This window comes from Alosa pseudoharengus, unplaced genomic scaffold (assembly GCF_046254945.1).
Source record: "Alosa pseudoharengus isolate Yale_2024_CS ecotype anadromous, Long Island Sound unplaced genomic scaffold, YU_APseudo_1.1 YU_APseudo_1.1_scf_16, whole genome shotgun sequence".
In the NCBI taxonomy this organism is placed as follows: Eukaryota; Metazoa; Chordata; class Actinopteri; order Clupeiformes; family Clupeidae; genus Alosa; species Alosa pseudoharengus.
In genome coordinates, this window is record NW_027468630.1 from 16735546 (window position 1) to 16803852 (window position 68307).

The following is a 68307-nucleotide window of genomic DNA, read 5'->3' on the forward strand; positions in this document are numbered from 1 at the left end:
TAACGGTTCCTGAGAGGGTTTTTCTACGATTCATCTTACGATCGTTCGTTTGGTTTTTCCGACTGTTTCCCGAACATGCTCGTAGCGTGAACGCGCGTGCACTGCTCTTAAAGGAAACATCCGGAGTAAAATGCACTTTAGATCGATTTACGGATGATTGGGGGTACATACATTGAGTTGACATCAAAATCATGTCATTCGGATGTGTTTTGAGAAAGTTCGATTGTACCGTTTTCAGTCAAAACTCGTAGCCTGGAAGTGAGCAGGGCATATCAATTTCGCCGCTACAAAACGCTATTTTTATACCTCTTCTACAGTTCCAAACAACATAACACTTACGTGGTAGTGAGTAGAGGGTCCCTAAAGCCAAACCGAAGTATCCCGAGGTCTTTATGTGGTCGGATAGAGAGTCCAGAATGAATTTCATCAAGCCAGTACCTTTCCGGAAATGTTGCCATCTTTGCTGCCATCTTCAGGGGAAAGTCCGTAGGAGTCGATTGCTGAGTGTGTTGTAACACGCTCTGGAAATTCACAATTTCGTCGCCGTTTTAAAAAAACAAAAAAAAAACATAGTCCAGTATTTCTTTCGAAAAAAGAAAGAAAACTGCTTTTCTCACCTGCATAAAATATAGTAGGCTATAAACAGATATGTGTGTATTTACTTAATACATGGGGTTACAAACAAACATGCAATGTGAAAGTCTGGGATTGGGGAGAGCACTTAATAGGCCATATGCCTATTCTAAGCTACTGAATATGCATGAAGTCGAACATTTAGATGAAAAACACTCTTTAATAATAGGCCTAAAATAAATAAATAAATAAACCGCTAATGAAGTTTACTTTTGACCATCGCATTTATCGCCTGTAACTCGAGATAAAAGGACGTAACAGGAAAGTATTTGGCTGAGCAACGGAGGTTAATATGTAGGCTACTATGTTTTGTCCAAATGATGTCTATCGTTGTTGCACTCAAAGAAAACTGGAATGTTTCATTCGTCCTCCTTTTCAAGCGTCCCGGTTGTAGGCCTACTACTTTGGAGCGGTCATTCTCTCTCCAAACTTTATTCTCAAAATTTAAAGTCGACATGTCAAGTTTAATCTCGTCATGGCAAAATATTTTTTTTTCTTCAAGTGTGGCCCTAATACTCCGTCGTAAATTGGGTTATTCACTGTCTCCCCTAGAGTTAGATAAGTGAGCAAAAACATTTTTGTCTCCGTGCATGCATTGTCGTAGTCCGGTAGTGCCCCCACTAGGTTAGCTCAGCATAGTGAATGGAATCCTTTGTAGCCAGATAGTATGTTGTGAATAAAAGTGAGCCAACAAAAAATCCCTAATTACTTCTTGTGGCCTCTGTCTTCACAACGAGTACAAATGGCAATGCAGATTAAGACGAGTATAGGTATTGACTTGGGGACACAAATGTTTTTGCTCACTTATCTAACTAGGGGAGACAGTGAATAACCCAATTTTATAAAACGGTGGCATGTTCCTTTAACTCAGGGGGAGACAGAAAATAGGCTAAATTTCTCAAAATGTTGGCGTGATCCTTTAATGTTATCAGTTGACTCCGTTCATCTACTCTTGTGATTGAGTTGCGGGCATCGCAAATTCCATAAGAGGTGGTGATGAGCTCTTTTTATATATTTATATATTCGTTGTCTTTAATCAGCCGGGGTGCGTTTCCCAAAACCATAGTTGCTAACCTGTAACCCTTCTGATAGAACCATGGACAACAGAGTTATTCTGCATTGCAACCAACAAAGTTGCTAACTTAGTTAGCAACTATGGTTTTGGGAAACGCACCCTAGGACAGTAGAGAGAGTGACAGGAAGCGAGCAGAAGAGAGATAGGGTGGAACCAGGATATGGACCTGGGTCGGACTCGAATATGGTATGGGCACTGTAACCAGTTGTGACACTGTACCCCACCCATGAGCGATGTTCAACTGATGAAGTGAAATCTTAATATATAGCAATTAAGGAACAGCGTGCACTCTGTGGTAGGGATGTAACGATTACCGGTATAATGATAAACCGTGATAAAAATGTTGACGATAACAATTACCGTTTTCTTTTGAAATATCATAATTATCACGGTTGATTATCACGGTGTTGAAACCGTGTGTTTAATCCTTCCCAGCTTCATCCGAGCCTGCTTTTGACATACAGTAGGCCTGGTACAATGAAGCAAAATTGGTACCCTACTGATTCTGTTGTCTAATTGATGGTTTTAACTGCGAATTGGATTAGGCTACACCTGATTTTAAAAGGCGGAACATTTTCACCGCAAAACTTGCACTGTATCATTTGCACTCTGCGTCTTTTTATGTTCGCATGCACATTAAATCCATTCCACTCACGTTATCAGAAGAACACAGTAGCCTAAAGTTTTATTTCGAACACTTACTTTGGTCTCACTCAGGGTAGGAATTTCACGGCGGCCAAATTTTTGCCCCTTGCGTTGGCCGTGATGTCCCTTTGAAAATCAGAGGTTTACAGGCCACGGTGCCCTTGGTGCCCTTCTTTCAATATTCTGCTTTGCATCCTACTAATAGCAAATTTTATTTAGCCTATGGCCTGTCAAAATAATCTTAGCATTTCTTTTACGCAGTGGAGAAAGTGACAGCGCAAGAAAGAAAGTGCGTCTAAATTCACCTATTCTTCTCAGTTGAACTACTCGCGAAGTAGCCTACTCATCACACAGACATCACAAGTATCACATGAAAGAGCTTTTTCTCAGCTTTTAAACGATGTTAGCCGCGAATTGCTGTGGTGAACGGTTCGCGAGAAACGTAAATAATATAATTAAATTTAATCATAAATTCTACTGAATGTCCATCTCCCTACCCATTCCTCTCGGTGCAATACTTCACGAACCTTTCGTTTAACACACGACAAACCATATATCAGAATAAACAGCAGACCTTACCGAAAATAAAGGTGTAAAGCAGTCCCCTGTACAGTTAGCCGTTCTAGAGTAATCCACTTTTGAATTTGCAGTAGGCCTACATTTCGACATGCATGGATGTCTCCAAATTTGGGCTTTAAGTTTTACAATGTGTTTAAATTGTTCCACATGATTTCATAACGGGCCAAATACAAAATAAATGTTACAAATATCGCCTATATATCGGTAAATCAGAGGACAGCTGGCTAAGAGTTTGTGAAAGTAGATCACAAAATGCAAGCATGCATCTAGGCTATTTGAGTTTCTTAAAGCTGAACTGTGCTTAAATTGTTCAATACATGATTTCATAACAGGCCAAATATAAAATAAATGTTAAATATAGCCTAGATATCTGTAAATATTAGATGTTCAGATGATTTGCAGTTCTATATAATATGTCATGTTTCATGTTTTTGTAATGTTTCATACAGTGATGCAGGTCTACTGCAGTGAATAGGCTATACAACTTTGATATTTTTTATAGCCTATGTGGCCTTTGTGCCCTCCACCAAATATGCCCAACTGAAGGCCAAGTGGCCTTGCCCCCAGATTGGTGAAATTCCAAGCCTGGTCTCACTCATTGGATCCAAATAACAGTAATAGCAACCTCCAAGTCATGGTAGGGTAAGTTAAGCGATAAGCACATAGCCAATTAAACATGAAAAACTGAACGGGACACTTTTTGAAACTATTTCAGCTTGTGTAGGCCTATCAGTGCTTTCTGAACATATTGAACACACTTTTAAAAATACCGTGATAATACCGAAAACCGTGATAATTTTGGTCACTATAACCGTGAGGTTAAATTTTCATACTGTTACATCCCTACTCTGTGGGCAGAAAAAGTTGTTATGTTTGCTGTATAGCTGCCCTCAGTGAGTATCATTTACTGTGGCTACATGGTCCATCAGTGTATGTGATGAGGATGTCATCTGTAAACTGCCGGGTGAAACCATGGCATTTTAATGTCAATCAAAATGTTTATTCTCCAAAAAAACATTAGACTTAACTTTATGTTTAATAACCAAAGGTGAATAGTTCATAATCACAATCTCAAAATACAAAAAAAATACTCAGTATTTACAAAATACAGGAATTAAAATGTTTTTTAAAAAACATGTTTGATATTGGACTGCTGAGTTGGCAAAGGAGTTGTTTTAATTTTGTACATTATCTCCAAGGAGATAAAAAGAAAATACGGTAAACCCTATGGCTTCTAAATTACATGAACTATCTTAAAAATTCCCACCCTTAGTAAATCTAGGAACACAGTGAAATAATTACAATCAAATCATTTTAATGTTGTGATTTATACATACTTTAGTCCCCTTTACATATATTAGCACATTCAAACCTTATCAGCAAAACTTCTTTTTGTCTCATCATGTCTTCATGGTTTCCTCTGCAAATCATTGACAGCATAACTGAATTTCTGAAACTACTGTACAATATGCATACCCTTTCTAAGGTTATTTGTTGTGGTGCAAAGCATGTGAGAGGATTTCAGACATCCGTCATCAAAGCACGACAATTTCCTATAGTTACACGGTAATGCCACAATCCTTTGAGTACTACAAAAAACAGACAGTTCAATTTGTGTATGGCATAACAAAAGATACAATGGCCTATTTACAAAATTCAAGTTTACATATCTAATATAAAAAAGTGCATTGAAGTCAGGAATGCGCGTTGAGGATTTCCAACTTAGGAAATGAAGAACTATCCATAGGGGGCAGTCTAAGGTAGAAGCACCCTGTTCCAGTACAGAGGGCTGGTAGAATGTATTCGAAACCAGTGCATGGGTGACTGACATGTCAGGAGAGTTGCCTGGGTCCTCGTGACTGGTACATTGTTCAGCTGTTTTGCTGTGGATCAGAGCTGTTCACTGCAGTGCCTGATGGATGTCACCTCCCATCAAAAGAGAGTGTGTGAGTCCAGCCCCTGCTGTTCCAGAGCCTTGTGAGCTCTGAGGAAGCACCAGAAAAAAAAAGAGAGTGTGTGTGTGAGTCCAGCCCCTGCTGTTCCGGAGCTCCACGAGTTCTGAGGGAGCACCAGAGAATTGCTGGTCTTATTTCAACCCGCACCTGTGAGGTTTTCATTAGGGACAGGTCATGAATGAAGAAACCAGAGACCAGGAATGATACTGTATCCCAACAGAAATGCAGGTCCTTCTATAATACAAAAAGACTGATGCATCACCACACCTCAAACAGGGAACAAACGGCATGAGCAGCCCAGTTGCCTGTCTGTGTGCGTCTGTGTAATCAGTCGGCAGTGCAGGACGGTGTTGGGATCTGTGCAGTGGTTCAGTGGTTGATGGACGGACGGATCATCCAGTGCTCAGAGGTCTGCTCTCTCTCTCTCTCCCCTCGGTGTGTGTGTGTGTGAAGGCTTCGGTACCGGTCAGTCTGGGGCGGTCCCTGAGTGTGGGGTCTGCTCGCGCCCGGCTGCAGCCTGTGTTACCGCTCCTCCGCCACCTTCCCATTGGCCTCCTGCTCGGCCTCCTCCCGCCGCTTCTGCCGCTGGAAGAAACCCAGCTGGACGAGGAGAGCGAGAGATTAGCGTTACGTGAACACACAACCAGGTCACACTGGAGAAGGAGAGATATCTTATTGAGAGTGAGCAATGAATGGCTCATCTGGCTAACGCCGTTTTCATGAATGTCAAAAACGGTAAAGAAAACACAAAATCTACACAAACCTAATAAATAAGTTATTTTGTTCACACACAAAAGTGCATGCAGTACCAGTTAGTCTAAATGTCAGACAGGTACACTGACTGCAAGATATCATGAGAATGCTAATGACTATACAACTTTGAAGTAATGGCCATTCTTTACATGTGTGTAACAATGTGTGCATTCTTTACATGTCTCTGTGTTTTTGGTTATACATACAAATGCATATTTTATATGTTATAATACTGAATACATTCAATATATGTGTACTGAATACATGTAATATATATATGTTGTATTTCAGTATGATTTGACACACTAACATGAATGGGCCATTGACATTAGCAAATTGAAATGTTTTTTGCACTTCTTTTTGTCTGTTAGACCTAATCTATCTAATAATTCCAGGGACACCTGTCTGTATGCCTGTCTGTGTGTCTGTTCTGTTCTTTGCATATCTCTTGAACCATTCACCAGACCGACTTCACACATGGCAGATGTCTTGCTAAAGGCAAAAGTAAGTGCAGTGTGGAGTTTGAGATCATGTCTGACCTCAACTGTATAGAGCCCTGACCGCCCCTGGATGCGGTTTGCCAGGAGGCATAAACACACTCAGCAGATCTTGACTTCTTAACCTTACTCAGCATGGACATTGACATGTTTATAAGTGCATCTCAAAAAAATAGAATGTCATGGAAAAATAAAGAATTTATAATACAGAAATGTCAACCTGAGAAGAGCTCTAATCAACTAATTAAGTCAAAGCACCGACAATGGTTTGGTATCCTTTAATCTCTCAGTCTGTGCAGGGCAATGGACTTTTCCTTGATATTCTAATTTTGTGAGATGCACCTGTACCTCTCCCTGAACCCAACACTCTTAAAACGAATGTGTTTGAAACAACACAAACTGTGTTGTCCCTATCTGGACACAGAGATGTGTTAAAAACAACATTGTGTTGTTTTCAAAGCAAGTTGTGTTATTTTCAACACATACTGTGTAACGGATAACAAAAGCAACGTGTTGTCCGCCAGTGCAGGTTGGCGCCTTGCACGGCAGCCTCCGTAATTGGTGTACAAGTGTATGTGTGTGAATGGGTGAATGTGAGGCATGAAAATGGAAAGCGTTTGAGTGCGTTTGAGGAGTAGAATAGCGCTATATAAATGCAGTCCATTTACCATTTACATTACAACGTACCTTCCACAGAGCGAGGATGAGCAGGGCCAGTAGTAACAGTCCCCCAAGGGTACTTCCTATGATAATCCAGATGGGGATCCGATAATCCTCCTCTTTCCTGATTTCCAAAACTATCTGTGGACATACAATAGTATAAAGGTATTTATACCTTATAAAAGTTCATCCATGGACAGCAAAACTATTTATGGACATACTGAGGAATAAGATTCATGTGGTAGACATCAATAGACAGTAGAATTGCTTGGCAGAAAAAAAAATCTATGATAAAAGACATCCTGTTAATATAATGTTATTTTCTGTTAATATACAGACAAATATCATGTTATATTCTGTTAACAGGTTAACAAAGTGTTATATTCTTGTAATAAACAGATTGTGTGCACAGCTCTGACTCATAACAACGCTGAAATTAACAACAAGCGTAAATTATAGTTTCAAAAATAGATGGAGGGTGCCTGCACGCCATTCTTGGATGCTGCTCTATGTCCACATGGCATCAGTAGATGTTTGGATGCTGCTCTATGTTCACATGGCATCAGTAGATGCTGCTCTATGTTCACATGGCATCAGTAGATGCTGCTCTATGTCCACATGGCATCAGTAGATGTTTGGATGCTGCTCTATGTCCACATGGCATCAGTAGATGTTTGGATGCTGCTCTATGTTCACATGGCATCAGTAGATGCTGCTCTATGTTCACATGGCATCAGTAGATGCTGCTCTATGTCCACATGGCATCAGTAGATGTTTGGATGCTGCTCTATGTCCACATGGCATCAGTAGATGTTTGGATGCTGCTCTATGTTCACATGGCATCAGTAGATGCTGCTCTATGTCCACATGGCATCAGTAGATGTTTGGATGCTGCTCTATGTCTACATGGCATCAGTAGATGTTTGGATGCTGCTCTATGTCCACATGGCATCAGTAGATGTTTGGATGCTGCTGTATGTTCACATGGCACCAGTAGATGGCAGCAACGCTCAATCTATACGAGTTGTGCTCGTGGTCCTTTCGGTCCTTTGGCTCCACTGAGTCAGAACATGCTGGAGAAAGGAAATGCTCTCAAACCAAACAGTGTGGACCCTCGACCCCAGCCACACAGTAGTGTGGACGAGGCCTTTGTGTGTGTGTGTGTGTGTGTGTGTGCGCGCAGTAGTTTGGACGAGTCCTGGGTGGGGTGTTAGCACGCAAACTGGGCCGCGTGCAGAGCTGTGTACATGAGTGGTACAGCTTGTTTGGAATGTCGCAAACAAGAGCTGGTAAATAAACTCACATGTCTGAGTGGCCGTTCCTCAAACAAAAACATCGGGCTGCTGGAACTGATCTGGATGGAGGCTGTTGTCACCAACTCCAAAGTTTTGAACTTCAGCTGGACAATAGGAGGTTGTTTTAAGTTTAGTTAGTTACTAAAATGGGCATACAGTGAAAACACTGAATATATCCATCAGAAGAAGTTGGCAGAGCTGTATTGGCAAGTGTAACTTCAACTATTCTTATTACAGTGTGAACAGCAATCAATTAATCTGAGTGCAAAATCCCCATGCAGCATGGACTCAATACACTTTACAAAATAACAAATAATCAAATGAACCAATGATGGAAAAAGTAAAGTGTCTAACTGGTTAAAGTAATGTGAACTAGTTGGATATGAACTGCAATGGTTCTGGTGATGTTGAGTAGCACTCACAGCGTGTAAGGAGTCAATGCGTAGGATCCCTCTGATGCGGACACCAACTTCTCTATGGGGTGGCAGGTTGACACTGCAGTGTACTGGCACTGATAACGTGTTGGAGTAATTCTGCCCAGACACAGAGACACCAGAGATTAAACAGCATTCCCACACAGGTAGACCAGAGATTAAACAGCATTCCCACACAGATAGATCAGAGATTAAACAGTATTCCCCCACAGGTAGACCAGAGATTAAACAGCATTCCCACACAGATAGATCAGAGATTAAACAGCATTCCCACCATACCTGTCAACATTTAGCTTTCCAAAAACGGGAGATTTTTTTTCGGGGGGGGGGGGCAGTGTTTATACCGGATCTGTGTTTGCATATTTAATACGTTTCATACACGTGTTTCAACACTGCATTTCGGTCGTTGCTTTTACCATTACCTTACGCATGCCAGTTATGTATCCACCAGCTGCCTGCCTGCAGCCTACTTCTAAAACTCCAAAGCTGCTTGCTGTCAGATTTGGTTCCGAGGGAACAAGTTCAGTGTATCAACAACACTCAATAACAGTTTATGTGATGTGTTAATCAATTAAATTCCCAACAATTTCACAACAGCTAGGTCTGGAGTAGGCCATTCAACTAGCCCGCTTGCTTACGACGAGACTCAGCAGTTGGCACCCGCTTCCTTATTTGGGTTTTGGGTTGCCAGGGTTTAGCCTATGACAAAACAGTTGAAATTGAAACTAAGTGATTGTGTATGTGTAGGGTGTATTTCATACACAACCTGGCAACCTGAATGGATCAATGATTTTAAAATGAAGTTTAATGGCCATGCAAATTACGGGAGTTTTCCGGGAGAAATAACAAAATGGGAGGGTGCTGGGAGATGACCTTGAAATACGGGAGAAACCCGGGAAAAACGGGAGTGTTGACAGGTATGATTCCCACACAGGTAGACCAGAGATTAAGCAGCATTCCCACACAGGTAGACCAGAGATTAAACAGCATTCCCACACAGGTAGACCAGATATTAAACAGCATTCCCGCACTAGCCACACTAGCATGGATATCACAAATAAAGGATCATTTGGTGGAGAATACTAAAGGTATCTTACCAGACGCGATACACGAGACAGATCCTCAGGGGAGGCCCGGCTGTGGGCCACGTGTTGCGGTGGAATGCAGTGGGTGCCGTCGATCTGAAGGGTCGGAAGATCGGAAGAATTCGGTTTATTTTGAGTAGAGACAGTCACAATTAAAATAATGCCTCTTGTGTATGATATGTTTTTATGTTTTCAAAGCTAAACACTAAGACGCATAGATGTGGACCAGATCACATGTCTCATTGTTCTTTTGCTGCCTCATGTGGAAAGATTCCACTAAGACTGCCGAGATCAAGTTAGCTGGAAAATGAGGAGTTGTGGTATGCAGCAATTCTGGTCAGATAAAAACTGAGGCAGAGCTTTAGACCCTTTCATCAATAAAAACAAAAACAATGCATGAACATTCTATTTGGTTCCCAATCTACTTCCTCTGCATTAAGATAACATATGGAATGTTAAAACGGAAGCCTTGTGGGGCCAACTATGATGCTGATAATGGAACTCTCTTGAAAGGGTCTATTGTAACTTTTGGCAAATCCTCTCCATTTGTGCCATGTGCACTCCCCCTTACCTGATCTATCTGGAAGCTGGCTATCTGCAGAAGCTGGTTTCCATTCTTTGTCACCTCAGGGATGTCAATGTTCAGCTGCAGGCCCCGCACAGGGAAGTAGCCTAAGTTCTGAATCTGTGTGCAGAAACATCTGATTAAGTCAGATGGTAGAACAGTGCATTTCGTTGCAAAATGTTCAGTTACACTGAAATTAAATGTTAGTGGAACTTGTAAGTAATAGACTGTTTTTGACAGGTTTTGATTCCTTATGGTCGTTGGCCTGATGACTCACCTGAAAGGTGAAGTTAAAAGGAGGACCTAAGCTTCCGGGCTTTTCCAAGGACAGGTCAGCTTTGATTTCATAACGGGAAGGGTCCGAGTCCCTGGAAAGATAAAGGAAAGTATTCCATTTCTGTGCTGCTGGGGAGGCAGTAAACACTGATAGTGTGGATATGTCCTCCTAGCCATGTACCATAAACATAAACATAATCATGGCAGAGTATGAGATTACCTTTGTGTCCAAAATAACTTTTTTGGTCTTTGCTATGGAAAGGAGGTTGGATAAACTCTCTACAGAAAACAAAATGCACTCACCCCAGACCACCCTGCAGTATGTGCAAAAGTAAAAAATGTGGATAAACATAGTGAAATGGAGCTCTCACCTTGTAAACAGAAGGTCAGCCTGGTATTTTAGCTGGTAAAAGAGGTCAACGACATTGTCATGCAGGTATACTTCCTGTCCGTCACTGTGAGAAAAGAGACAGGCATTTCTGACATGTCAAATATTTTACCATTCATAGTTCATATTTACTGTGATTTAGATACATGTTTGGCTAATTGTGTGTATGTGTGTGTGTGTGTGTGTGTGTGCGTGCGCGCATGCATGTGTGCATGTGTGTGTATTTCGTACAGTGCACAGTGATCACCTGCTAGCATTCAGGGTTACCCGCAGATAGTCCAAGACCATAGAACGATTAAACTCAAACTCCAGACGGAAGGACACCTTCAAGAAGAAGAAGAAGGAACAGATGTTTAGTACAGCATCTCTGAAGACAGCACAGTGTACTGCTCCAGATCACACGTGACACATTTAGATTCTGGAAAATAGTGAGAAGTCTCGAACTGAGTCTAAGTGCTGTATGTTTAAAACGGAATTTCAGTGCTGTATGTTTAGAACTCTATCAACAACATGCGACTAAAGTATCTAAGGCTTGAGGGGAAAAGCCTTGGCTTCCATCCTGACCTGCAGTCAGTGCTGTTAGTGCAGTGGACTCTTAGGAACCAGAGCCTGTTGCTTTCCCTCAAGACAAAAACAATACCACACATGCATGCACACATACACACACACACACACACACACACATATGCACACACACACACACATGAACGCATGCACAGACACACACACACACACACACACACACATGCATGCACTGTGTTTACCTATGCCATGTTCCTCCAAGCAGCAATACAACCACAGTTTTAGCAAAGCAGTTATTGGCACATTTACACACCAAACACAGTGCAATCCATTTCTCTTGTTTGCCTAGCTGCATCCTGTACTACCAGAGAATTCTTTTTGGCCTGATTTTTGTCAGTAAAGAGGGAAAAAAGAGACAACGGTGATCTCTTTCCAGTGAGGGGGAGCATAAGGCTGAAAAAGAGTTTACAGTTATCTGTCTTATCCTCAGGATTAACCCTGATGAATGCCTGTTGGCTCTGCACAAACGGCCTAATCAGGTATTTACTTCATAAGCACGTTACTGACAGAACACAGGCGCTTAAATGGTACAGGCTGCTGCTTGCTGCACACCCCCCCCCCCCCCCCGCTCCTCTCCTCCCCTCCCCTTCTGAATGCAACTTGAATGAAATGGTACAGGCTGCTGCAACCCCCCCCCCCCCCCCCTCCCCTTCTGAATGCAACTTGAATTAGATATGTCAAAGGAATGCCTATTTGCTTGGTATGCCCGACCAAAATGATGTGCATTACAGGGCCTGCGCTGCTGGTGAAGTTTATATGAGGTCCTTTGGAGGGGGGGGGGGCTCCGTAATAACCCTGTCCCTTCGCTCTGAGATGGGGCTTGGAAAGAGCTGCCGGGCCATGCGGGTAACGGCTCCATTGGTTTTGAATGCTGGCACAGCTGAGCATGGAAAATGCTGCACTTCACTGGGCCGAGGGGCCAGCTCTGAAATGTTTATGTGTCCCTCGAAGGGAATGCGTTTCATTCATGAAGGGGGGGGGGGGGGGCTCATCTGTGTAAAGCTTTCAAGAGAGACATCAATTCAGCTCTCACCACGGTCAAGTACCTGAACCATCGATCGGCAAACAAAGGGGAAAGGGAGATTACGGATTACGTGTTTCCTCATGTGACAGATTTTTGTGGTTTGGTATTTGAAGTGTGGCTTCCTCACAGCTCATTTCGTGTCGTCCGGAGGGACACTGTCATTGTCTGGCACTGATAAAGATATAGAGGGAGTCTTAACTCTGGGCTCTTTAAAATGCCCAAATCAAGGCTCACTGGTTTGGGTCGTGGTCAAGCGTGTTAACTCACTTCGATGAATCATCTAGTGCTTTAAAGGTCCGTGTGACCCATTTGGCACATTGTCTGACATTCCAGGCCTAGAGAAACCCAATGACCAGGTTAAACAGTGCAATACAGCAGCAATGTTACCCACTGCATAATGTCATACTGCACAATATTCATCTCTTGGTAAGCTACACTATCCCATACTGACCCCCCCCCCCTCCCCCCACACACACACACACACACATACACCCGCCTCCAGCCATTGACTGTATTGACTGTATTTTTCCCGGTTGCTAACAGACTGAACGCTCCACAGAATGCTTTTACACAACAATGAGTCCTTTCTATTGAGGTCATGTTTTGGACTTTAAAGGTCTATATTTATGGGCTGAAGAGGACTGAACAGGCCATTAGTGGTTCACTGAAAGAAAGTTCTGAGGAAGTTGGAGAATCAAATTCCCAACCAATGAGTTTCATGCCAACTGCTACAAACAGAACGATGCAGCCTTAGATCATCTTTAGATCCTCTTGTTCCTCATAGGGAATCCAAAGTTAATCAGCTCCTGCTCATTTGATGGAGGGCTACAAAGTAGTTGTTTGTCAATGGCGAGCATATTTGTTCTCCAGTTATTTTGGTATCATCAACAAATTCAGTACTCGAGGGGCGCTGTGGCGCAACAGGCTACAGTGCCCACGGGGACCCAGGTTTGAATCCGACCTGCGGTTATTTCCCGATCCCACCCCATCTCTATCTCCCAATTACTTCCTGTCTCACTTTTCACTGTCCTATACAAATAAAGGCAAAAAGCGCAAAAAATATACGGTAACACTTTACTTGACGGATGAGTTCATAACACATTCATAGCAGCTATCATAAACTGCACATATGCAGCATTCATGACTGTTTCATGATTCAACATTCAAACCAAACCTTTCATGAATGTGGAAGACAGAACGACGACAACTTGTCCAAATAAAAGTCCAACAATTGCAAAGCAGCATTGCCGTTTTTGTTCCAAATCTCTTACCTGATCACGTCACATATGAGTCAATGGGCTAAATATTTCATGAATATCTTATGAAGTCTACATCAAATGCCACTTTAGTATACAAGTAACATGGTTTGGTATGAATGTTGAGTCATGTCTCATGAAACAGTCATGAATGCTTTATGTGCAGTTTATGACAGCTGCTATGAATGTGTTATGAACTCACCCATCAAATAAAATTTTACCAAATATACTTAAAAAAAAACTAAAAAAAACAACAAAGTCACCAAACCAAACCAAAGTGACCCTGATCTTGCAATATTAGGTGAAACCAAACTCCAGGCTCGGGAAACTGATTCAGAGGAAATGGTGGACACAGATATGGTGACCCCTCTACCTTGTCTGCACTACACACACACACACACAAACACACACACACACCTGCTTACAATACATCAGGGGAGTAATCCAAGTACGTGGTACTTGGAATACCCCCCAGGACATCAGGTTATAATTATATATCACCTCTTCAGAAAGATGCATGTAAGGCAGTGACTCACTTGGGTCTTGGCTCTCATGAATGGGGAGCTGACATTGCAAGATTTCCCATATTTGTTCTTCTCCACGTTGCGGCATTCTATCTTGATGTCCGAATTATCCTGTAATGGCAATGGTAAAGACAATGTGTGTAACTATTTGGCCATAGTAGGAAATCTTGGAAATGGCCATACAATACAATGTGGATTGTGTTATATAAATACCAAATAACAGCATGTTTACACTAAACTATTTTACACAATTTCTAATTAAATTCATGATTTGGCCATGACATGAATTGGCACAAATCATGTGATGACTTTGACTTGTAGGATTCTAAAGAAGCATGGACCGCTGATGAAGTCAGTGAGTCTGGACTGTGACCAAGTACCTTGACTATGAGACTGGAAAAACGTAGGTTAGGGGAGAACGAGATGTTGAGGCGCGCTCCGTAGGCATTCTCCCCACGGTTCTCCAGTCGGGTATCTATCACCAGTCTTCTGCGAGAGGCCTCGATGATCCGCTCCGATGGTGACACATCGTCCTGATTTACACACACTGTGCCACGACTATGCACCACCTGTCCACAGAACTGGCTGAAAAAACAGGAGACACTCTGATTCTGGTCGTCTTGTCTATTTTGTGGTAACACTTATGAACACAGTATCACTATGAAACAAAACCCCTTAATTTCCTCCTTTATAAATGCCTTACTTTTATCCATAAAACCCGCTTTAGGAGCACAGTAATAATTATTTCTGAAAATGTATACATGTATCATTATGAATATACTTATAATGCTTTATAGATACTGAGTTTAACTAAAGTGTTACCAGCATGGGCATACGAATATATTGTATGAATCCCTTAGTGCTGAGAGTGATGACCATGCTTGTGTATGAGTGACCTACCTCCGGGTCATCAGGTCGGAGTGGCTCTGCAACACCAGGCTAGGAACACACCGGTCATCCTCATCACAGCCGTTCCAGAAAGGCAGCTGCAGAGCAACACACAGCCAAGAGTGCTATTGTGAAACCATGCAGTTGTAGGGCTATTCTCATCACCAGATGTAGACACACTGACCTCTGAGTGGACTGTGAGTGTTTACCTAAATACATAAATATGCATGATGGCATAAATATGATTTTCACTGAGATTAAAGATTGTGTTAAGTGTTCTGACCTTGATTGTTGTAAACGGTCTGCTTACATTTGAATTTGAAAAAAAGCAACCAGTTGGCACTGGAAGACACTTGAACACAGAGAGGAAAATCCAAAGCACCCACTTTCAGTCCAAGTTAAATAAAAGTCCTGCCACGTGTTTGCTCCAACCATTCACAAAACCAGCTGATTCTAATTGGCACAACTCCTCAGCCAGGTAGATGAGCGAATTAGTGAAATCACCTGTGTTAAGTGCACAGGTAGAACCAATACATGGGAGGACTTTTACTTTCTGAAGCCTTAGGACTTTTACAACTCTGTTCAATTTTCATACAGAGCTCAAAAAGGGTAGTGGGGCCCATGTCTAACAAGGCCTTTTTCAGTGGGGAAGCAGGCCTTACCTGGACCCTGAGAGAGGTGGGCCAGCCATCGTCCAGCGCCGGGCCCTGATGAGGGTCCTGAACAGCTACCACCACGCTGAACACGATTGGTCGGGCATAATCAGTCGTCTCCTAAGGAGGAGGATAGTGGGTGAGCACAGATCTCATAGCATAGACTTACTGCCTAACCATTCAGTATTATGCTTACTGATCAGCAGTCATCGACTGTGTTTAAAACTAGTCCTGCATCCGAATGCTAAGTATGCAATGGTGAGGGTGGTGGTAGTGTAGTGGTTAAGGAGCTCGACTAGTATGCAGTAGCCACAAAGGTTGTGGGTTCAATTCCCAACTGCCACCGTTGTCTCCTTGAGCAAGGTACTTAACCCCCGAAATGCTCCAGGGAGATTTACCCCTGCAATTGATAAGTCACTTTGAATAACCTTTAAACACTGTTCGTGTTGGTGTACTGTACATGTTTGTGTGTGTGTGGCTGGGTGTGTTTCTGTATGTGTGTGAATGCCTATGTGACATAGGTGGTTCACACGTACAAGTGGCAACATGATAACATGAACTGACAACATGTACTGAGTGAGTGAGTGAGTGTGTGTGTGTGTGTGTCTGTGAGTGGGTGTACGTGTGTGCTTCTGTGTGTGCATGCATGTGTGTGGGAACATTGGTGGTAAATTGTAGGAGTGTGTCTAAAGAGATGTCTTTTATCTCCTGGATGAAAATTATACTCTTTCCCATTCATTTCCTCTGACAGTCATTTTTGACCGTAAACAAAAAAAGTGTTTCTACGTTGAATAAATCACTAAAAATTCAAAGAAAGTAGTCAAAATAAATGCTATGTGTTCAAAAGCCTTTTGTGAAGGATATCATAAGATCTTGAGGCAATCTGATGAAAAATGGCATATTTATGGTACAGGGAATGTGTAAATCGGTCATTTTTGACCGGGACAGTGTTAGCTTCATGCATACAGGTATAAGCAAATGCATAAACTAAACATGCATGCAATTGCTTTATGCCTACATACAGTAGAAGGCTATTATGGGTATTTGAATGTAGCGTAGCATTTCCCCATATTGGAAGTTCTATGGCCGGCTATGCAACTTGCTGTAAACCTTTGCACCTGTCACAACTGTGTCACACTGTTTGTTTCCCATGCCTTCAACATATGTGAGGATGTGCTCTCACCACGACATGGAAGTAGACATGCTCACAAGTCTCCTCTCCAGTCAGGAGGGTGATGTTACGTGGTTGCAGTCGATCGGGCTCGTCCAGCAATGCGCGGGGAGCAAAGCGCTTCTCCTCGATGGACACATTGTACTGCAGAGCTAAACAGAGAGGGATGAGCTTTCATGAGACGAGGAAACTACGGTAGACATTGTTGTACATACATACAGTAGTAATGGGACAAAGTCTTTGTGAAGTATATGGAATGATGGAACAATGATTTGCAAAGTGGTAACGTACAGCTATAAATAGAGTGGTGATGTGAGGAGAATGAATGAGAAGAATGTGTGAAAGTGCCCTAAGAGCTGTTAAATATATGGCTAGTCTCACATGGGAGGATGATGACATTGACTTTGAATTTTAAATTTCCTGATGTAATCTGATGTGTGATCTCCAAATCCGTTCCTCCCATCACCAATTTTAACATTGCATCAGACACTTGCTATGTCCTCTGACAACAACTAGTGGTAAATAATGTACAACTAAAATATTCTGCTCAAACGCTGACTCTCTTCACTAATTGATATATTTAGTGCACAAGAAGTGACGTTTACTTTTCCTCATAGCTGTGGGGTCACATTGAAGATATATGATCTGTAAAGGTTTCGTTTACCGTTAAGCCTAGCCTCCTTTTTTAACGGACCAGTTATTTATTGTTCCTGTCCGAACTCACAGGGAGGAAAGTCTTCAAGAATACGCCAAAGGTCAGTCGCTGAGGACAGTCCTCACTAACGCTACAAAGCAGAGCCTCTGATGACATACGTCAGCCTGGTCTTAATAGAAAGCAGACTGCGTGAGGTACTGATAGCAGGCAAGACTCCTCTCATCTCAGCCAAGGAAAACCTAATGATTTAGCCCAGTAGACGACACACAAAAGTGCCACAGACTTTTTAGGCTTAGAAGGGGTTGTGAAAAAAAAAGACGTTTCCACTTTAAAAGTGCTGAGCTTGTATGAAGTGGAACCCCAGCACATCTGACTGGCATTAGGGGAGGAGATCTGAGGGGGAAATAGTGAACAACGGAGATGTGCTGTTGTTTAGTGCCCCTATGTCTCAATCATGTCAAACCAGGACAAGACGCCTCTCAGTGACTCACTCTTCAGCTTCCCGGCACACATGTGTGTATGAGACATGTGGACTGAGATGACTATTTGGGAGGTCACAAGGGGTTAACCTGAAACACACACGCTACACTTTAACCCTCCTGCCCCACCATACTCGTGGTGGGGGACCTAAGCACCTACTGTATGGACAATCCTTTAAAATAAATTGTGATCAGTGTGTGGCTGCGGGTGGGCTGCTTCTGCTGCTTTCAACAGGCTGGAAACCAGAGCCCTCCCTGGGGAACGGTGCCTGGTGGAGGCCTCGCGGGTCACGCGCACATAGCTTTGATAGTTTACAAAAGCCTGATGTCCAACAGGCCCCTGGTGTTGCTGAGGTGTTTTGGTCTAGCATATGGATATGGTGTGCCCAACATTAATCACATTGTTAAGGTCTGTGGTTGAGAGGTTCAATATGTATCAGAATGTAGCAATTCCTACTATGAGCTTTCTGTTGGTCCAAGTAGTGATGAATGGCATCTCCACTTAAAGCCGTGACAACATGTAAAGAGGTTGCTTTTAATACAGTGCATCAGGTCAAGACCGCATGAGTTACACATAAAGCACAGTTGCTGCATGTTTAGACTACAAAATGTTTTTGTCTAGAAGTATTTGTCATTAATTCCAAATTCTAGGCAGGAGGAAATTTTCTTTGCTGGCTGCACAGTATTTGAACTAGAATGGCTTTCTCAGAATTGTGGAATGAGAGGAATAGCTATAAAAAGAAATCCCCTTGAGACCTAGACAGAACATTTCTACACCTCAGTGACCCTTTCAACAACACTGTAGTCATTTTGGAGCTGTGCGAGTCTAGCGTTTCTCTAGAACCTCTCCAAAGTTCCAAAACAGGTCTGTAGAGTAATAAGGGGGTAAACCACTCACCGACTTCCTGTGTTGGCCGTGTGGAGGTGCGAGCTGTGACGTTTAGACATACTATAGCTGACATACAGGTCACGTCCTTGCCACCCCTTCGACAGTCCTTGTTGAAGATGTTTACTTTGCTGGGCTCAAATCTCACCATAATATGGATGCGGACGACACTGCGGGACCTGTAGCCCACATGGATGTAGGTGTCAGATTCACAAGCTGTAGTATAACAACACCTTTTCTCTCTGTTTTGAAAATGTTCCTTATAATATTGTTTCAAAGGTCATTTCCACACAGGAGGCCCTATAAGGCTTTATGATTGCAAAGCCGCCTGATTGCCTTTGTTACGCAGCCAAAGCAGCTGACTGATTTTGCGAAACGGTGAATATTTTCAACAAACATGGTCAAATGGTCAGCTATCCTCTTACCACAGAAGTACTGCTGCCCCAAGAGAACCAACTGATAAATCTACTAGCCCATCTCCATTGACGTCCATCTTTCCGTGGATGCTACGTCCAAAGTACTGCAGGCCGTTTGCCAGTTGTGCTGCACCAATCCTCTGTAAGGAGAAGGGAATCAAGGTTACCCCAGAGTTAACCCAGGAGGCCATCAGAAGCATATTAAAAAATAGTTTTGCATCATTATCTTAGGTACTCCCTAACCCTAAGTAAGAAGAGGATGAGCACATCATACAGTACATTAATATTTGTAATATGTTCTATTTGTAAGACTTTGTATGAAAGGCTAAATACTTAAATTATGAAATACAATCGAAGTCCTGAAACAGTCTTGACCTGTTTATATTTGCGGAGAATCCTGTTGCGTTGGCTATAAAAGACGTAAATGGCACCCCGGTGGTTGTCCTCCAGAGGGGCTCCGATCACCACATCATTGAAGGTGTCACCGTTGAGGTCGGGCACGGGTGCCAGAGCCGAGCCGAAGCGGGCGTTCTGTCCCTGGTCCTGGACCTCTAGCGCCCCCTCCAGGACAAAACGAGTCTGGCAGAGAGAGAGAAAAGTCACAGGGTTGACTGGGGAGGCACAGACTCACAGTGTGGCAAATGAACAGTAATGCCATGTATAGTAGACAAGCACATACATTTGTAACCCATGACGAATCTCCAAAATCCAGTATATCCTGCACTGCGAGGAATGGGCAGCCCTCAACTTATTTATGTTAGACATGAGTTGTAGTTACTTAACTCCTCTCTCTCTCTCGCCCCCCCCCCCCCCCCCTCTCTCTCTCTCGGGCGCTTTGTTTGTTGTTTCAATTATATGAAATTCTTTTGGAAAGATAAACACAGACACAACAAGGACAAATACAACATAATAGGCTAAAGCCACAGCATCAACTTGAATTCTCACTCAGCCAAAACCTCATTCTTGAATTCCATTGTTTTCCTACGGCAAACTTATGGCCTGAAGACATCTGTTTTTTAAAAAATTGCCAACAAGAGGCCTCCCCAAGACCTTCTGGTCAAAGAAATAGTACGGCTTCTGAATGTCCTGAGAGATTTGGTGATCAGATACCCGACAAAAATGTGAGGTAAGCTGGAAAGCATTTGAGCCTTTAAAGATAATTAACCTCAATTCCTGGAAAGTTTTAGGAAAAGGTGCAATTTCTCAAGCTTCGAGTGTGCTAGCCAAGGTAGCCCTACACATCATCCCCAATCAGTTTAGTCTCCCTTATGGTTTATGATGTACTGCTGTGGACAGGCTAAACACAAATGAGATCACTTATTTTACCATCGTCCCCAGGGAACAGTGAGTGAAAGGGAGGTTCACTGCATTCCTCTACACTTCAGACAGATGCGGAGCTGGGAGCCAGCAGACACTGTCAGTCAGATCCAACAAATGTTTTAATCGGGCCATTAGTTACTTTGAGCAGGCTCACGTTGCCCAATCTGAAGATGTCACAAGCAACATTTCAGCTCCCGTCTGATCCAAGTGGATTTCTGGCGTGTCAAATTTTGTTGCTTGTCTTGCAGAGTGAGCAGTCGAACATGCGGTGTGAGCACAGAAATCGTGTGAGATTTAAACGTGTAGCTTGTATACGATTGAAAAAAAAAAGTGGCATCTGCCTGGCTTAATAGATAGAAAACACAGTGAGAACCAGCTCTCCCACAGAGCTTTATTTAAAACACATTGGGCACTGCAGGCCCTTGATGATGACCGTTCATAAAGTGGCCAATCACAGCAAACTGGCTGTCCCATACATACAGCTCTTCTTGTTCACAAGGTGTCAAGGCTGGGAAGAGAGGAAGATTGGGTTGAGCTTTTACTGGAATACCTGATTGATCTTTATTTTGGTACGGCTTCACAGTTAGCTGGGAGGCTGTTGGGGAATGGCCTTATAAAAAGCTGCTGGAGAGAGGCCTGGCTGGCCGCCTGCACTGTCTCTTAATGACCAAAGCTTTTACGCATTTTCTCTCCAGCAATTTCCACCTATTAGAACCTTTCATCCACGAGCAGCAGGTAATTATGTCTGAAGGGCTAAATGTTTTCCTACTGAGTTCACCATGCACTTGCTGTTAATGAAGGCCGGCCGTGTTCTCATTGGTGTGGTGGCAGGTGCCCCATGTCCCAGGTTGGATTAATCAGCGTGTACAGTTCCACTGGACTCAGTTACAGCAGTTGTAAAGCATCAGGCAATGGAGAGGGAGTCCATTTTTTAAACCTGTCTTGGTGATGTGAACCATACCAAGCATCACCATGTAATGTTTTACTTTTCGGTTTAGTTTTTGTTAACTGATTTTCTTTTGTATATTAAGTATGATATAGATATTTTATTTTGTTTGTTTGTCTGAATGTATAGCACTTCCATGAACTGCCATTGTTTATTAATGTGCTATAAACATAAATTGAAATTCACATTAACATCAGAAATATATGTTTTGAACCAGAGAAAGCTTGTCCATCGAGGACAGGGAGGACCGTCCTCCCAAACTTCCATAGAGAAATTAAATCAATAAATATGCAACAGACAACATGAGGCATCTGGTTAATATGCCGCCAGGATGTATGATTACAGTGACATCCTTTAAGACACAGTAGAGGCAGAAAGGGGAGAGATGATGGAGAGAGAAATGGAGACAATCAGAAAGAGAGAGGGAGAGAGAGGGGCTATTACTGCCCTTTTTTTCATTCTTTCTTTTCTCTTTCAATCAATATGAATGTAAAGTTGATTCTTAGTAAACAACATACCGGTAGCTTTGTCAACAATTACTCATTCATGGCAATAAAACACCATTTGATTTGAGTTGAATTGAATTGAGAAAGACCGCGCCAGGGAATGTGAGGAGGAAATGACATGGGGACATTAACAACAGACGGGAGGGTGTGCAAGGGGAACTGGAAGAGCTGGTGATGAGGTGTTAGACACTCAATGCGGATGCTCAGCTTCCCACTCAAGGTCTCTGGTCCAGGCCAGCGAGGGCCCCAACAGTCACGCAACACGTCCCCTCACCTGCTCTGTCACCCGGTAGATGTACACTTTGCCCTTCTCCCAGCCACCCCCGAAGAACATGGGAGCCGCCACCAGCAGGTTGTCCGTCACACCATCTCCATCAATGTCCACCGGGGCAATCTCACTGCCGTAGTAGGAGCCGATCTGTAAAACAAATCAACGACACAAACATCACATCCTCCCACGTGCACATAGACACCAGGCAGCAGAGATCCAGTCAGTTGTGATGTGGCAGTGCCCCCCCCCCACCACTAGCCAGGTGTGCTTACCAAGGCCTCTCTACTGGCACTCTGGCTGTTAAACAACTGTAAAGCATAACACATCACTCACTCCTCTCAAGAATGCTATGTCTATCCTCGGGCTGTTGTTGTTGATGTCTGTGGTGTGAAAAACTTGTTAGATTCTTTTTCCTTCTCCCCCTCATTGAGGGTGTAAGGCACAGAGCAATTTAAGCGCTCTGTTTTGAATTAGTGACTAAGATGGTGAGCACATGCGCTGTCCCAGCGATGGCAGCCATTAGCTGTTTGCTGTCTAGACTGTCATGGTGTCCCACTTGCTGTTTGGATAAGACTCACTTATTTTCCCACCATTTGCCAGTTGTCAAGGTACTTTTGCACTCAAAGTTGCCTCTTCAAAGCCTTTTCAAGGACCACATACTTTTTGGACATTGGATTTCGCCAGAATGCTTATGGAGTTTCAAAAACAAGGGCTTTTTTGTTTATTGTGTGCATGCCTGTGAGTGGAGTTGTTTGTCTTCCTCTCCTCGGCTCTATGTGTATGTTTGTCTGTTTCTGTGCAGAGTTTGTGTGTGTGTGTGTGTGTGTGTGAGAGAGAGAGAGAGAGATCTTTATGCCAATATTAATGTAAAGTTGATTATTAACATGTTATCTTTGTACCTGTAGTTTTGGCAACAATGACTTTATTCATTCATGCCAAACAGCACCATTTGATTTGATTTGATTTGATTTGAAAGAGAGAAAGAAAGAGAGAGAGAGATAGAGAGAGAAGGAAGTTCTCTACCTGTTGTCCCTTCAGTGAGTGTATGATAGTGAGGTTTCCGTCGTTACTCAGCGTGAACACGATGACCTTGCCAGTGTGGTTGAACCGAGGAGCTCCGGCCACATACAGCTGTCCGTTCTTGGCCGACACCACTGATGTCACTGTGTAACCTGCGTAGCCAGCATGGTTGAAACCATTACTCCCAGTTCACATTGCCAAGAGAGGATAGCAATTAGTTTTTGACCATAATCATTTGTAACCATATCCTTCGTGAGGGATTGGGGGTTGGAATTGCACATTATAGTTTTGGTCATTGTGCAAATGACACCTGTCACACCAGAGACCCTCCGACCAGAATAACTTTAACTTTAAACTTCCTGTTGATGGCACATGTCTCAAAGCCGAGGCTTGCTAAGAGTTTTTGCATGCAACATAGTTAAAAATGACGTCAGGAAACTAATCAGCTACTCATATGGGGTAGGGTCATAGTAGCTGCTTATACCAAAATTCAGCAACCTCAACCCTAAATGGTAAAAGAATCTGGAGTCCATCTGTGATTACTAGGCCGCAATCAACCAGCCTTGCGTCTCAGGTTGGCATGCTCTCGTCTCGGCACTCTTGCGTGAGCACAACCAGATTCATGCCTTCGCTGTATTCCATAATGAGTCTGGAATGGCTTCCATCATCAAGGGCCTGATGGGAAATGGGAAAACCAGAGCCCCGGAGCGGGATGTGAGCGAAGCCAGTGGAGCGGTTTATGGACAGGGGCCGCAGTAGTGGTGGCGCGAAACCACAAGGCTTCAATGCGCTTACCACATGGTCCTCCAGTAGGAGAGAGAGAGAGAGAGAGAGATAGAGATAGAGAAAGATATAAAGGACAGCAGAGGGAGAAAGAGAGTAATAGAGCGTTGCTTGATAAGCAGTTGGTAATGAGGTCTGGCGGGCTTTTGAACCTGACTTCCTGTTCAGGACCCTCAGCTTCCCCTCTACGACTTCCGCTACTCACACCCAAACATCACACAGCGGAGGGAGGACAGGCTCAACGTTTCTCACCCTGACGTTACACGTCAGAGCACAGACTCACAGTCACAGTGCTTCACCCTGGCGATACACCACACAGGACAGGCTCACAGCTTCTCACCTAGGTAAGCGCCGTGGTTTTTCAGCTCCTCTGGAAACTCCCTGGAGTAGGAGGACTTCGGAGGGATCACTTTCCCCTGGCGGCTCTCCTTCAAAACAGCCCCGTTCCAGTCGTAGGCCCCCGGCGCCCCCACCAAGATTCCATCCTGTTTAGAAACGAGGAGAGAGATAGAACCGATAGAAAAAACATGACTACTCAAAGCAGATACTTAACATGTCTTTTGTCTCTTTCCCTCTCCTGAAAATAAATGAGGAGTTACTTTCCAAAAATTAGATTTGAGAATATTCCAGTGTTTTGTCTGAAATGGTCCCTCCCCCTCATCCAGGCCTAGACGTGAGTCAGCATCTACAGCATAGACAATAGCACGCTCTCATTTTCCGACTAATCAGTAGCACTGATGCGGGCCACTTAAACAGCTGCACTATGTGCAATATGCGCAGCAGTGCTCTGTGCAATAAGACAGCTCTACACTTATTGCGTTATAGATTTTGCGTTTGAATGTTTACGTTTCACTGAGAGAAGTTTTCCTGATATTACCCACTGATTTACACAGCTACAGAGTAGGCTATGTCTGCCTGCTGTAGGCCTATTCTGAAGCAGAGCTAACAGTGGGCCTGTCAGAAACATGTTCACTTCAGACAGCAGCACATTTTCCAGTGGCCGCCACAAATAGAAATTTGCCAAACAGCCTTTCAATTCCCTGGAATTGGCTACACAATACAAGAATGACATCCACTACCGCTAAGGAAAATACAGTAAAAAAAAATTAACCTCTCTTCAAGAAGAATTGTGTATTTGTTTGGTTGTACATGGTTCCTATGGTAACTGACCACAAACAGTGGTGTACTAGTGACCTAAATACTTCACAGTTTGTCTAAGGACAGAATTCGGCCCTGGACTCTTATCCTTTGCTGAGCTGTACGCATAAACTCTCCCCTCTCATAAAAACACCGCCAGTTAAAAGCCATCTTCAAAACAACACTGTAGCATTGCTTACAAGATTTGAACATGGACAAACAGAGTAGGCCTACATTTAATAAGTCAGTGTTATTAGCAAACAAATATCTGAAGTTTGCAGTTTTGTGAAATTGGTTATTTTACTAAATAAAGGTCACTTCAAGTGAGATCCCAGCTGCTAATGGACAATTAGACTAATGACAGATATTGGCTGCACCCAGAAGCAGATCATACCAATCTGGCAGTGCTTAAACACTTCATGGACATAAATTCTGAAGCAATTGCATTCACTTCTCATTAAAATGAATGAAAGGGTCGAAAAAAAGTATAGACCAAATAAAATATAAAACGTGTATGGGAATTGGAACATCTGAATTTGTGTGACACCAGCAGTATTTCAAATTGGCAAAGGTTGCCTTCAGCTAAAACCATCTGTGCTTCTGGGATGGTTTTCCCTTAAAGCTCCCAAATACTTTCCAAAAAGCTATCCTGCTTTCAACACTCAGGTTGCCTTTGTTGATCAAGTGCTATCCCAGGCACGCCGTATTCCGAGGGATAAAATTTCCAGTCATCAAGGCTCCCATCTGCAATTTTCCCTGTCTTTTTTTAGGAGGGACCGTAATATGTGATACTCTGAGCAGGTTGTACTCAGATAGTCAAACTGGGCAATTGAATCAAAGGCATTACATCAGCTCAGTTGGCCCAGACAGACAGGCAGCCTGACAGCGAGATCTACAGGTACAGTTGGGGAACAAGATTTGGCCAGACTGCCACGGATGAGTGTCCAGCTGGGTCAGACACTAAGCCAACATTCCCTGTGATATCAGTCCTCAGCAAACAGTCCAAGAGAAAAGGGGAGGAAAAAAATAATCTTTCCAAGACATCTCCTAAACGACTTTCTAACCCTCTCAACCAGATTCGTCCCGGGTGGAAGAGTGTCTCGTTCACGTTTTCGGGGATTTGCAGCAGATGGAGCCCTAAATCACGATGGCCCGCGTGCCTGCGGCCTCACGGGAGGGCCAGAGAGGACGGAAAGCATTCGGAGCGTGCCGAGAACAAACCCATCAGCCACACGACACTCACCTCCACCACGTGTGTGGAGAAGCCTGCCTGGGACATCTGGAGGGCAAATGTCGTCCCATTCTCACTGGTTCCTGCAGACAGAGTGAAGGGGGGCAAACAAAAGGCATTCTTGAAAGCATTTTTGCAGGGCTGCAGTTGAATTCAATAGTCATGCAGGACAGTGAATTATGACACAGGATTATCAACTTGTTCAAAGGACTGTGAAAGCATACAAAAAATTGCTTGAGTGAGATTTATAGCATTGCAAAATACTAAAAAAAAAAACATAGTCTGAAGTTGAGCATGTGTTGCAGCAAGCATTTGCAGTTAAGTCCTCTACCCTCCAGGCTGAAGATTCGGTTTCCCAGGGCATCCACAATATCCTTTAGGGCAGCCTCATCTGTCACGTTGAAGAAGTGCTTATCATCTGGGTCACTTGCAATGTATTTAATCTCATTCAGGAAGGCCTCGGGATTGATTCCACGACGATTGTAGTAACCAAGGACCTGGAAAGACACGGCAGCAAGTTATCAGTTTTCTGGACGTCCCATACCTGCTGGTCTAGTTCCTTTTGGTAACATGCCTGCTACCCTGCTAGCATAGTTCCCATTGATAATATGCCTGCTACCCTGCTAGCATAGTGCTCTGAGGTAACATGGCTGCTATTCTGCTAGTGGTTTCTGCATTTCTGCAACCCTGCTAGCATAGTGCTCTATGGTAACATGCCTGCTACCCTAGTGCCCCTTGGTAACATGCCTGCTACCCTGCTAGTAATATGCTTGAAAAACTGCAGCTATATCTTGTAAAGGCTTTGGTACCTGTGACTCATTTCTCCTGCACCCTCCTCATACAGCCCACACTAACCAACAGTTTTAAATTGGACCTCTTTGGGAAAGGCTAAATGCTAGACGTGGATCAGGCACTAATCATGCCTAGCAGAACTTTCCAATGAAGTCAGCAGCACTGTGACCTCAAAGAACTCCCTGTCCATGCTGCCCTGGCCAGTTCCAAATGGGCCACTTCATCACCTCAGCCTGAAAGAGCACAGCAAGGCTAGACAGAGCACCAGAGCACCAGAGCACTGTTCGCTCCCATCGAGGTCATTCACACTCCTGACCACATAAAGCAAGGAGGAAATGAAATGAAAGTGCTGTGAGAGCTCTGGCCTTCCCTTTGGCTGGGTGGAAAATGTGCCACTCGTCCATGAAGTTGCCAAACTCTCATTTCTTTCCCCTTTTTGTGGCAAGCCTTATCTCACCACTGGCATGAAAGACAGGCATCATTCACATGGGTAGAAAGGCAGAAGAGACTCACAGCAATAGCGTAGCGGGTAATGCCATCCTTCTCGCTGTCCTCAATAACCTGCTGCAAGTCAGGGCTGTCATGAGACTCTCCATCTGTGATCACAATCATCACCTTCTTCGCCCCGCGCCGGCCGCCCTTCTTGAATGCTTGTTTTCTGCGGGAGTGGAAAAGATACAGAGGAATGCATGAGAGCCCCAGGACGCCGAAGGGCCACATAAATCTCTTCAATAACAAGAGCTAATACTATACAGTGGGTACATAAATCCCACAAAGTGAATTTTCACAGCTGTGTTAATTCAACAACAACATCCATCAACTAAAATTAACGTGGACATTATAGCATTTTATAGCAGGTATGCTCCAGTGGAAACACACTAAACTTTGCCATTGCTAGTGCAATGATCTTCCAGTTCAGTAACAGGTGCTCTAAAATTGTAAATGGCTCTGGAAAGGGATTGGTTGGACTGTGCTTCATTCTGAAAGGGGATTGGCTGTACCGTGCTTCGTTGATGCCCAGGGCAGTGTTGGTCTCCTCACCCCCACGCTGCTGGATCTGTCGGGCAGCCCTCACCACATCCTCGACTGAGCGATAGTCGCTCAGGCTGAACTCATGGACGACCTTCTCACCGTACTGCACCACCCCAACCTGGGCATGATTCAAGTAGTTCAAGTAGACCAATAAACACAAATCCTTTATCAAAAGGCTGCATCATGATTTAGAGAGGTGGGGAAAGAGGTCAAACTCTACAGCATTTTCTACGCATACAGTATATATTGAATATATTTCTATTGTATTTCTATATCTACATTTCTACTTAATTCAACTATAGCCTACCTGAATCTGTCCTGGTCCAATGTAGAATTTTTGCAGAATGTTTATGAGGAAATCCTGGACTTCATACCAGGGGTAGATGGAGTTTGATCCATCCAGAACAATCACAATGTCCATGTATGTGTCGCACCCTTTGAGAGACAAGTGCCTTTGTGAGCCAAATAACATTAACATTTGCATATTAAGAAATTACCTCATGACAATGAGGAGGAGTTAACTAATAGTCAGTTAATGTAGTCCAGCATGTCATTTGGATCCTCCTAGTTAAACAACAGGTTTGTGTTGGGCTTACTTTGGAAGGCAGGGGCTATGGCCCGAGAGAACTTAAAGCTTGCGTTGACTCGTGAGCATATTCCTGTGCTGTAGTAGGAGCTCCCACACTCATGAGCCCAGAGAGGACCACAGGCCTGGAACAAGGTCAAGACAAGGTCAATAAGGTTAAACCTCTGCACACCTCAAGGTCAAACCTCTGTATAAAACAGGAAGTAACTGTTCTGTTCTCTACTGACATGCATCCCATGTGCATATGCATTACTTTTCGTATTATACAAATGAGCCAGTATACAGTAGGATGTTTAGTGAGGTTTATGCAGCGCTCTTTGGACCTCAACTAGGAGATAAAGCAATGTCCTCTTATAGTAATGGCCATTAGATATGGCTCAGTGGGTTTCAGATGCAAGGTTCACTGCTTTAGTTGTCGACAAAGTTGTTCATGCTACAAATCTGGCAATCATCTGATTAGGAACAATTTATATCCTGATGTTCCCAGAACAGCCTCTTGATAATATTAAAGTTCTTCTGTACCATGGTACAGAGTACAGAGTATTTTATTGTACAGTCTTCCAAAATGCATCCCAAGCTAACCTGAACATTTGTCCAACAGCTGCAGTGACTCAGGATTCTAATTGTTTGCATGATCAAAACCCATTAACCCAGTTTACAAAGCAGCTGCACGTTGAAATCTCCAGAATTCATTTCTTAGTACATGTTCCAGTGTACTTTGCGCAATTGTTTCATGCCGTCCTGCCACGTCAATAAGTTATGCTCATAAGGTTGTGGAGATGTGTCTAATGTCTTACAGGAGAACTGTGTACTCACCACAAAACTGTTGTCTTTGGGATTCGATGTAAGTGTCATTCCCAGCCTCATCTTGTCTTTCTTTTCAGACACATTAGTCAGAGATATCCTTCCTTAAACAACAAGGGACAGTGTAAATACACAGCAACCCACTCCTTGGCTGGAGGAGCACAGCTGAGGCTCCGCGAGAGGCCAAATATGTTTCTGAACACTTCAAACCAGCCCCCCCCCCTCTTTCCCCACCCCTCTCATATCCTGTTAAACTCTGACAAAGATGGGTTGCATGGAGCTTCCATGCCAAGCCAGAGTGTTTACACTTCATGCAGTTGATTGTCTCAAACAAATTCCTGTTTCTGCATGCAGTGTATGTGCACTCCACATGTGACACCTGGCCAAGCAGAGACTGCACTGTAAACTCTGAACAGGTGGAATCTTTGATGTTGGGTTGCAAGTATAACTGAACCAATGATGCTCATGTGTGCTTGACAATTTTTTTGTTAACAGTTTCTCTTATAATAAGTTCCTTTACTCAAGATTTTACTCAATTATATGGATCACAAAATATGTAAAAGTTTCATTGTCAATAATTAGTAATGGTATGGATGGTTAGAGATGGCTTGTTCAAATAGGAGACAATACCTAGGTTGAGTTTGGTGCAGCTGCCATTGGATCTTTTGCTCAGTGGACACTTGTAAACATCGCCTGTCTGGTGAGGACCACTAGTGTCAAATGGAGCACCAACCAGTAACCTGGAAAGAAAACAACATTGAAGAACTCAATGAGTAAACAGAAACCCACTGACAAACTCACACGATCAGCAAGTAAGCACATAACAGAATAAAAGAACCAGAAATGAGGAGGAAAGTGATGCGATGATGAATGAGAGAATGTTTGAGATGTTTGAGCAGACAGAATGAGACAGAGCGCTGGGAGCAGTAGGGAGCAGCCCAGCCCAGTCCTGGCGTTTGAACAGTTAGCATGTTCTTTATGGAGCATGTCTGGGACCCACAGGACAGTGGCTGAAGCTGTTTAGTATGGTCACTGACCCAGATCGGTGTGCGCATAAACACACAATACCCCATAGCCTGCTGTGGTGGGGAGAGGGGAACAGAGGCTGCTGACTGGATGTGATGCTATGAGGGTGAAGCTACAGTCCAAAGCGGGGAGATTTCACCAGTCATCGAAGGTCAATGGAGGATTCTTGACAGTTATGCGGTGTATTGGGCATGAGGGAATTCTTTCACAATGACAAGACAACCCTTGGGAAAGCTAAAAAAAATTCTTAACATCAGGTTTTGTCTTTATGCCAGGCCAGAGTCCTCTCATAAATATTAGTGGGTTACCTAATACCGTGCATGCTGACTGCAAATTTCACCATTTTTGTCATCACTCGGTGATCTCGGTCTTCAGGAAATAATAAAAAAAAAAGGTATAATGAGCAGTTAAGTAGTATCTTTTTATTTTTTATTTCAATTAAAGCAGAACAGATTTCGAAGAATATATTCATTTAACCAAATGTCTATGCATTATAATAAGCTACAGTGCAGTGTATAAAGCATGTGTGTGGTCAGTTCCAGGTTGCAGTCTTCAAAATGGAGAGCCTTTCTACACCATACTTCCCTACTGCTGGCTCTGTAATAGACTTCTGTGTAATAAGCAGAGTGGAGACCACACACTGCCACATCAGTAACACGCCGATCCTCAGTATAATCAACACACAAATAACATGATGATTCAGCTTTTACCCATGCTCTGTGGGACATTTAAACCCAGCTCCAGCCAAAGAGCACTGCCAAGAAAAAAGGGCTAAAATTGCAGTTGCGTGCTACTCACCCAAGCCAACAGTAGACACAAGGAAATGCACAGCCCACGCCAAATATCAGAGGTTAATGGACTACACAGGAGCAATTCATTCCCTAGGACTGGCAGGGAGCACAGGAGTGATACCTGATACCCATTTATCGCAGAAACAGACCAGCTCACCACTGAATCTCCAAGGTCAGCCAGCCACCAAGTCATGTCTCTATTCTAATTCACTAATCTGGGGTTCTACCAGTCTACACGTTTTTCAGATGTCCATAACAGCTTCTATGTTCAACACTTTGAATGTGCTGTTTTCGGAAGCTTTGATTGTGGTGGTCAGAGTCATCTTGTCTTAGTAGAAAGGTGGACTCATCCAGCGTTGTCTGGCGAAAATGCACCTGCTGCAATATATTTTTCTTCAACTTTTTCATTTTCCATTACATTACATTACATTACATTTGGTTGACACATTTTTAACCAAAGTGACTAACAACATGGTGAACAGTTTACATTTTAAAGCAATTCTCTCAATTCTCACAATTTTAGGACAATTTAAAAACGGTAGAGTACATTAAGAATAAGTGCATCAGTGGGTGCTGTTTTTAAACAGTTGAGTGTCAGTTCAAGATGGGTGGTAAGTGCTAGGATCAGCAAGACTTGTTGTAAGTGGTGCTATGAGAGGAGCTGGGTCTTCAAGAGTTTTTTGAAAATGGAGAGGGATGTCCCTGCCCTTGTAAGAACTGGCAGTGTGTTCCACCAACAAGGAACAACAGATGAGAAAAGTTTGGATTGGCCTGAGCGTACCGGTGGTAGAGCTAGACGTCGTTCGTCCAAGGAGCGCAACGTTCTGGAGGTGGCGTATGTCTGTATGGCATTCAAGTAGGTGGGAGCAGAGCCGGAGACTACTTTGTAGGTAAGCGTTAAAGCCTTGAATTTGATGCGGGCCGCCATAGGTAGCCAGTGTAGCTGGATGAGCAGCGGGGTAACATGTGCCGGTTGTAGACCAGGCGCGCCGCCGCGTTCTGGATCATTTGAAGGGGTTTCACTGTGCAGGCTGGGAGACCTGTCAGGAGGGCGTTGCAGTAGTCAAGTCGTGAGATGACTATTGCCTGAACCAGGAGTTGGGTAGCATCTTAAGTCAAGTAAGTCCTGATTTTCCGTATGTTGTAGAGTGTGAAACGGCAGGACCAGGCGACTGAGGCAACATGATCTGTAAAGGTTAGTTGGTTGTCGAGAACAACTCCTAGATTTCTTGCAGTCCTGGTAGGTGAAACAGACACAGAGTCAAATTTGATGTTGATGTCGTGGTGTATGGGAGGTTTAGCTGGGAGGACCAGCAGTTCAGTTTTTGAGAGGTTCAGCTGGAGGTGGTGTGCCTTCATCCATGTAGCTATGTCTGAGAGGCAATCCGAGATCCGTGCTGAAACCAAGGGGTCATCAGGTGGAAAGGACAGATAGAGCTGTGTGTCATCTGCATAGCAGTGGTATGAAAAGCCATGCGAACGGATAATCTGTCCAAAGGAGGTGGTGTAGATAGCAAAGAGAAGGGGGCCCAGCACTGAGCCCTGGGGGACCCCTGTGGTGAGATGGTGAGGTGCAGATAGCTGTCCAAGCCATGATACGTTAAACAAGCGTCCTGTGAGGTAGGATTCAAACCAGGAGAGAGCAGAACCGGAGATTCCCATGTTAGAGAGTATAGAGAGAAGGATGCAGTGATTAACCATGTCAAAGGCAGCCGATAAGTCAAGCAAAATGAGTACTGATGACTGAGTGGTTGCCGTGGCTTCTTTTAAGGCTTCTCTTACAGACAGCAGAGCCGTTTCGGTAGAGTGGCCGCTTTTGAACCCAGACTGATTTGGATCCAGAAGGTTGTTCTGTGAAAGGATTTTCCCCTTCAGCACCTGAGAAGTGTTGCCTGTAAAGTTTCCGGGAAGTGACCTAGCGAGACCTGGCGAGACTGCGAGACACCTCGGTCACTGATTCGACCCAAAGCGGCAACCATCAAAAGCCGAGTTATGATAAAATGTCCAGCTCGTGCGTTTTCATGAGTTTTCGATTGTCATCTATTTCAGTTCTATTCATCATAGAGTTCTCAAAATCGCACATATGGTGTGTTAGAGTGACTATTTTCGTAATTTAAAAAAAAAGCTAAAAACGCAATATTTTCAATATTGCGTTTTTGGCACTCAACGCATAGGAACAAAAAACTCAATATTGCGTTTTTGGCACTCAAAGTGTTAAGCAGAGACTTTCTAATGGACACAGAACTCAAAAATCCTGGATAGAAATGCACGGTGCACGGTACATTGTGCCAATCATGTGGTGTCTTGTGAATACATCTTGCCAATCGTGTGGTGTGATCTCGCGGCTGGAGCAAGGTTGGTGTTGTGAAGCCTTGCACACGCGCATTTCTGCCGAAATAGATGCCCGAATAGTGCCCAAAAAGTGTTACAATATGGCCGCCGAGTGGAGGAACTTGCCTAAAAGGACGTTGGTTTAAGTCAGATGCGTGTACAGTATACTGTATATCCATACATCTATAGCCTATTTCTAAGGTGCAGGACTCCAGGTATTGCTACTCCAATGAAGCATGTCATTAAAGTGATCTAATTCCCCCCACTCAGCGACCATCTTGGTAACACACTTTGGGCAGTTATCAGGCAGCTATTTTCCTATTCAAGTGAATGGGGAGGCATACGTAAGGGATGTCATAAGACATAAAAGTACATCAGGCGAAACTGTGTTTAAATCTGAATTGAACGATATACATGTCTCGACCCAAATCGCTAAAATAATGCTAAAAGGACAAATGTGGTTGGTTACTTACATTACAGGAAGGGGCAGGATATGTGGCATTACAAACTAACCCCATCCATTTCAATGGAGGATTCTTTGAGCCCTGTGTCTCCACATTAAAAAGTCTCTGTCTAAGTCTATTAAATGATGCCATTGCACTTGCAGAGCCATGTTAGGGGACTACTAGCCTACAGACATGGAAGGCGTTGGTGCATCCAGGACCTGCCAGGCCAAGACGCTGGAAGTGTCTCTGGAAATGATTTCCAGTCGCGGCCGCCTTCCCAGGGCCAGTATTTTTATTGCCATTAATACTGTGATTATTGCCGCCGCTACCAAGATGTCTGGCGTGCTGGGAAGGGAAGTTCAACCGAGGACACGTTTACCTGAGAGAAAAGAGGGACTATTGTTGCTTTGCCTGTGGAGAAGACATCTACAGAATATTCCAGGCGGCTGTCAGAGAAGCTGCTAAAACAATCAGTGTCAGACTCATTATGCTCTGCCATTAGCTTACATAGCATCATTGTGGATGGCACTGAATTAAATATCCTTACTTATACAAGGCACCAACCAGTTCTCTTTCTCTTGCTCTCTCTCTGCGCGTTGGCATTCTAGCCTCCGGGTTTGTGGAAAAGTCTTCCGAAAGCTGTAGCCATTAATGTGCCGATGTTTTTCGCATTTGGAAAAGAAGAGGCTTTGGCTACCATACAGAACACCAGCTAAGCATTTAACATGTGGGGGTGTAGCTTTAATGGCAGTATTTCATCTCATTCCAGGTAGAAATAGAAAGTTTATCACATTCCAGACCACGCATAGGAAAAAATCACGTCCTTCAAGGAATACAGCACACTGAAAAATAGTATGATCACCAAAAGAAAGAAACTGAACTGCTTATTCCGCTTCAAATAGCTTCCTGACAGCATATGTTTTACTCCAGTTAAGATTCGGTAATTCTTTCCCATTTGTTTTTATTGGAGATGTATGTACCCTTTCATTGCACTGGTATATTTAATGAAACCTGGTTGCCGTTTGACAGACAGCCGTATTTCTGGCTCACGATGGAGCTGTCCAGAGGCCCCCCCATGGGTGCAGGCTTCCAGGGACGCGTGAGCAAGCAGAGGTCAGATCCCAGCTGGAGAGGCACTGTGCCACCTTATGAAAACAAACTTGATGGAGTCTGTTAGATATGTGGGCCAAAGGGTCCTTGACGGACCACCATCTCTGCTTGGCTCCCATCGCTATGTCATACTGTATTATCCGGCCACCCAGGCAAGAGATTTTGGCATTTCGCAAAAGTGACGTCTGTAATGCCCAGACTGGAGTTCTACAGAATGCACTGCACAATTGCACATTCTCAGAATAGTTACATCAGCGTTTTATCTCCTGCCAGTATAGTGTGAGAGGAGAATGTCACACTAACCACAAGACCCGTGAAGAATACCCTTTGTGACCTGACCTCTACAGACATGCAATGCACCATTGTCCCACTGAAGTCAGAAGAGCATCATCAACTCGGCTGATATACTGCCTGAGACAATGTGCAGAAAAAAAACAAGCCATCGCAAATACATTTTGTAATGCTACTCCACAAGAACCTAACCAGTCTCAGCTGTGGCTCCATGCCCATATAGAAACTGCAGTCATAAAAGAGCCGTTTATAGAGTCTTTCTCAAGCTGCTATGAACTCAGATCCAATTCCTATCCAAATACCATGCTGGGGCAACGTTAGAGGAGAGTCTTTGTGAGCGTCCACAAGACGACTCTACTCCAGCACGAATTCCAGTGGGCTAGGGTAGTAATCACAGTGATTAAAGTTCTTAACGCTACCTACGTATGGCCTCAAAGTTGTAGCTCTTGGAGAAGTGAAATTACATCTCACACATAAACAAACAGCTCAAACAATCACAAGAGTGAGAGTGACGTTAGCAGTGCAAAGCAAAAAAGAAAGCCGATTGTTTTTTTTTGTTTTGAGTTAAAGAGCAGATGCAGCTCCCATCTCCTTTTTCCAGGTCAAGAAGACCAAAGGTGACAGGGCACCGGTGGACGGACTGTTAGCCACAGGAAAGCACTTCCCCACTTCAAAGGGTGGAGCATGGAGCCCAAGTCCTGCTGGCCACCATCAGACCACTAGATTCCTAGGATAACCAACACATTCATCACTCATAAAAAAAAAAAAAAAAAAAACACTTTCTGAAAAACAGCCAGAAGTGAGCAGGAGTGTTACACAAAGGCGGCTGTGTTAGCACAGGGGCCTGCTTTCAACATCACAGAGCCGAGGCCACCGTTCAGGTTACAGGGTTTGATATGCTCACATAGTTCACACAGGCAAACAGCAAGGCCAGTGAGAGTGAAACACAAGGGGACAGCCTTTACTGACAACTAGCACAACACTTATTTTTGTGAGTAGATAATTACGGCTACATTTGAAAAGGTTTTTATTTTATTTTCCAGTCATTTTCAGTCTGAGGCATTTCATAGGAAGCTGCTGTATATAAATCAGAAAAAAAATATTGAAATTAATTTGAAATTGAAATTGAAATAAATCGTGCAAATAACTTGAGCACATATGGTTCCAAGTGTTAGCACAGAGGCAAGCCCCACAAGAAATGTGCTGATGTGGGTTAAACTCATCGAGCATGACTAACTTTGGAACGTTTCTGGAGTGATCTCATGAAGTTGGCTGGTCACACTGGACCTGAAATAGACCAGACTGCACTTCCACATCCACATCCTGACAGCCAGAGAAACGCCGAGCAGACGGAGGGAGCAGCGACCAGCCGGCCGGCTCTCGGCACACTCCCCTCAGGTCCAGGGGCTCCTTGGCCTCGCGACGCATAGCCACAGCTGACTCAGCTGACCGAGCCAAACCCCACCCCAGCCCCCACCCCTCTTCACTCTGTCCTCTCCCATGCCAATGCCTGGAGGTGGTGGTAGAGTAGAGGTTAAGGAGCTGGGTTAGCATGCAGTAGCCTGAAAGTTGTGGGTTCAATTCCCGGCTTCCCCCATTGTGCCCTCGAGCAAGGCACTTAACCCTCTGGGGACAATGTGATCCCTCGTAATGCAGTTGTCTGCTAAATATAAATGTAAATCTACACTCTGCACCCTTCCGCTCCCCCACCCCACCATATCCACTCCTTGCTCTGCACCCCCCGACCCCATTTCCACTCCACGCTTTGCCCCCCCCCCCCAATTCACTTCTCGCTCTGCCCCCCCAACCCCCGCCCCCCCCCCATATTCACTCCTCGCTCTGCCCCCCCCCCCCCCCCCCCCATATTCACTGCTCGCTCTGCTCCCCCCATTCCCCGCTCTGCCACCCGTAAATCCTCTCAGGCAGCAGCGACTCTGAGACATATTCATCGCCCCGTCTGTCTGCACACCACGGCCCGATAGCGCTCGAGAGGGGACCCAGAGGATGAAGAACTGGCTTGGCCAGGGTAAGTGGGTCAATATTGACTTTTACCTACACCACAGCTCAAATAAATCTCTCGCTCATTTCGATGTCCATCCTCATTTGGCCGTCCCTGTTTGAGACGAAGCCTGCAGACGCAGAGGCAGTGCAGCTGGCATCGTCTTTAAATCATTACGGCTTTATTATTATTCCCCTCCATGGAATCTGGTGACCCCCATGTCCAGCATGGCAGAGCTTGCAGGACTTTTAAATGAGACAAAACCGTATGAATGGCTCGGTGTGGTATCCCGCATGACAAACAGCTTCAACAGTCAGAACAGATATATCAAATGTACCCTGCAGAGGACTGGGAAAACCTGGTCCTGTGGAGAAGCTGACTGGAAACGGAGGCTGTAGGCCTCGGCTGGAATGGAGGCCAAAGTCGACACACTCCTGTAAGTGAGAGGGAACTCCCTACGTGTCCAAAGACACTTCCCACATTAAACAGAGAGTGAAAACACAGACAAACAACCTGAAGTGACTCCCTGGACTGCAGTCAGAGAACGGCTTGAAGCAGCCCTTAATAGACTCTCACCAGAACAGCAGCTCTTCTCAGCCAAGGGCAATAAAAATCATTTAACCAAAAGTCGGCTCACAGTTCATTGATGTGCATAATTATGAAATATGTGAACACCCACACACATGTGCGCATGCACACACACACACAGACACACACACACACACTCACAGAAAGACAGATGCAGTGATATAGATATTGAGAAGAAGTACCCGCCGCTCATTATACACAAAGGCACATAGAGATATTATAGACTTTGAAGAGTAACACACACATATTCACATTCTGAATTGTGAGATGCCAAGAGCATAAATATATGATTTTGTTTCTTTTCTCCCCACACACAACCTATAACCCTCTCCTCTTCACTCTGTCTGCCCCGTGCTCTAAACAGGCAGGGAGGCGTTGGGACTGTGGCTGCAGACAGCGGTAACACACACACACACACACACACAGTGGCTTTAGACAGCTCAGAGAGTAAACACAGCTCTGGCCTATGTGACACTCACTGTCTGGGTTGGAAATGTGACTAATGAACACAGAGGCTCTGTTGGCTGGACTGTCCCAAACTGTATGTGTGTGTGTGTGTGTGTGTGTGTGTGTGTTATCTGTCCTGTGGCAGAGTGGTGAGAATCTGTGAAGCATCCAGGACAGTTTTCGTAGAGGGAGACACAAATAAAGCTGATGTTTATCGGGTATTCAGTGAGTGAGGAAAATATACACACACACACACACATACACTCGCACGCACACACACTTGAAAAATTTCCTCTAGCTGAAAGATTACTTCCAGATGCTACATGAATACAGAAGGCCATAGAGGGGGTCTGTTTGGCAGGCTCTGCTCTCCAAAAATATTTATTAATTTCTCTGAACATGGGCAAAGCTATGTCAGGGATTTTGACTTTATAATAAAACATAAAATCTCTTATGTGTTCTACTACAGTATAATACATATAATCACTGTTTAATAAACAGCATTGAAAAACATTATTAAAGAACAAATTTCACTATCATAAAACATAACCTTATAATCTTATAAGGATGTATGTCATCGCGCATGAATATCTACTTTTGTTGTACAAGAAAATGAGAAAAGAAATTATTGATAAGAAAGAAAAAACTCTTCAGGGTCCTGCTGCTATGTCCAACTTTTCTACTGTTTTGTATCTGACCATATTCTCTTCTCTTGGCTCTCAATGAAGGCTGTCGCATTTTCTCTCCCTCTCCTCCCCTTATCTTCCCTGCTTTGCTCCTTTGTCTCGTCTAGTCTACTGTCTCATACTTTGAGAGACACTCTCTGCACTGCTCTCCAAACTAAAAAATCATGGATTTGATCAACTGGTCTCTCAACGCAATTGACTGAAAAAGAATGTGGCTTTGAGTGAGATGTGAGGGGATGATTGAGCTGTAGATTCACATGATGTAGCACAAAATATGTGGAGTTAGGAGACCATGTGTGTGACAGGGACACGTCAAGAGGATGCCTGATCTCTCTCTCTTTCTCTCTCTCTGTCTCTCTCTCTTTCTCTCTCTCTTTCTCACACACACACACACACACACACACACACACACACACAGCTGCAGGAGTAGGAGGACTTGAGTTGGGCAGTGCTCCAGAGGACCCTGGCCAGCAGAAGTACTGAAGTTGCCAACGACAAATCCCTATCATCGCCGTGCCAACAGCAGCAAGTAAGCAGAACTATGAGGTAATATGACAGATGACAAATGTCCTGGGCTTTCCAGCCTCTCATAACTGATTTGCAGCCTCATAAGCAGCTTCTCACTGTACAGGAGACCCCCAGATCCTCTCGGTAATATCTAGACAGCGTATCTCGCAGTCTGTGTCTTATTCCCAAACACTGGTATGTCTATGTAAATAGGAAATGGACTAGTGGGACAACACAGACTGACCACAAGAAACTGTTTATTAGCAACGACCACTAAATCCAACTTACGCCAATAAGAGTCTGTGGAAAAGTCTCTGTCTCCTTGTCAAGTCTAAAAGGGATGACCATAGTCAAGACAGAAGAAATAAGTGAAAGCAGAGTTGAGGGTTGAGTAGAGGGACTGCTTACCATTTCTGCCCTCCCGCGACGTGCTGCTGCACCGTGTAGCCAAACTGCGCCTGCTTGGAGCCCTTGATGATTTTGTGGTTCTTGGTGTCGATGTTGAAGCTGTGGAGGGCCCCTGGAATCAGACACAACGAGTCAAACACAGACCATCGGCAGCGTGTTTGGACAACAGGATATATTTACTGGCTATGACGACTGGCTCCAAACGCCAGCACTTCACTGATGACCCGAATCACAGTGGAAAGATTTCATGGTGGTTAACTGGAAAGTTTTAGCCAGCCTGTCTGAACACATGCAGAGATGGGGGGGGGGGGTTAGTGGGAGGCAAAAGTGCCCGCTACTGACGAGTATAACCTCAGTTCGCTGAGCGATTGGGACTGGTATGTGATCAGCTGGGTCTCATCTGTCTTCATGCAGATGTGTGGATGGAGGAGCCAAAGGCAGATAGGTAGCCTGACTTCAAAGAGTAAAAGTCCTACCACACATTTGTTCCAACCATTCACTAAACCTTCTGATCAGCACAACTCTTCAGCTAGGTAGGTCAACTAACTAGTTAAATCACCTGTATTAGGTGCACAGGTATAGAGCCAATAGGAGGATTTTTACATTCTGACGCCGGGGTCATCTAGCTCTGGGCCAGGAATCCATACAGCTGTGCATGACGAGTAGGTGTTTATTTTAGGACACGACCACCACACCATCACACACGGAACTCAACTGGTCTTCAGGACCTCCGAAATCCCCCACCTGGCCCTGACTGTCTCGCAGAGAAACAAACACTCCCACGGAGGTCTTTCGGCAAATCGCCTGAGTGATTATCGTCCCCGTTTCCCCCTATCTGGTCCCGGACGGCCCTTCCTGACCTCTCTCCGCACTCTAAACACGCCCTAATCCTGCGGCCGGGGCAAAAACAGGGTCTATAAGGGCCCCGTCAAAACACGGCCGTCCGTCAAGAGGCCTGACTGACACGACTCAGAACAACACTCACTTTATATGTGCAACTATAACTCACTTGTCGGGACACGGGGCTTACAATGCCCCTGTCAGAGTTTAAGTGTCCCTGCGCACACATGCGCAGACGCAGACATAAACCAGTTTTATGGTGCACGTGTGGGGAGCTCTCTGTGCACACAAGTGAAGCCTGAACTCGAAAAACAGCACCAGTGCTCTGACTTGGCTCGGCTTGCGCCCGGGGAAGAGTGTCAAAGTCTTGAACTTCATCTCGGTCAGGGTTATTGTTTTGATATGACTGCAATATGCTGATTCCAATCGCGGAGAGTGGGGCTTCCAGTACAAATCTACTACAGGTGCAGAAATGAGATACATCAATAATCATGACTCGCTCACTGCCGCAGCTGTTTATTTCTGGGAGAACCGGTCCAAAGTGCCGTTAATCATTGTGGTGAGGCCCTGATTAAAGCATGTGTTAACCATACTGCCGGATACACAGTCACCCAAATGCACATGAAATTTGGGTAAATGAAGGCTAAAACAGACGGGAGAGTGGAGACCTAAGAGTGGGACATGATGAAAGGCTTGATGATGATTTCACAAGTTGTTGTCTGATTATCAGCGCCTCACATTTAACTTGTGGACCTCAGAGAGAAACATATGGGCAAAGCGCTTGCTCACACACACACACACACACACACACACACACACAAACACCAGACCAGTGGAAGAAATAATGTTTTTAATGCCTTGTCACCACAAAGACCAGAGCTTTTTGGAATTGATGGTGATGAAGATAATAATGATGACATCATGGGGGATTTAAAAATCATTTCCAGCAGAGAGGAGTGTTGAGAGGAGATGGATAAGCACAAAGCAGTCTTCCTTTTGGCAAGCAGTAATGGGAGGAAAAGTTAAACCTTGTCAGACTACTGGCTCCCCCTGCACCCCCAGCCCTGCTCCTCTATCATCTTCCCCACTGTCTCCTTGGTGCTTTGGCTCAGGGCCGGCACATGACTGATGTCCAGCTACCGTGGGGCCTGGTTGACACAGCGGCTTACGCGCACAGATTAATCTGGTGAAATGGCGACATGGCTGCAGTTACAACACAGCTCATAACTGGACGAGGATCAACTGTTTCTTTTTGCCTGAATTAGCCTCCCAACCCCCTGGTTTAACACCCAGGGTAATGTTCCGACACAGTGTAATGAAGAAGGCTGAGTGACAGTCTTAAAAGCCATCAAGCTTAATCAGAGCAGAACTTCCCGACTCGGCTGAGGCGGAATGTTAATTTCCAGGAGCGATACCATCATATCACCCTCAGAAGGCCGTCATGTGAGCTCATATGAGGGGCTTTACCAAGCACAGAACCCCCCCCCCCCCCCCCCAACGAGCAAGGCTTATTTCTCTCACAACCCCATGCACACTGTGCCGAGTTTCACTCCAAGTCCATGATGAAGCGTTAAGACTGGAGAAACTACGTTGCTATAGACTGCAGTTGCTAAGACTATATAGTCTACAGTTGCTAAGACTAGATATACTACAGTTGCTAAGACTAGATAGACTACAGTTGCTAAGAGTGGATAGACTGCAGTTGCTAAGACTGAATAGACTGCAGTTGCTAAGACTAGATAGACTGCAGTTGCTGTGACTAGATAGACTACAGTTGCTAAGACTAGATATACTACAGTTGCTAAGACTAGATAGACTACAGTTGCTAAGATTGGATAGACTGCAGTTGCTAAGACTGGATAGACTGCAGTTGCTAAGACTAGATAGACTTCAGTTGCTGTGACTTGACCATTATGTCTCCTGTCTGCTCACCTTCAGTGAGCTACTGTGTGCTCAGGGATGGTGACAGTAAATCACAGTGGCACCATGATGCAGCTAATCTCTGTGAAAGATCTATGTTTCTGAGGTCTCTCAGCCCTGATGAAGCTAATATATGTGAAAGATCTCTGTTCCTGAGATATCGCGGTGAGAAGTGTTTGAGGTGAGACACGTGGAGGTGGGAGGGTGTGTGTGTGTGTGACAAATCAGGACAAGGCAGGATCTCAATTTGGAGGAACTCATCATTGTCTAGGTACAGAGCACCAATATGAACAGAAGGAAGCCACACACACACATTACACATTACATACATACACACACGAACACACACACACAAAAAGGCTTCGTCCAGTCAGTGTGACAGTAATTATATTTTAAATGTTAATGTGAGTATTATTGTAATGTTGGAAGTTAACTTGAACATGTTAAATGCTGGACTGTTGTGAAAAATGATGCTACACTTACAAAACTTTAATTTCTGTAAGTGGATATATTGCTGGATATATTGGCATGGTTAATGAAACTTTCACACGTACCAGATGTCATAAACATTCTAACTCGAGGCATTCACTGATGCCTTAAGCTAACAGTGTGCAACGTTCATCTAAATATTGACACACTCACAACTCAGGTCATTTCCTGTAGCATGAATGGTTCACATTTCCATAGTTCCTTTGATGTCTCTTTGTAAACACTTACTATGTGAATGATGTTTATGTAAAATCATAAAAGGAAATATCTGAAATAGTTGATTGTTTACACATGTTTATTAAAAGAAGACCTCCATTAAGCGGCAATGCAGACTTATGTTATAATGAACTGGAATAGTTAAATAGTTTTCCGTTTTATTCCTGTGAATTCTGAAATCTTTCCCACATGTGTCGTCTGCATCTTAAGGTCACGCTAAGCGCCACTTCGAAGGCTTCAAGCTTGTTTTAGAAAGCAAAAGGCTCCAGATACCATCACAGAACACTTTTGCATTATTTCAGACCAAGAACGGGAGACAAAAAAAAAAGGAAAAAAAAGAGTGTGGACTGGATCCAGTTTCCATTTAAAGCCCTAACGTGGCAGAGAGCGATTTAATATTCCCAGTAAGATCAGCAGCTCCTGAAGCAGGCCCGAGCCGTGCTGGGTTTCCTGTGTACGGATTCCTTTGCCCAGATAAATAAACCTCAGACAGCCAGCGGCGGGGCTCGAGGCTCAGGGTGTCCAAGCCGGGATGGGACGGGTCTGCACAGCGCTGCTCTTGGCTTGGCACCAAGCTGCAGGAGCTCCACCACAGTATTCTCTCCCATGACTCCGTGCCACCTACGGGCACTGCCAGCCTGGCAGCCCAGCGCCCACGCAGGCAGGCAGGGTTGTCCAACGGGGCAGGGCGGGCAAGTGAGCGGGCACCTAGCATCTGTGGCACACCACAGCCTTCTCCAGCTTTGCTGTGCCCCGCAGCACCCCCTGCTGATGAGCAGTGCTGATGCCCACAGGCGAGACTTATGGGAAATTGAGTTTTAATGAAGTCCACATGCCGGAAACGCATCTGTCGGTCACTGCTCCCACCCGGCCACTGGAGCCCCATGTCACATGTCAAACCTGCTGCACATGCATGCAGCCAGCTGACAGCATGCCGTTCGGACGCGTAGCAGAGCGTGGGCATCATGTAACGCAGAGTTTTCTCCACTGACCGCCATTAGTTCTCCCTCGGCAGTGCCCTACGGTGCCTCTGTCTGGAACGCCAGGCCAAACACTTTGTACCGGGTAGTGGACGTGGCTTGAAATGACAGCTATGACCAAAACAAATGAGCTGTGAGTCACATGGTACGTGATGGCATCCACAGCCAGATGTGCACCAAAGAGCCATTTCACTGGGCTTTTTCGGGCGGAATTATGTGAACCCACGATCTCAGGAAATCTTGGACGGATGGCGAAGGAAATTTTGCTTGCGTCAGATGAGGCCATAGAGCATTTGTGCAGCTGAGACTGAACCTTCTGGACTGCCCTGGATCAGTCATAGAAAACAGAGGAGGCGGCATAGTGTATTGCAGCACAATCTGGATCATAGTGCAACATGTCTGTCTGTCTTGCATCACATACTCAATTTAAGACTATCATAGTTGAAATACTTTGTGAACAGAATAATTTGTTGCTTAACACTCATTTATTACTTTTGATCATCAGGGACTTCTGGCTGCTGACTAGAGGACGAGTTGAGAGCTTGTTTTGAGTGTCCCGTCTGGTCCTCTTAATGCATTCCCACACACCCACGCAGATCTTCGCAGTCAAGGCCAAACTGTGATGTGATGCAGAAGTTCTTTTTAGATAAGGATGAGAGGCCATTGGCTCGGAATACTTTGCTCTTGCTCTTGCATTGAAAACTCCCCTTGAATATGAAATGGGAAAAATGGGTCAACTTTCAACTGGGCCCTACATCAAACTGAGATGTGGTCTCTCAAAGAGCTTAGTTCAGTGTGTTAAAGACACCTGATTGGCAGCCATCTTGTTTTAATATGGGGAAAAAGTGTGAATGAGTGACACTCACAGTGAGGGGCTCACCAAGAGCAGCTGGCACACGTGATGCGATTTAAACAGCTTAACCGCTAACTGAACTTCACTCACTGATGCTTACCACTGGCTATCCTAGCCTGAGACATACAGAGCATTCTCTGCACAGCACGTTAGACTTTATCTTCACAACAGCTCACTATCCGTGAGCCAACCTCCCTCATTGGGTAGTGGTTTATATTCACAAGGTCAGTCTTTCCTCTCTACGAAAAGAGAAGCCTGAAACTTGGCCAAGAGGAAGTGTAAAGAACAAAGCAGATATTTGGACATTTTATGGTCCTCCACCCTTAAGTCATGCTATCTAACCAACCCAGTCAAACCACAAACACTGAAAAAGGACTAAGCTCTTAGAGGTGCAGTCAGCGATTGCGCTGGAAGTCGCGTTTGTTTATATTTATGCTTATATTTATGCTTATATTTAAATTTATTAGCAGACGCTTTTGTCCTAAACAACGCACATTATATTTTAACCAACGACCAAACGAAACATACCAGAGAGGTGGCTCACCCATCAGTATGCCTAGAGAAACTCCACGCAGGGTATCGTTTTTGATTGGTGGAAAAGCTACCCCCACTTTCTTTCCACTTTTAGAAGCCTGGGCTGCCTACAGAGACTGGGATTTTTTACACTGTATTCATGGAATGGGCAGCTAGCGGTCGTGAGGAGATGATTGTTGAATGTGACAAAACATGTTATAGACCCTTTCAACAATAAAAACAAAAACAATGCTTGAACGTTCTATTTGGTTCCCAATCTATTTCCTCTGCATTAAGATAACATATGGAATGTTAAAACGGAAGCCTTGTGGGGCCAACTATGATGCTGATAATGGAACTCTCTTGAAAGGGTCTATAAGCCTAAAATCGCGTGCAATCCTTTAATGTAGCCATTGTAATCAAACAGAAACCAAGTCCTGGCAAGAGCACAACCATCATTAATCAGTGAGTGCAAGGGAAAGAGATGGTCTTTAACCAACAGACGACTATCATGCTTCTCAGATGAAGGAGGGGATCCCTCAATCAAACACAATGCGTGACACTGCCGAGCACAGCTGTTTCCAGTGAAGAGGAGGAGGGCCTGGAGCTTAATAAGACAACACTAGATGCATGTGGTTACATTTAAACCAGTGTCTGTGGTGTGACTTTAAGTGCATTCAAAACACCTGCCCTCATCACCTAAGTTGTGGTTAGCTTATACACTTTTAGGATCGACAGCAGGAGACTTTCCACATGATGGCAGGTTAATTGAAACAACCTTTCCCTTCATTGCCCCGGGACAATCTGAAAGTGGCGGAGTTCTCCCTAAATGTGGTGCGAGCGGCAATTGAAATTTCACTGATAACTGACCCAGATTCTGGCTGCACCCCAACAGTTTTTCAGACTCTAGCTGGAAACTCTGAGCGCTTGATCCGAAGCAGATAAAATCACCTTGAGTTTCAAAGAACACATGCACAGTAAACAAGAGCCAGAGAGTGAGAGCGAGGCAGGCAGGTCCACCCAAGAGCTAGCGCAGCAGACAGGAGAAGAGGCTCAGGGTGAGCAAACTCACACACACACACATACACAGGACAAGAGGCTTAGGGTGAGCAAACACACACACACACACACACTCACCCAGAATGAGAGGCTGAGTATGAGCACACTTACTTTATACTTTATTTTATTCCACTTTACAAGTTAAGTTTCATTAGGAATCACATTTTCTGAATAATCCAGTAGATTAAAGCAGTCAAGCAATCTCATGAGGTTTTGCAGGTTCAAGTGCACAAGAAACATTGTCTCTCACACACACACACACACACACACACACACACGAGGCTGAGGATGAGCAGTAGCCACAGGTCCTCTCCATCCATATATAATACTGAGACACAAAGCCTCAGACAGACCAGAGTTGAATGTTGTAGTTAAGAGCTAAACTCTCCCTGCCTGACTTTTTTCCCTTTTCTTCGCTGGAATCTGATTTTTATTTTCTCTGGTTTGAGTTGCCAGATGCCTCTCCAGTGACCTTCCACACAGAGCTGCTCAGAACAGTAAAAATACACAGCCGGAACTGGCCACATAGACAAATACACACTCTCTCTCTCTCACACACACAAACACATACTGTACAGACACAAACACACGTGTACTGGTTCTCCTCTGCCTCTCCCTGTTTCACGCATACTCTCTCTCTCTCTCTCTCACACACACACACACACACACACACACACACTCACACTCACCTGGCAGCAGGCTGCAGGTCCAGAGCAGCAGAGTGCAGTAGTACTCCATGTGTCAGTGTGTGTGAGTGAGTGTGTGTGAGGGCTGAAAAGGGGAGCCAGCAGTGCGAGCTCCACAGAGTCCACTCTCATTGACTCCGCGGCTGCTCTAAACACACACTATATCGGGGGAGAGTAGGAGGGGACTGTGCTGAAATCCAAAGGAGGTGCACACAGACACACACTCTCAACCGACAGCCCAGTCTCCTCACCCTCTCTCTTTCCCAGTCTATCTGACAGACGATGCCTACGCTATCATACTCTCTCAGAATCAGAGCAGACATTTTATTCTCTACTTAAGATGGAAGGACATTTAGTTCAGTGGCAATGCTGATTTTAGAATATAAACCTTAACAATGTAATGCACAGAGAAGCTGTTTCTCCTGTTGCTTTCAGCCAGTTACAAAGAAAGAGCTAGTTACAGAGAAACGTTTTTAGGAATCATATTTTATACTCCATACATTAATATGTCATACTTTTATGTTATATAAGATGTTTAAGATGTACTGTAGCTTCATGTTTTCATGAAGCCAAAAGTGTCTACAATTACATGTCATGCAATTAGGTTTTATGGGAGTGAGACAGTGATTTAAAGCGCACTCTGTCCATTGGTACACTGTCTTCACTTGCTGTGGTCAGACATACATGTACCATGTCATCCATTACTGTCATCCGCATGGATTACACAGGTTAAGACACTGCTGTCTATTACATAACACATGACATGAGCACATTTCATCAGAGCTTCATGAAGAGCGTGAAGGCCACCCCTGGGTACATATGAATGACAACATGCTCTTAAACATCTGTAAAGCCAATCAGCGCCGGGCAGCTCCGTGTGTGTGTGTGTGTGTGTGTGTGATGAGGTGGGCAGCTCTGTGTGTGTGTGTGTGTGACGAGGTAAGCAGCTCCTGCGTGTGTGACACGGCATCTCTTGCCACATCCTGAGCTGCATCCGGCGCTGAACTAATACTTAAAAAGTCATCTTCATCTTCTCAGTGCTCTCATCAGCATTCTCCTTCTGCCAGTGGTGTTCACTCTGCCAGCTTTACCCTCTCCTTACCCCCCATTCTATTCCTCTCTCTCCCTCTACTAATATCTCCCCATTTCTCCCTTTCCTCATCTCTTTCTCTCTCCCTCTCTTTTTTTCTCTCTCTCTCTCCTACCTCTCTCTCTCCCTTCCTGAGAGAGGTCCCCTCTACATGGGGAGGCATGCATGGTTGGCAGCTAAGAGTGCACACACACCTCGCATCAGGAACACCCAGCAGACCCTAGATATAGCTGACGGCTGTATTTCCTAACCAGCTCTTTCTTCTCTTTGCGTTCTGTACAGTTCCGTAGAAAATATTCAGTAAACTCACCTTCATGTGTGCCTACGTTTATTACATATACTTTGTTTGTGTAAACTGTTTATTTACACTCTCTTTAGGCTGACAGACAGCTCCTGGCCAGGTTATCATTATAAATTAAGAAGTGCACCTCAAATGATTTTACCTTTTTGAATAAAGGTCATACAAAAAACTAAAATCACGGGTTCAGAGACTGAAGCTTCAGACATCTTATGGCCCCCTGTGTGCTGTTAGGAGAGTATGCATTAACAGAGGGGATATACCCACCCTGAGCCATCAATTACAACAGCAAGTAAAACATAGACAGAGTCGTTAACCCTTAAAGGAGTAGGTTTTTGAACGTTCTAAGTTCCGCAACAATTGAAGGTTCTAAAATTCTATGTTGAATTCAATGAACCCAGATATTCTTTAGAACGTTCATTTCTCAACATTCCCGTCACACTGGTGTGACGGTACTCCTTTAAGGGTTAAACCTGTTTATTTTTACAGTTCCAGGGAGACATGGAGTCATTTACTGAAATATATAGATCTGCAGTAAATATGAATTATTTTTTATTTGATCCACTATATTTTCCTACCTGAGCTTTTTATCACTCGAAGGTAATAATATCTAGTGTTTCTTAACAGTAAATTCTGTCTGTTCGCGTGGTTAACTTAATGAATCTCTCAAGATGACATAGAACTACCTCTGCTATTCAGGAAGAAACTGATGTGTGTACCAGGTGAGCGCGAGGGCCTTCCAAGATGTAGACTTCCCTTCAGACACAAACCACACTACACTGGAGAAAAGTGGTAAGAAAAGCAGTGTGCCTCCGCTCACGAGCTCATCGGAACAAAAGGATCAGATGCTGCTCAGAGAGCGGATGGGGAGGGGGAGTTTTGGTTTTGTAACTGTCACAACAGAGCACGAAGCAGCTTTTACCAGAACTGTGGGGTCCCAGCTCATGCGCTAAGAATCTCCCCGCTGTCAGCCTGCGAGACAGCAGCACTGAGAGACAAATGATAAATCTAAGAGCAACCTACAATTAAAATCAGGGGTCTTTTTTTTCCTGAGGAAGGGAAGGGAGGCAGGAGGCCAAGGAAGGCAGCACAGGAGTTGGGTTGCCTCAGTCAGTCTTTCCAGCCCGAGGAGGCTGTTTCCCTCCATGATGTTCTTGCTGACCAAAATTACTGTGCGGATATTTAGCTCACAGAACATTGCAGGAAGGAGAAAGCAGGGGGGGAGGGGGGTGGTGGTCTCTCCCAGGAGAGAGAGACGTTAGCGTTATGGAAACCCGACTCCCTTCCCTGCCCTCCGTGGTGGAATAAGGAGGCACAGGGCCCCACTGTGAGGTGTAGGCTGGAATCCATACTTGTCGTCCGCACAGAAGCAGCGATTACTTCACAAGCCCAGGGGCCCTGCTCACAGACTGCAAGTGATTATCTCAATCACCTCAGCGCTGGCTCCTGCCTGACACACACGCCGCTCTATTGCAGCACAGACAGAAGCGCCGGCTACGACAGGGTCAGGTCCGCAGAGTGCAGACTGAAGAAACAAGAAGGTGACCTGTATGAGTTCACACGTACGCACAGCAGGCTGAAGATGTGTTTATTTTCCGTCACTATTGCTTTGGTCCCTACAGTTTTTTTTTGCAAAACGATTCGCAAACAGAGACACTGAGTGACCAAGCTGAGGATGACTCTAGGGGCTGTGTTACTGTATGATCGGGTATCCCCATGTGAGATGCTGCTCTGTGAACCCCTCTTTGAAAGTGAGATTTCAGTAGTTGTTTGGTCAATGATAGAATGTAATAGTGAGTGGCCAGGATCTAGGTCCAGGATCTGAAGCATATAAGTATACAGGAATTAACTAATGATCTGCACATCAGGGAGCTCCCATTTAATTATATATATAATTTTGAGTTTGATCAGAATGAACCTAAACAAGTTGAACAGCTGGTGCCATGCTAAGCAGAGGCCTGATGACCCAATGACACAATCACTGCTCCCTGCTGCCCATCTCCGTGAGACGCTTGGCCCTGCTGGAGCTGTAGACAGGCCTCTTCCCGACAAAAGAGCATCGTAAACTCTCATTCTTGGCAGAGAACAGCCAGAGCGATGTAAGCAACAGCTTTTGCTTCAGAGAGTCTGTGGTCAAGGCCGTGGATGCCAGTAGAGGAATGAGGATCGATCCAACGCCACGGCACACCACACAGACAAGCGCGTGTGCCCGGAGCAAACTTCATTTAGGCCCATATATGCCCACATTTAGGCCCATATATGCCCACATTTAGGCCCATATATGCCCACATTTAGGCCCATATATGCCCACATTTCTCGGTAGCAACTTTCTCAAATTGGTAAGTTCCCCCAGAAAGTGGTATTTGCTGGCTGTACATGAGTGTAATAGGAAACTCCTGCTGAAGACGTCTTTACAGTAACTAAGAAATACCGAGCCAAGTTGTTTCCATGTACAACTGCCAAGCTAAGACCAAAGGAGAATGTACAGCCGAAGATTTATGTAGTGAAATATAAATTCTGTCAACCAGGGGTCTTTCTGAAATAATACATTTTATCTCAGTTTTGCTGATGTTTGAAAAAATGTGATTCAAAGCAGCTCTAGTGTCCATTAGAAAATAGCGACATTCAGATTTACTGTTCCTGTTTTGTTACGTTATACAGCCTTTCCTTTAAGAGACTTCTCTGTTTATGGTCACCACCAACAGAGGGGGACTTCATGGAAAAAATGTAATCCTCAGCCCAGAGATGAACATGAATACAACACACTCAAGACAAAGAGCTGAACAAAATGGGTAGTTATTTTGAAAGAGTCCATCAGGGCAGACGTTCTATAAGAAACACAGAGAATACTTTGAAAAAAAAAATGTCTAAAACAACATGTTTGAAAAGAATGTGATTCTCTTGGGATATGTCTAAGTACACAGAAAGACTAGCTCACCGCAGTGGACTGGAATCAAACATGTATTTTCTGGCTAACAATAAAGCCAGTAAATCACAGGCACAGTTTGATCCCCTCCTAATAATGCAGTTCGTATTCAAAACAAACATCCGCTCCTCTATACTGCACTGATCCCTTAGATCTGGTTGAGGAGATTTCCCATGGTTCCCTGAAGAGGCTCAGTATATCAAACGAGCTGAAACTGAAGCTTAACAAACCAGAGAGAACCTTACCCAGAGAGCCTTAACTAGAGAGAGCCTAAACCAGAGAACCTTACCCAGAGAGCCTTATCGACCGCACTTTTTTGAAACCTGGTCCCAGGGTGGAAAAATAGCCCTTGCGAGTTCGTTTGGATGGCGAAACCGCATACTTGCGTATTGATGATGTCATCGCCACACCTCAGCTGCCCTGGACTAGACACAGTACTGACAATACTAGTTTTCATACATGACATTACCTACGATTACACTGAGTAGAATAATATCACAACTGGTGCTGTGCAGCGCCAATAGCTTATCATGACTTGTTGGACTGAACAGTGTTTTCCCTGTGTTTTCTTGATGCATTCTAGCTACTGTCAGTGACGCGAGAGAACTAGTCAGAAGTTATTAGGGAAGTGTGGTGTAAGTTTAAATTAATTTGTGTGAAGTGCCGGTGTCATTCATTTATTTTACATGTCTTACAACATAAATAAATGCATTCATAGTCTAGTGAAGTCTGATATTAGCATACAAAGACACTTAGAGCTCGTGTTAAGCCTATAGATGCGCACTAAATGTGAACGCACGATTTGATGCAGGCAAAAGTATCGACTGTTACTAAGAAAGGTATTATAGCAATATTATAAATGTGGCGATAAAATAGCCTAGAACTTGGGTAGGCCTAGCGTTTAGTAGCCTATGCACTTGCGGTGATAGCCAAAACTAATGTAAATTGCGGCCTATCCTAGGCTACAACCAAAGAAAGTAAAGGAGATTACATTATTTGTACCTGCGTTAGCCAAATAAAGGACAGGACTGCACCCTTCACAAACCGTAAAAATGAAGTTTATTAGTTTTACAGTTGACAGTTCACTATCAGTCCAAACAAACAATTCTGGTTTCCTTGCACTAGCCATTTTCGTCATAGCCTATTCTGTCTGTTTGTATAGCCTACAGTGCACAAGCTTTGGTCAATTCTGTAACAGAAACAGTGCCACATATAGGCCTGGGATATGAAGTAACGTGTTGAGTCGTGTTGAGATGGATCCGTTTGGACGCAAATATTCTTTATACGGTTCCAGGGAAGACGGAGGAAAAAAAGATCGGTTTGGTACAAGTGGACTAGCCCTTAATCAGAGAGAGCCTTCACTGATTCACAGCAAAGCAACTGTAAACGGTATTCTGCACATATGAAAATATGTCCACTTACATACATTTTAGTTGTGATCATCTGGACAGGATGAAATCATTCTGTAGGAATTAGAGGGGAGTGATTGCTCTCTTGAGGGCCTGAGTGAAATCGCATAAATAAGCTCCATGCAGAAAGATGGTCCAGGGAAGTGCATATGTGACTGACAAAAACTCTGGGTCAAAAGAATGCAGTGGTTTGGGGTTGCAGCTGATGTTTTCGCAATCACTCAGACGCTGTAGCACAGACTCTTCCTTTTACGCTCAGCCACCCTATATCCCAGTTCACAGCACTGTTTCGGCAGGATGGGGTCGACACACATACACATCACACACACACACACACACATCACACACACACACACGTCCTGCCTCTCACAACGATGGAGAAGCCGTCGGTCACTAACCAGCTGTGAGGTTGTTTTCAGGACAACCTAGAAGAGCCACAGAGAGGAGATGAGAGCTTTGCCTTTACGCTGATTGCTAACCAAAGCAGCCTGACCAGTTCCTGATGCTGGGTTCTGGAAGCTGTTTGTCATAAGATGTTTGTTGAATGATGACATCAAGAATGTATAGCTTTTTTGTGGTCTTAATGCCTGAGTGAAATAAGCATCTAGATGACAGCCATTTTCCAGTGGTATGAAAGCAGAATCATTTCAACATATCTTAGAAACTACAGGACACTGTAAAGATTACATGAATATACTGTAATTGCACATTGCTTTTGTACACTTCTTGTCTTTTAGCCCTCAGAAATGAGCAAAGGTACCATACATGAATGACTACCATACATGAAATCCCGAAAAACTGAGGAAGTTTTAAAACTGAACAATACCACCAAGAGGTACTGTATCTGTGTGTCTGCTGTGTGGATTATACATTGTATTGTGCATTCTTTGTGTTACGGTAACATGACCAACACTTTTTTATGCGACAAGCAAAAAAAAAAAAGGCTGCGGACACAATGATGCATTCTTCCCTGCAATTACAAGCTACCATGATTCCCATGAACACGTGGCCCTATGCCAGCATGATCCTGCATGACCAGCAAAGATAAACTGTTCTTAAAAATCCATCAGAGACTCATCTTGTCTCTCAAAATAATTTACCCCCATGGAAAGAGCACTGCAGCTTTGCTTACAATTTCATCCAACTCGATTGAAACCCCACCATTTATTCACTGGCTCCTAAACTTTAATTGAACATACTGACCACACTGTACCATGTGTAATACAGCAGTTCTGTCCACAGCAACAGGCCCCGTCATGGAGGCCCACACACACACACACACAGTTTGGCCATGTGTTGTATTGTCAGAGGAGCCATAAACCCCCAAGCAAGGAAGGGGTCATTAACACTTTTGGTGGAAGGACTCCATGACTCAGAGTGTCTGCCAACAGGGCATTTAACCGTCCTCTATCCAAACTCGCTGCTCAGCTCTAGTTAGTTTATGTGCACATTTAATGTGGTTACTTCTAGCTTAGCTTAGTGAACAGCGTAGCAGCAGCGTTTAATTGTTTTAGAGCTGGTACCAATGGAAACCTCATTATAATGTGAAAAATGGTTAAGGACTCTAGTATAAATATTAGAAAAGCAAGAAAAAGGTCTAGTCTGCAGAGTGAGTCATTCTTACTTTTCCAGATATCTGGCAGGCGGCGCGATGGCCTCTTGGTGCCAGTAGCAACACAGTCAGATAGAGTAATGTGGAAAATGAAACCGCGAGTATGGCACACAGTTAATGCAGCTAACTCTACAAACACACCAACACACAATGGCAGTGCACAACTACACAACACTTCTGACACCCAACTGAAATCTGAATGAATGATCACAAAAGCAACCACACCAAACACTGATAAAAAAAACAACATAAATATGAATAAAACCAGCACCAAAAAGGAACCATGCTTCTTTAACAGAAACAGTATGTCAAAAAGTCAGAGTCTCCTCATCCTCAGAGACACTCACATACCACATTATAAACAGAAGCCTGACCCTAACTTTATATCACTGGAACCAGGGGGGAGTGTGTAGGACTGTGGTTATTGTGCAATAACTTCAACTTTAAGTCTAAAGTCAGCTCCTGTGTCAAGAGGGAACATGCAGTGCCGTTTCTTTGAGCCCCTGCTTACGTTTGTACAGAAGTAATGGAAAAACATGACGAGGGGAATTATTTTAAAAAGCTGCATTTTTTTCTGTCATACATCTCCTTGGAAAACCACAAAGTCTGTGATTTTCTGCATGTAATTATTAGTTTTCAACCGACTCCTGCGTAATTATTTATTTTAAGTTGGGCGCTCGGATGCCAAGCTAAGCCCCTCTTGCTGTCTTTCAGAATGCATTGCATATCAAGAGTTTGAATGATTCATCTTGCAGTGAAGGAGAGGACATTTGCAGTGTGATACAGCACAATATGTCTGGAAAGTAAAATTTTGAGCTCTCTTTGAATGTCTCTTTTTAAGCAACACTTCGTCATAGTTCTAGTTCTGGTATCATCTTCAAATTCATTTTGATCGTATATGGTCATGTGGAGGACAGATTAGCATGTCGTTCCCACCAGCCAGGATATGCACCAGTGTTCTCGAGTCCGAGTCCAGGTTCGAGTCCCCAGTGTTCAAGTCCGAGTCAAGTCCAAGTCATTAAAAAAAAATTCCAAGTCAAGTCTAAATCGAGTCCACTACTCATCCAAGTCAAGTCCGAGTCAAGTCACTATTGATCCACGTCGAGTCCGAGTCGAGTCCCTATTGATCAAGTCGAGTCCAAGTCCAGCACTAAAGTAAGCATAGCCTACATGTCGTTCCATTTTTTCCCATTGCAGATGAAATCCTTAAAAGCAAAACGGACAATCTCACTTGTGTGAAAGTAGTATTGCCAGATTTCTTGCCAAACCCAATGTGTTGTATTTATTATATCGCAGAGAATACCATACCATAGCCATACCATAGCCTATAGGCCTACTCATAATAAATTAGCAATCCACATCCCAATCACACAGGCCATTAAGTCACATTATGCTGTTACTGACTGCTGACAATTGTATAGGCAGTGTTGTAGAAGTTCATAGTTCACAAGAGCTACGTAGATGGACGTTGGAGTAGGCCTATTTTGTAAGAGGTAGTGTGGATCATAAAAGGGCCTCCCCCGGGCATTTTTTTTAAAATTCTGGCTGTTAAATAGCCTACACAATTTTAGCGCAGTTTGGGAGGGACATAAACAGAGCAGGGCCCGTCTTGGTAGCTTCTTTCTGACTCCCGTGACGTGAACACTGGCTACCTGCAACTGCATAATGTTATCACTTCACTGACACTATGGAGACATATTTCACGTCAACAATAGAGATGAAAACTAGCTTTCGGTTAACGGAGATGCAGATCATCTGCCTAATTAATTTCTTTGCGCAACAGGCCACATTACGTTCATTTCAGCGAGATGAGTGAAATAAATGTTTTTTTAAGCTGCCATCGACATAGGCTACTATTTGCTACGATATTCACCTGTTAGAAATAGAAAGTTGCTAATTCCTTTTTTTTCGTGCAGTGGATTAGGCTATCAAATCGCTCGTTTGAACAATAATTCGTGGTTTTAAATATAGTTGTTTCTGGCCTACTCACGAGAGGTTCAGTTTGTCAGTTTCACTTGCGCAGACACGTAGGCCTACATTGACACTCTACACATGGACACTCTGCTAGGCAATTTAATGTTATGCTTCTATATTTTATGACACCAAAATTAAAAAGTATGCTATATCTTGATCGGGAAAACTTTCAGTTTATTTTTCTTTCATCTGATAATAGCCTGCTGCAAATTAACAGACAGAAGCACGGCAGGGCACGCCCCAAAATGAATGAATGGAACCTTGCTTCTCGCGTCAGTCAGGAAAAACACTGTTCACCAAGTCACGATGATCAGCTATCCAGCAGCAGTGTGTGATGTTTAGCCTAGGCTGAGTGTAATCTTAGGTAATGTCATGTCATGTATGAGAACTAATATTGCCTGGCAATACTACATTGAAATAGCGGCGGCCATGTCTCCAGGCATTTTAGTGTTAAAGTTAACGTTAGTTTGCTTTGCATGTGAACAAGATGTGACTTGCGATGTACTATGACACGAAGCAGTAGCATAACATTCCCTTGAACTAAAATTAGTATTACAAATAATTTAGATATTAAAACCATTAAAACGAGTCCTGGACGAGTCATCGCGAGTGCGAATGCGAGTCCAAGTCAAGTCACGAGTCTAAATTTAGCAAATGACTCGGACTCGAGTTTCAGTCTCGGACTCGAGTACTACAACACTGATATGCACTATGCAGGTCTGTGTTTTGGGCTGGAAAACACTGCAAAAATGAAAGAAATAAAGCTTTGACAGCATGACTGAATCACCAAATCACCATGCTTTCCCTCTTTTTTCAGTACCACTGAGTATTGTTTTTTCATGTCAGTCATTTGAGTGGCAAAACATCTGTGCCGTTATCACCCTTCTGGGAATGGGTGTGAGAATGGCTCTTAATTGGAATGATCTCTGTGTGCAGTGTTCACATTATGTTGATTGATATATTGCTGTGTCCTGGGCATTGGGGAGTTTAAAGGAAGGGAGTGTCTATAGTGACTAGTGGTGACAAGGGCCCTAAGGTTGCAATTATCCCCTCTCCTGGAGATCAGGTCACAGAGGTTGAGACTAGTAAGCTTGCTGGCTTGGTTGGTTTGCCAACTGGGACTATGACAAAAATGTAAGGTGTTATTTATCAAAATAAATACAAGTTAAAACTGTTATCCCATAGTTGCCTTTCAATCTAAACATCAGTATCTCTGGCATAATAGCATCCAATACATTCAGCAGCCTACTTTAAAAACCTGAAACTCATTTCTCAAAGGAAAGGAACTTAAATAAATATGTGCATCCTAAATCACTGCTATATCTGATGGCATTTTCTGTGTGTAACATTTAGACCAAAGCTCATGGAATGTCCAATCACAAACAACAGTTATTAGAAGTTAGTGCCATCAAACAGGCAAAAGAACATGACGTGGAAAGGGAGGAAGCCATATAAACAAAGGCATCAAACCTGCCTGTTTTTCCTCACGTATGCTTTCAAGCCATGCCATGTTTACAGATAAAAGCATGAAAGCAACAACATAGTTTTGTAAAATCCAAACAATGACAGCTGCAAAAAGCAGCAACTGCAGAATCTGTACGTCAGTCAAAGCACCACAATGGGGAAGTACCACTAAAACAGGAAAAAACAGTGAAGAAAATGCCAACAGTAAAGGTTTTGTTCATCACTCTATGCCTAAAGTACACATTAAAGGAGAAATCTGGTACATTTCAACTGAGGTCTTATTTTTAGACATTTGTACTGTAGGTCCCAGATTTTGGTAGCCTGCACTGCAAAAAACTGCTTATCTAATCAAATCTAACCAAGATTATTAGTCTTATATCAAGATAAAAATAACTAGTTTGTTTTGTTTTCAGTATAAAGAGACTTACCTAGCGCTTTCTCGTGAAATCATTTGACTTAATTTAAGAAAAGTTTGACTTATTTTAAGACATCTCATCCTGAAAACAAATTTTTCTGCCAGTGCGTTAAGCAAATTTGTCCTAAAAACAAGCAAATTTGTCTGCCAGTGCGTTAAGTAAATTTGTCTTGATAAGACTCCTTAAAATAAGTCAAAGTCTTCTTAAATTAAGTCAAAATTATCTTTCGAGAGAGCACTAGGTAAGTCTTTTCATACTAAAAACAATACCAAATAGATTTTTTGATCTTATTATAACATTAATAACACTTGGTTAGATTTAATTTTTTGCAGTGTGGAAAATCCAGACCCTGGTAATCTAGAAAGATTAAGGGTCTGGTCACGAACAATGTAATGGCCCAACTCAAGGGGCGGCAACAAACATGCATTTAACGCGATTGGATAACACTAGACCACTCTGAATGATTTCGGACTTTGATGCAATCGGATAACACTACGACCAATGTGTACTGTCCTCCAACGTTGCACCACTGTCTTCATCAGTTTAGCTGGTTCCCCGGGATATCGGGGTAAAAGTAACGTGCATTATTGCTTATTGCCAGAGTGTCTCGCAGAGACAATTCCATTGTGCTCTCGCGAGAACTCTGGATTTCCAGGGTAAGACTTTGGTATATTGGCCAAATATAATGAGAATTTTGCAGTTTTGCGCTAGCATGCTAATGCAGCAGCTATAGCTATACAATGCAGTTGGCATGTTGATGCAAGCCACATTTTTTTTGCCACAGGATAGGCTCAACATGTCACTAGTGTTTGCCAACATGGACACATTCCCTCCACAGATACCCCCTGTTTACCTGAAGTGTCAGTAAGTAAACTGTATAAAACAAGGATTTGCACATGTAATCTACCACTACTATGTCTCACTGTGTCACTCCCCCATGCTACTTGTTGTCTAACTCTAACAGAGTAATTAGTGTAGATGTGCGGCTGGATGATATAATCAAAGGTAACATTCAGGCCTCCGCGAAAAATATGATTTTGTTAGGCTGAGGGAGCAAGTGAGTAGTAGAATGACAATGTTCTTATCGGCTACTAATGGAAAAAATAGGATAAAGAATTATCGGCACATTATTGCATCACAACTTAACAACCGGATAGAGGTAAACAGAGATGTCTTCCCCATGTTACCAAGGCACTTTTAATAACATTTAGATCCTAGACAGTGGCAAAAACAAACAGTTTACTTTCACATTTCCCTCATGCCAAATGAGGTCCCATTATATAGACTATGGAGCCAGATGGATGCTCATCACTAGTTTCATTGGTTTATGTTTGAAGTGAAAATCTAGAGCTAGAAATGGGTCGAGGTGGAAATATACTAGATTTCCCTTTAAATATCAAATGTTTAAACAGCTCCATCCCATTTCATCTCAAAAGCATATTTTTACATCAATTGTTTAAGTATTTAATTTTAGTTTAATTAACAGCCAACATAGCATCAATTTGAATATATGTATTAACAATATTAAGTATGAAATATTTCCCGTAATTGAATTTGAATTCTCTAATGAAAGCTTTTAATATGTTTGCTTATTCGCTAAATGTTAATTTCTCCTCTCAGCTCATATAACAGATTCAGGCTATGGAATGATGACATTCACAGGATTCACTGTCTCGACTGGTGCTGTGGAGAATTTCATAATAGGACTTTCCTGGACTGGTGTCTCAGTCACCACAGCTATGGCAAAAATGCAATGGAATGATCAAAAATAAACACATAATCAACGTCACAGATGCTCAAAAAAGAACTTAGTTTCCTGAATTAGAAAGAAAAAAAGTGGGGCTTGGAACCCATTCAGAAGCACCTTGAAGAAAAGAGCATACAATGTGTCTGGCACACTCCTACTCTGGACTTGCCAAACGGAGCTGGGGTCCTGGAATTCGGTTGTTTAGTTGGAAACACCAGCTGAGCACCTCGACTTTTCGATTACTGCACCGTGATTTACGAGCAGGCCCCTGTCCAAAAGCCTTAAGGTAGAAGGGGGACACACTGTGCTGTGTCTGGGCCTACTGTGTGTCTGGCCCCTCTGTCAAGAGAACGTAAACATACCTGTGACACACGAACTAAAGAGAGCAGAGTGCCGTTCACAGGCGGGGCCGCTGCAGGCGCAGACCATCCGTCTGAATAATTAGGGTTTCTTTGAAAACATTCTTAGTAATTTCCCAGTGCCAGGCCACCCGTCATACAATCTGAAGCCATTTGGTCAAAATAGTTTGTTCAGCTGAACGCATGTGGATGCTAAGTTCAGGGAGGGCAAGCAGGTCAGGTGACCTCAGGACATCTTGAGACTAAGTTTATGGTAGAATACAAGCTACTATGCCATTCTATACTATGAATTTGTGCATTATGTAGTCATGTTAGCATCATGCTTTGATAATAACTGAGGGTGCTCTAGCTAGATGTCGTTGTCATGAGGGAGACGTTCTTAGTATCTTAATAGCCACAAAATATACTATATTTAGGATGTGGTCATCAGAAATCGGCAAACAATAATGGAATTGGCAACGTGACACTAGTATGTCATTAAATACAATACAAGCCTTCATTGCAGCTTACATTATGGGAATGCATAACAGTAGGTCTACACATTACCGTATAAATGCATGCATACATGTTTACCTAGTGATGTCAGCCTTATGATGGAGCATTCTAGTTGTTAGCAAATGGGTTTAGGCAACCAGTGTGACACTAACCTGGCTCTGCCTGACAGTTGCGCTCAGTTCAATTTTCACAGAGATTACAGTCTGGAAAGCCTGTATTATGGTTTGCCCAGCCACCTTAATGGTGGGCCAATCAGTGACCGGTGGTAGTGTAGTGGTAAGTAGCCTGAAAGTTGTCTGTTCAATTCCTGGCTTCCACCGTTGTGCCCTTGAGCAAGGCACTTAACCCCAAGTTGCTCCGGGACAATGTAATCCCTTGTAATATAGTGGACATAAGTGTAAGATGTACTGTAAGTCACTTTGGTCAAAAAGTGTCTGCTAAATGTAATGTAATGTAATATTGGTAGCATATTACAATACAGCCTATAATCAGAGGTGGAAAGTAATACATTTACTCACGTTACTGTATTGAGTAGTTTTTTGTGTATTTTGTATTTTTAAGTAGTTTTTAAAATTGGTACTTTTATTTTTACTTGATTACGTTTTGAGTGAAGTATTGTAGGCTACTTCGCTACATCACAAATCCCATCCGTTACTGAGTAAAAAAAAAAAAGTTAAGACTAACGACAACCGAAAGGAAAGAAAGGAAGGGAAAAAATTGCGCTCGGAACCACTACAGATCAGCATGTAGCCTAGGGCATGAGTCAAGCTGGCGCCAAGTCTTTCTGAAAGAGATGGAGGTGGATCATGAGATAGATTACCTGTGTAACCTAGGAAAGTGTATTTTCCACTCGTTCAATGGGTTGTCTCAGTTCGATTGTGGAGATATTCAAGCAGTTTAACACCATGGGATTTCGTGTTTTAACGTTTGTGCTCACCTTTCTTTGGAAAGAAGTTTATTAGCAGCTGTTTCCCCTCATTTTGATTGCTCTCTTTTTCCTGTTTTTGCCTTTGTTTTTTGGTAATCCGACTTGATTTTCTTGGAGAAAGAAATTGCACCAGCAGCACTAGCTGTCCACTACTAGTGATGCTCAACTAGGCTACGTAAACGAAATGAGATACCGAATCGGTGTGCAGGCGTTGTGGGGGGCTGTCATTGTCATGGTCATTATCATTTTTCTGCATGGGTATCAGAGTGTTGTTTGATTATTATATATGTTTATACTCAAACATGTCCTAAAACAATCCTTAACGTTCGTTTTTAAAACTGCAACTCACCGAGTGGTTAGTGGTGTTCGTTGATGTTCCAAAACAAGTAGCGTGAAATACAGTTTCTGTCGTGTTTTATTTGGCATTTTGTAAAATCCCATTGATTTCTGTTGGAAGACTCATTGCACATTGATATTACTGCGCCACCGTCTATGCTCAAATATTGAGCGGAAGTTTATACACGGTTGTGAGGTGTCTGAATAAATAGTTCCACAATAGCAAATAAGACGGCTGGAAATCATACATTGCGCCGATATATTTGCTTTTAAAAATCAACGAACACCACTAACCACTCGGTGAGTTGCACAGTTTTGAAAACAAACGTTAAGGGTTGTTTTAGGACATGTTTGAGTAGCCTACAGTATGCCTGTTGGCAGCCACTCTGAGTAGTCAAAGGCGATTCAAAACGAGTCAGAAAAGTCGAGACAGGACGAATCGTCAAAATTTCGGTGTCCACCACTCTAGTTCATCCAAAACAAACCAGAAAAGGGACTCAAAGTGCTAAATACCGGAATTTTCCTTTAAGTAAAACCAAACACAAGATAGGCTACTATAAACAGGGATAGATTACTGCACGGGCCTACCGGGCCCAGGGGCCCAAGGGGTCAGGGCAGGGGCCCTGAAGCCCAAGCCACTGCATGGAATCAACACATCAGGATGTAGGCTATGAATCTGATTGAATTAAAGTATTGGCCATCCCTAAAATGCAGAATACAGGAAATCACATCAAACAAATTAAAAAGGTTCTGCATATGCGACAATTAGTGGGGGGCCCTTAATACATCTGGGCCCAGGGGCCCGAAAGTTCATAATCCGTCCATGACTATAAATTATTTGAGGGGTAAAGTTTGTTAATAGCCTAAATATAGCTTACCTTTGGGGAAAAACTCAGTTTTCTGTTGCCTTGTTTTTCGTTTTTGACAGGCCTATCCCAAGTTCTTCCATGAATACATTTTATTGACCACATTTTCTGCACGCAGGGAATGCAATTCTAGCAAGCTTTAGAAGCACAAGGCTATTATGAGCAAGAATGAACCATAGACAGGGGTGAAATATAAAGGTTGCTTGCTTATCCTGTGTCATTGAAAACATGATGGCGCAAATGTTTAATTTTTTTGGATGACAATGACAAGTGGTAGCGTAGACATACTGATAGCTTTGATTAAGCCTGAATGACGCACACAAGACGTGATGGTAAACTGTCCATTGTGTGAGGCTGGCTTTGTTGTTGAGAGTGGCGTGAGAGCTGTATCTCAGACGTGGGAAAGATATACATTTCGGGACACATCATCAGTAGTGTACCTTTGAATCAGGGGGTGTGTCGGCCTTTCATCATTAGACACCCTAATCAAAGGTGGCCAGGTACAGGGTGATCAGACCTGAGCTTGTGTCCCATGCCCAATCATGAGAATTGCCTAGTTGTTTAAATGGCGCAGCCCACGGGACTATGCGAGGCAGGGGACACCTTCTTCAGGGGCGTCATGCAAGCCAAAATTCAGGGGTGGCACAATCAGGCAATTTTTTTCGGGGTGGGGGGGTCATGTTAGAGGGGGGCCGGAGATTTCTCCCCCTGGAAATTTTGAAATTCTGGCTGCTAAACATACCATTTCAATGGAGTTTGGGAGGGAAAGAAATACCTTAACAGAGCAAGCAGCAACCCTCCTCTATCTGAGGACTAAGCTAAAGTATCTATTTTGTAAGTTAATGTAAAACACATAGGTTGGTGAAAGAACTGTAAGCTCAAATTCAGCTCATTAAAGTGTAAGCTGATTAAAGCATGTTTAGACACACACATTTACACTTAGGCCTATTACACATGATTTTAAAACATTGCAGTTATGATTTGATTGATATGTGACCTAAGAACAATCTTACATTAAAAAAAGGTGCTGAGGTCTGACTTTGTGGTGCTCAGAAATTAAATTATTTTAATCTTAATTCATGTGATGAAGGACTTTGAAAGATGTTTGACAGGTTTCAGTGCTGAGTAGCCTAAGGTTAACACAAAATATTGAAATATTTCACTAGGCCTACTAGCAATAGGCTACCTCATTTGTAAATTGCTACCTGCAAATCATGAGCAAGTGACTTGATAATAACTTAAGTTATGAGCACATGAGAGAGACTATTATACTTTCTTGCCCTCTACATCACGGTCATAGTGATCCTATTTATATAAAACAACTTTAGGCCTCCCTTTGAACGGGTAACCTATCCCTTTTCACTACATGGATTAGCTGCCAAGTAGGCTACGTGAAGAGAACAAGTGGAGAAACATCCAACGCGATGCCTTGGTAGGCATAATGTTATTAGGTTGGATTTGGTAGTCACTGCAAATTTAACACCCTCGTTTCTATAAAACTGGAAACAATTGAACCAGGCGATATTTGTAATATTTGTAAGAGTAGCCTAGGCTACGTTACACTGACACCATGTAGGCTAACGTTAACGTAATGCTCTGAATTCGCGGCCAACATCAAATCCATAGTTTTTGATCACCAAGTCAAAATTTCCTGGTCAACCACAAATACAGTAATTCCACTACTTTTTATTGCTTAGCTAGACTACTTACCACTTCGACACCATTTGCTGTATCTGTTTAAACTGTAACTGTAACAGCTCAACTGTACAAACTGCAGCCTAAAGTTAACTGTAACAGTTCAACACAAGCAAAACATTGCAAACTCAATGCGCGTGTGAGTTGTTACGGGAACATACACAGACACCAATTTTAGGAAAAGGGCTAATGTTGACCGGTCTTCAGCTATTTTGCTACGGTTTATTACACATTCAAAATAATACATTTGAGTCGTTCTGGCTTATTATGGAGCATAAAAGGAACAAAGTTATGATCAAAAAAATTATCAGGGAGGAAAAATCTTTATTTCAATGGGCATGACGCCACTGACCCTGTTCCCCGAGTCAAGCTCTTGCAAACCTGACCGAGCGACCACAGTTCGTCAGACTGAAGAACTGTCTCTCTGACACTGTGATCAGCAGCACCGGAGCGCCACAGGGAACTGTGCTCTCTCCAGTCCTGTTCACCCTGTACACATCTGACTTCTGCTACAACACCGAGTCATGCCACATGCAGAAGTTTTCTGACGATACTGCAATTGTGGGGTGTATCAGGAACAGGCAGGATGAGGAGTACAGGAGCCTGGTGGAGGACTTTGTGCAATGGTGCAAACTCAATCATCTTCAACTCAACACTTCAAAGACCAAGGAGATGGTGGTGGATTTCCGCAGGTCTAAGCCCACTCCGCTACCAGTCCCCATTGATGGGGTCAATGTGGAGGTGGTAAGCACCTACAAGTATCTGGGTCTCCACCTGGACAATAAACTGGACTGGTCAGCCAACACTGATGCACTCTACAAGAAAGGGCAGAGCAGGCTGTACTTCCTGAGGAGGCTGCGGTCCTTCAATGTGTGCAGCAAGCTCCTCAGGATGTTCTACCAGTCTGTTGTTGCCAGCGTCCTCTTCTATGCAGTGGTATGCTGGGGAGGAAGCACAAAGAAGAAGGATGCGGCGCGAATTGACAGGCTGGTAAGGAAAGCTGGCTCTGTAGTGGGAGCTGAACTGGAGTGCATCACTTCAATATCTGACAAAAGGACGCTGAACAAACTGATCAACATCTTGGACAATGAATGTCACCTACTCCACAGCACTATTGTTAAGCAGAAGAGCCTGATCAGCTGGAGACTTGCACAACAGACAGACTGAGGAAGTCATTTGTCCCCAGGGCCATTGAACTGTTCAATGCTTCACTTAAGGGAAGAGGAGAGACAGACTTCTCTGCATAGTCTGTCTGCCTCTTCACCCCCTCCATGTTTGGATACTGTCTGTCCACTAGCCACTTTTTACCACTGTCTTTCTGCCTTACTGTTTGCGTGCTATATTAGCACATTAGCACATATGCATAACTCCTCCCTCCATGCCACAGCCGAACTGTGGCCACACTTATACTATTTCTTAAAATAGTTATATATATATAGATATATAGACTTATTCTTGCACTGTTGCACTTACTCATTTGCACTATCACCATGACCACTATCACCATTGCACTATCACCGTGACACTCACTCACTCACACAGAGCACCTTACCTTACCTTACTATGCACAGAGAATCACAGGCTCAGTCCCTGCCTCAGTCATTGCAAGCGCCTCTTGATTGATTAATCACCACTATGTGGATACTGCTTTTAGAATTGATTTAGATTAAGTGTTAGTTATAATTTGTATTTTAGTATCTTTGTATATTTAGTATATTCTTTATCTTCTACTGTCCTTACTGCTTAGTTGTGTTCTTATATTATATACTTTTAATTACTTTTTCTGTTGTTAGTGAATGTGTGTGTGTTGTCTGTATGCTACTGAGACCTTGAATTTCCCCTGGGGATCAATAAAGTATCTATCTATCTATCTATCTATCTATCTACAACTGACAGCATACCTTGTTCACCCTCCTCCTGGAGGGTTGTGATCTAGGTTCTCAAGTGGGGGATGGGGTGGGGGGGATTAGTGAGCGGGTCCTGTTGATAAGCCCAGCAAGGGTCCTTCCACTTGATCCATATCCACTGGCTGCTTCTTTTTAAGTATATCTTAAAAAGTACTTAAGACTACTTTTTAGTACAATAAATACAACATTAGTGCGCATAAATAGAGCACTTTAAATACATTAGGGAAGTTTACTTAGTATACTTAAATAAAGTGTATTTTAGTGCTGGTCCAATGGTTTCAAAATTAATCTGAAGTCTACATCAATTTGGAAGCAATGACTGGAAATAATCTCCAATAGAGAGTGTCCTGACCCCATTCCCAAAGCGAGTATAGTGTTATGCAAGATGCTAGCACAGTGTAAACCTCTATGAACTCAATGTCTTCAATCTGAAGAAATGTTTGAGATGAGTCTTTGAAGATGTTTCAAACAGTTTTGTTTTGTGTTTGCGCCAAAGACAAAACAGTGTTCTACAGTAACCTCAAAAAATGCAATCTTGGTCATTGTCAGTCAACATACACATATTTCACAGGTTGCAACAGCAAGTGTTTGTTTAACAGCTGGCAGTAATCAGACAATCAAAATGTGCAATCAATTAAAAGACCAACCAGACATAATTATCATTATGGGGAGAATATAAAAGCAGTGTACAGATGGCCTATAAGTTCAGAATGGGAAAGTATACTATGGACAAATCGGCCTACCATGCAGGTCTCTATATTTGTGATAAATGTCTCAACATTCATACTGTATGTAAA

At 43.6% G+C, this 68307-nt stretch overlaps 1 protein-coding gene across 1 annotated transcript; it reads right to left on the minus strand.

The window, feature by feature from the left end:
- Positions 1 to 4076: 4076 nt before the first annotated feature.
- Positions 4077 to 48092, minus strand: LOC143126221 (integrin alpha-11-like). The gene is made up of 30 exons (XM_076288131.1): positions 47992 to 48092; positions 40433 to 40544; positions 30433 to 30542; positions 29815 to 29906; positions 29009 to 29123; positions 28720 to 28847; positions 28382 to 28530; positions 27894 to 28038; positions 26920 to 27085; positions 26601 to 26671; positions 24561 to 24705; positions 23441 to 23589; positions 22421 to 22564; positions 19750 to 19953; positions 19384 to 19514; positions 18971 to 19137; positions 16951 to 17090; positions 15777 to 15887; positions 15127 to 15212; positions 14607 to 14811; positions 14239 to 14337; positions 11088 to 11164; positions 10824 to 10907; positions 10454 to 10544; positions 10183 to 10296; positions 9624 to 9707; positions 8515 to 8625; positions 8101 to 8196; positions 6825 to 6938; positions 4077 to 5487 (listed from the first exon to the last, which is right to left on the minus strand). The coding sequence occupies exons 1-30, from the start codon at positions 48038 to 48040 to the stop codon at positions 5410 to 5412; spliced, it is 3567 nt and encodes a 1188-aa protein (XP_076144246.1). The 5' UTR covers positions 48041 to 48092; the 3' UTR covers positions 4077 to 5409.
- Between the last annotated feature and the right edge of the window lie 20215 nt (positions 48093 to 68307).

Coding starts and splice junctions, on each gene's coding strand:
- LOC143126221 (XM_076288131.1), bottom strand. CDS start 48,040: ATGGAGTACTACTGCACTCTGCTGCTCTGGACCTGCAGCCTGCTGCCA. Junction 11,165..14,238: donor TCATGAGAGCCAAGACCCAA/GTGAGTCACTGC, acceptor TTCTTCTTGAAG/GTGTCCTTCCGTCTGGAGTT. Junction 10,297..10,453: donor CTTTTAACTTCACCTTTCAG/GTGAGTCATCAG, acceptor TTCTGCACACAG/ATTCAGAACTTAGGCTACTT.